Source organism: Anabrus simplex, chromosome 4 (genome assembly GCF_040414725.1).
Source record: "Anabrus simplex isolate iqAnaSimp1 chromosome 4, ASM4041472v1, whole genome shotgun sequence".
In the NCBI taxonomy this organism is placed as follows: domain Eukaryota; kingdom Metazoa; phylum Arthropoda; class Insecta; order Orthoptera; family Tettigoniidae; genus Anabrus; species Anabrus simplex.
The window spans coordinates 10,407,758-10,479,846 of NC_090268.1; positions in this window are offsets into that span (position 1 = coordinate 10,407,758).

Here is a 72,089-nt window from a genome sequence, read left to right on the forward strand (position 1 = left end):
TTTACTTGGGAGAGTAACATTTCAGAAATGAACACTTTAACAAACTTTACTTTACTTTGAATTTATGCAGAGATAACAGGCAATAGCTACACTTTCAACACTTGGCTAAAATGAACTCACATTACGAATCGAGAGGGACAAGTCCATGTTTTCAGCCTAGCTGCATAAAACCTCTCTAATCCACGTGTAGTTTGATATTTGTTGGAAAGCTATTTTATTCTTCATTTTGGGAGGACGATCAGCATAAATTTCTCCACATCACTGGAAACTGTACTTTAACTTGCTTTTACCACTTACAACAAACTGTTTGGCAAGCGAGATGTATTCGGGGAGAAAATAGTTAAAGCAGACAGGGAGGAGAATGACTTTTCTTTAATGAAGGCCGCAGTGGGAGAGAACTTGAGCAAACTGTTATGTTCCGAAGAGGTGAATAACCGGCCAGCCACTAGGTAAACAAAAACTGAGAGAGGGGGTGCAGACCAGCAGGTGATTTTCAGGCAGGTAGCGGAGAGGAACTTCCGTCTTCACGACAGGAGTCTATGCAGTGCTATCGTCTAATCTTCACTGGAGTGCGAGAAATGCGAGTGTTTATGTTAATGTAAGCGTGTGTAACGCCATGATAAAAATGTATCAAATTTGCGTGTGTGAAAATTTAGAATACCACATCAGCTTCAAGATGGAATTCTAATTCACCATGACGGGGCCCGGAGGGTAATCCAACATGCCTCCATCACCCAGGTATGGGCATCAATAAATAATGTAAATAAATATGTAGGACAGTGCCTAATCGATGATCAAATGTAGCTTAGACTGGTAGGTAGGAATGTAAATAATTCACATTTTAATAATTATAATAATAATAATAATAATAATAATAATAATAATAATAATAATAATAATAATAATAATAATAATAATAATAATAATAATAATAATAATAATAATAATAATAATAATAATAATAATTTTTGCGCTTTTAGCTAGGGTTATTTGCGCACTTCCTTTATGTAGATGGGTTTGCGTATTGTTATGGATTATTCTGTACTATGTCACTTTGACAGTTTAGGATGCTATATTATTTGACCTCTATGAGTGTAATGCCGATTCATAATAATAATAATAATAATAATCATGTTATTTTATCGTTGGTTTTGAGTGATATTTCTGTTGGAGTTGTGATCTTGTAGACGCCGCCTTGTTGATTTAATGCTTATTTTGCTATTTTGCGCATTCAGCTTGTTTTTATGTTATGGAATCATCCTTCAGATGACCGTTTCTGGTAGTTCTTATACCGTGTATTTTGCGACGATGTTTTGGTGGACACGAGTATTTATTTCTGTGTAGTTGCGGTTACACACTCTTCAATAGCCGTGTTTTGAGAGGCAATCTCGTCATTTTTAATAAAATCAGTTAGTGACAGGAGGCCATTGATGAGTCAGCTCTGATATTTTGTGATATGTGAAGCAGAGAATGATCTAGAGATCGAGCTAAGTGAGTAATATCCCTGATGATCTACGTTGATAATAGAAATGTGATATTTGGACCATGTCATGAACTGTCGTAAGAAATAGAAATGTGCACGACAGATATTTCGCCCGCCGGATACGAGCGAGGCCGTATTATGAGGTACTACGTCGAGATTAATGATGAGTAAATAGAGTTGAGAGATGAATAATTTAACCAAAAGTGTTAAATACGTTGCGACATGGGTTATGATTGTAGGCAGAAGCCTGTATTTTGTTTCAAATAATTCCAGGGAAAGTAGATGCTCGGCAAATATGCTAGCCGTAGTACATGTGAGCAGAGCGACGAGTCAATGTGTATTTTGATAGTCATGTAGTGTCATGGATGACATGGAATAGCAGTAATTATTATCCATAAAGGTTAAATAGTGTCATGGCCAGATATTTGTCATCTGAGGTTAGAGATTGCCGTCAAATTCACAATATTTTTGCTACTCGCAGCGGGGTAAATTTTTCTGTAGACTCCGTCATTTTGCGCATTTCATCCTTATTAATTTTCAGTAGGCAGCGACTTTGGGATCTAGTTTTGTATTCATTATTCTTTCTTCGTGTACCTTTTTTTACCTTTTATTTGTGGAATGTATCGTATGTGAATTATTTATATTTAATTTGATGTAAATAGATAGGTGTAGTTAGGTTAATCTGATTTCTGTATTTCTTTTGGTTGGAGCAGTGTTTCTCCATTAACAGATTTAATTATGTAAATAAGATTTCATGTGTTAGGATAAGGGATCATCGATCAGGTCACAGTCAAAACCATAGTAGTGGTATGCTCATACCAGGCATTCAGTAATTACCAAACCTTTAAAATCCACTACATTTTTAATTAGGAAATGAAGCGATCTTTAATAAACCAGTTGTAATAATAATTGCCGCAATGAATGAGGTAAATAAGATGGGGTCTGCCTCCATCTAGTGGTGGTACTACAAATATGAGTTCATAATGAAATGCAGTCAGCGGCAAATTCAGTAAAAATTTTAATGTACAAGGATCGCTTTCATTTGAAATGTAAACATGAGGCACTTGGCCTAATCATTTGGATTATGTTTAAGGAGTCCAGGCTATCACAGTCATGCAAGTGAAGTTTAATAATTAGATGAGTGGTTGTAACACTCAGGTTCATGTGTCAATAATTTCCTTTTCAACCACGAGTAGTTTGAATGTGGCAGTGGTTACGTAGTAAATGAAGTGTGATGTTCATGGCTGTTTTCTTTGAATTATTCCTTATTTGTTACACTTGGTTAGTGCAGTCCATGATTGTTTTAAAGCTGGGTGTTTCCCGACATAGCCACATGTTTTAAAGATTTGATAAACTCCTCTGAGTCAGTGTTGATTTGATGACGTAATTAATTAAGTAATTATTCGACTACATTAATTTATTTTGAGTGACATTTTCTACGTAATGCAATTCTGTACTTCAAATGAGAGGGTGTTTTCTGGCCAGAGTTTCTGAATTTAGTCACGTCATCGACTTGAAGACAGTGTCAACATAGTCTGGAATAATTAAATTTTGATTGACCTTCAGTCAGTTTTATTAGGCAGACATTTGAGTTATTGTAAGGCAGATCCTCAATCTTTAATTTTCTTAGTCTCATTTATTTCACTTTGTTTACATTTTTCACCAGTTTAGCTTACTTTCATTTTTTTGGCACTTTGCACTTTTCAATAAATCAGTTTGTTATTTAAATTTTAATTCAGTCTTTGGGTACAGTCATTTATAGTTAGTTTACCCCATCTTTTCATCTCCTCACTCCCTGGTCGACGGGTGGCCTATTTTCGGGGATAGCAGTGGACGGTCCGCGACTGAGGAAGAAGAGTCTACATGCAGCGGTGAGTATCATTTAAATGTCATTTATTACAGGAGCAGCCGGCGCACAGAAGAAGGAAGAAAACCACCGCAGTTGTTGCCTTGAAAAGGGCACAGGGGCCGGAGTGAGGAGTGAAAAGCGTGTCGCCCACCTTTGGGGCCAGATTTGCTTATCCCCGGGACTTTTTTGCACTTTATATTTAATTTATTTTGTACCCAGACTGACAGCCATGAACATAGGTTTACTGAGTGTTGATAAATATGAATGCTGTGATAGTACTGTTTGACAAGTAGTGGTATTAACTATAACTGACATGTTTTGTATAATTTTATCCAAATTTAGGATAAAATTGTTGTGTATTGGTGATTACTGTGTCTTGCGTGTGTTGGAAGTATTGTTGGGGAACCTGAAGGTCTCAGTCGCTTCTCTCAGTATACGAAATGTCGATTAGTCAAGAGCAGTGGGACAGGTTAATTAAAACCATCAGTGATTTAAGCATAACAACTAATGAACTGAAATCCAGTCAGGCAGAATTAGCTAATGAATTAAAATCTAGTCAGGCCGAACTATCAAACAAAATAGAAAGTAGCCAGGCAGAATTAGCTATTGAACTTAAAATAAAACAAGATGAGTTAAAATCCAGCCAGGCTGAACTAGCAAACAAGGTAGAAAATAGCCAGGCAGAATTAGCTAACGAGTTAAAAACCACACAAGGCGAATTAAAATCCAGCCAGGTAGAATTAGCTAACGAGTTAAAAAACACACAAAGCGAATTGAAATCTAGCCAGGCAGAATTAGCGGCTAAGATTGAACGTAGCCAAGCCGAACTTGCAAATAAAGTAGAGGCAATACAAGAACAGGTATTAGTAGAATTCAAACAGTGCGAGGAAGAGCTCGAGCAGAAATTCATAAAAAGCCAGGTCGAGTTGAAGAAAGAATTACAAGCAAACCAGGACAAACTCATGCAAGCGTGTAATGCGAACAGGCAGGAGACAATGGAAGAAATAAAGAAATTAGCGGACGTGCAGGCGCAAATACAAGAGCAGTTAGATAGCCATAGCGCAACTTTTAAGGAGAGTATGAGGGAAACCAGAGCTATGATACAAGACCAGGGCAAGGACTTAGCTCAAAGTATCATATTCTTAGAAGAACGAATAGATGAAATTGAGGGCGAAACCAGGAAAGAAATGAGTAAGGTATGCGTGCAGGTTGGAGAGACTCAGGAGAAAATGAGTAATGAAATCATGACCCTAAAGTCAGAAACCCAGGACATCACCAAGAAGTTAACAGAACTGTCGGAGAAAATAGCAGAGACTGAGGGTGAGATTGCACTTAATGAGCAATCAATAAGACAGGAATTTAACGAGGTCATTGAGGGAAAAGTCCAGGCAATTAAGACCCAGGGCGAGAACCTGTCGACCTTGGTTAAGCTGCTGGTAGACAAACAGGCTGCGGAATCGCAGGTAGTAAAGGAAATAAGGGTACAGCCGCAGTGTGAGCAGACCAAGAGCGAGCCGATGACACAGGTATTCAACGTGGAAAGAACAATGCCGGAGAGTACACAAAGAAATGAAGCTTCCACCCAGATAATAAACATTGTGCGTACAAGTGACGATCAACCAAAGAAATTTAGTGGGACGTCACAAATCACCCCGAAAGTATATCTTAGGAAATTAAAACAATATTTCCAAGATATAAAAGTCCCAGAAGACAACAAACTACGTATTGTAAAAAATACCTAGAGGGACAGGCAAAGACATGGTACTATGGTTTCGTGGACACGTTTAAGACATTCGAAGATTTCGAAAAAGCTTTCCTCGAAAGGTACTGGTCCTTGTCAACTCAACAAGCACTCAGAATGGACTTGTACACTCGCAAGTACATGTCAACACAGCCCACACGTTATCTAGACTTTTTCTTAACTCAATTAGTCAAACTCAGACAATTAGACACCCCCGTGTCTGACGCAGAAATCGTTCAGACAATAATCAAGCAATTTCCGCCGGACGTGCAGCGAATGCCAATTACGGCGAGGGTAGATGATCCAGCTCAAGTTGAGGCAATTTTAAGGGAGCTAGACGCCACATCAACCAGTAATGTACCGCGAAGAGTGACCAGGCAGGCGCAAGAGCATAGGGCTTACCTAGCTAATGCCACAAGTGAGAGTACACGAGGCAATGCGCAGGTAAACGGCCCGAATTCAGGTGCTGTACCGCGGCGAGATATGAACACGAGACGCCAGGAGGAAGAGATCCAACGTCCGTGGTACCGAAGACCTAGCTATCCAGACAGGTGACCGAAATATCAGGACAGGCAGCCATACCAAAGAAGGTATTTCTCACGAGATAGAAGGCGATGGGAAGATAGAGGAAGAGACAGACCTTATTATCGTGACCGTGAAAGAAGATGGGACGAGAGAAGAAACTATCAACGAGATAGGAACTCGGACCAAAGATACCAAGAGGGGCGCCGATATATTAATGATCTGAATAATAAACAGCAGCGCGATCCGTGGAAACAGGCGATCGAATCCCAGGATATGAACCCGGATATCACGGGAGCCGAAAGCCTCGAGTTCCAGCAGGCAAGAAGGAGAGGAAGCGAGGATAGCAGGCCGCTCAACCCTAATGCACCAACGTACGAGGGGACTGGTGCTAAGAAGAAAAAACTTCAATTTCCAATTAGGAGCTCCATCAGACACTGACACAACCGCACATTTGACCATTGAGAATGAAGAGTGGGAAGTAGCACAAGTAGATTCATGGATAGCACAGCGTGAGAACTTATTAAATGATGAATTCAAACAGGAGAGCCCACAAATTTTACCTCTTCCTGTGATTAAAATCAAAATTAATGGAACAAGCATTTTAGGACTTTTAGACACTGGTGCTAGTATCAGCATTATTTCGAGGACTCTGTTTAATGACTTGAAAGAGAAAATGAGCCTACCTGAGATCCCGGTCTCAACTGTAAAAATAAAAGGGATCGTGCCAGACAAGGTGACTACCTGTAAGTCGCAGACATACCTGGAGATGACAATAGGAAGCTCAACCTACAGTCATACATTTATTATAATGGCTAGAGTCAATTACAACATAATTCTCGGAGCCGATTTTCTCAGGGAAACGCATGCCGTCATTGACCTTGCAGGGGGCGTTGTGAGATTCCGAAGGAATGGAGGTCATGACAGGGTTGCAATAAATCCGGAAACTGATGAGGAGGACGAAGCGGATAACAGTACTGACGGAGAGTTCCACGATACTTTGGGAACCGAGCATGCGGATGAACAATTAAATATTTTGGACCATGAGGGGATTTTTACAGACATTTTTATAGCTGATACTGCAGAAGACATTGAGAAATTAAATAACGACAAGGTTGCAGAATTTAAAGGAACAAAAGAACAGAAAGATAAATTAAGAGTTTTCTTAATTGAACATCAGGCCGTATTCGATTCCAAAGTGGGCCTAATACCTAATTTCACGTACGCTTTCAATGTTTTGGACTGGGAACCATATAAACGAAAGCCGTACCCAGTGCCAGAGAAATACCACGAGGAGGTCAAACAAATAATTAAACAAATGGAGGAAAATGGGATAATCTCGAAGCGACCCACTCCGTACGTGAACAGCCTTGTCATTGTAAAGAAAGCCGATAATTCCCTGAGGCTGTGTTTAGACGCTCGCCAATTAAATTCCAAATTAATCCCAGAGAATGATCAAGCCATGCCTATTAAGGACTCAATTCGCCGATTTAAAGACATGGAAGTTTTTACAGGTGTAGACCTGACCAGTTCCTTTCACCATATCCTTCTGCATGACAAATCGAAATTACTAACAGGGTTCATGTTTGATCAACAGACCTATGTTTTTGAAAGGCTTCCCTTTGGGACGAGAAACTCAAGTAGTGCGCTGATACGAGCACTTGACAGGAACCTAACGGACGAAGTCAAAGCAGTTACCACTTTGTACATCTATGACATGATAATAGCGACTAAAACCTTTGAATAAAACCTCCAAAATTTAGGTAAACTGTTCAAAAACCTCATAGAAACCGGATTCAAGGTGAATATCAAGAAATCACACTTCTGTCAGCCGGAAATCCTATTCCTAGGACACGTGATAGACGGCAAGGGAATCCGACCAAACCCGGTAAAGTTAGAAGCAATAAGTAACTTCCCTAGGCCTACCAAGGTGAAACACGTTCGCCAATTCCTTGGTATGTGTCAATTCTTTAGGGAACATTGTAAAAATTTTACTGAAGTCGTTGCACCACTCCAAGACCTGCTGCGTAAGAACAACAGATGGAAATGGACGCAGGAAGCAGAGACAGCGTTCACAAATACTAAAGAATTGATAGCCAGGAGTATAAAATTAGCATATCCTGACTTTAACAGACCATTCATCCTCCAGACAGACGCATCTAAAGTTGGTGTAGGTGCAGTCTTATTTCAGGAACAGGACGATGAATGTAAGACCAGGGATTATTTAGGCTTTTATAGTAGAAAACTGAGGTCGCACGAACGGAACTACACAACTACAGAGTTGGAAATGCTAGCTATAGTCCAAGCCCTACAGCACTGGCGAAAAGTTATTTATGGATTTCCAATCGTCATAAGAACCGACCACAAAGCTTTAACGTTCATGTTAAAGTCAGCTGTTTCATCTGACAGAATTACTAGATGGTCACTGTTCGTGCAGCAATTTAATTTCACCATTGAACACTGTACAGGCAAGGCGAACATCTTAGCTGACGCCTTAAGCAGGAACCCGAATAAACATGAAGAGCAGGTAAATTATGTGGACTTAACACAGGAAGACCGAAATGTACTGCTCCGACTGAGCCAGTTGCCAAACATTCAACAGGCTGACCCGACCTTACAGCCGATTATCCAGTATTTCCAGGGAGCAATTCAACAAGGGGACCCTCGTTATGACGAAATTCACAAGGCCGCAGAAGAATACAGGTTGTTAAATAATCAGTTGTTAGAATATGCAGATAAGGACCATACAAAATTAAAGATCGTAGTTCCGAAAGAATTACAGGAAGAGCTGATATGGCATGTACACCGTATTATTGGGCACGGAGGTATTGATAAGACCGTCGCCACAATTCAGGAAACCTTTACCTGGAAAGACCTCAGGAAGACTGTCAGAGATGCAATAATTACATGCGACACTTGCCAGCGTGTGAAGGCAAACTCCTACCTTGTAAAACAGAAGCCAATTCCCATTCTACCGTCAAAGCCCCGTGAGTTATTCGCGATGGATATTTATGGAAAAATCCCGAAATCACGGAGAGGCAATCAGTTCATATTAGTCACCATGGATGTATTTTCGAAATTTACAAACCTTTCTCCAATGCAAAAGGCCAATACTAGGTCAGTTTTAAGATGCATCAATAGAGAAATAATTCCGGCTATGGGAAAACCGGAGAAATTATTAACAGATCACGGAACACAGTTCACCTCCGCAGAGTTCAAAACAGGTTTACAGCAACTAGGAATACAGCATGTTCTGAGTTCAACACGTCACCCAGAGTCGAACCCGGCGGAAAGAGTAATGAAAGTCATCGCAAAATTCAGCAGAATTTATATCCCAGAACAGCATTGGCGATGGGTAGATATTCTTCCATTGATCACTGACTGCATAAATAATACTGTCCATGAAGCAACAGCAAAAATTCCGGCCACAGTGCACAATGGCTTACAACCGGCTAGACCTTGGCATCCAGTCGTCAATTGTCCGCCTGAACCCCTATTATCTCCGGAAGTGTGTACACAGCAGGTACAGGAGCGTTTCAGGGAGCAAGCTGACCGCAGGCTAAGAAGGGTTCGGGGAAGAAGGTTTCACAGGCCAATAGGAGTAGGTGAAATGGTATTGATCCGTAGACCAGCCATCTCCGATCCTGAAAGGAAATATTACGCAAAATTCGCACCATTATACATCGGTCCTTACCGCATTGTTCAAGATATGCAAAACAATGCATATAAAATTAGAAGTTTAGATGGAGAAAATGAAATGGTTATGAATGCCTCAAACCTCAAAATATATAGATCAGCACCAGGCGCAGCTCAAGTGAATCTCGTGGAAAAACCAAGGAGCTCAAACGCAGAAGAAGAGACAGGTTCCGGCACGGAAGAAGAAGATGATGATGATGACCCGTGTACTGAAGCAGAAGAAGAAGATGACCAGGAAACCCTATCAACGAACCCAGAAGACGACAGTCATTCCGAGATTGAGACAGGTCAACAAACAGAAGAAAATTGTCCGGAATGCGAACAGAACTCTGCCGAGATACTGGCAGTCATGAAACAGATTGCAGATGACCTCGAGAAAGAGAACAGAAGTTTAGAGAGAGAAATCAGAGAAAAGCTCAGACATAAGCAGAGGTATACTTCATAGTCAGAAGTATACATTCGCTTATGGCTGCAAGTATGTGTAAATCATTGGTTGAATTGAGAAATCTTCCACTATCGCGTAAGATTTCTAACGTCGTAGGGGAGCATTGCACTCATAAGCGAATTTACGTAATTAATTTACAAATTAAAAGTTGAATATTTCGCATATTGGGATACTACAGTAGGCTGTGAATCTAGCAGTCACAAAGGAACTTTCTGGCGCCAGGCTGTCGGCAAGGAAAATCCACGAAACTCTTCTTAGAGCACGAGCAACTTGTAAACCGCCCTGAGTACTGCATCCAATAAATTTTGTGGTACCGCCTAGGAGTGGCGACTTTCTACTTGTTTCCCACGAGAAAATCACGCATTGAGGCCTGACCTACTTAGCAGAACAATGAGACAACGATAGCACCCACCAACCCTTGGGAGGAAATGGAAGCATCCACGCTACGAAGAGCGCGAAAGTCTCAGCCAATCACAAAATTCTAAATTTGAATGTCCTGTCATAGCGGGAATCTACAGTCAGTATTTCGCTATCTGAAGCCCGGTGTAGTGGTGAAAAACAGTGCCCTGACTTCCTAATAATATTTGGAAATTTATCGGTGCAAATCTGTGGTTAATTAGTGCCTGTTTTGAGAGGCAATCTCGTCATTTTTAATAAAATCAGTTAGTGACAGGAGGCCATTGATGAGTCAGCTCTGATATTTTGTGATATGTGAAGCGGAGAATGGTCTAGAGATCGAGCTAAGTGAGTAGTATCCCTGATGATCTACGTTGATAATGGAAATGTGATATTTGGACCATGTCATGAACTGTCGTAAGAAATAGAAATGTGCACGACAGATATTTCGCCCGCCGGATACGAGCGAGGCCGTATTATGAGGTACTACGTCGAGATTAATGATGAGTAAATAGAGTTGAGAGATGAATAATTTAACCAAAAGTGTTAAATACGTTGCGACATGGGTTATGATTGTAGGCAGAAGCCTGTATTTTGTTTCAAATAATTCCAGGGAAAGTAGATGCTCGGCAAATATGCTAGCCGTAGTACATGTGAGCAGAGCGACGAGTCAATGTGTATTTTGGTAGTCATGTAGTGTCATGGATGACATGGAATAGCAGTAATTATTATCCATAAAGGTTAAATAGTGTCATGGCCAGACATTTGTCATCTGAGGTTAGAGATTGCCGTCAAATTCACAATATTTTTGCTACTCGCAGCGGGGTAAATTTTTCTGTAGACTCCGTCATTTTGAGCATTTCATCCTTATTAATTTTCAGTAGGCAGCGACTTTGGGATCTAGTTTTGTATTCATTATTCTTTCTTCGTGTACCTTTTTTTACCTTTTATTTGTGGAATGTATCGTATGTGAATTATTTATATTTGATTTGATGTAAATAGATAGGTGTAGTTAGGTTAATCTGATTTCTGTATTTCTTTTGGTTGGAGCAGTGTTTCTCCATTAACAGATTTAATTATGTAAATAAGATTTCATGTGTTAGGATAAGGGATCATCGATCAGGTCACAGTCAAAACCATAGTAGTGGTATGCTCATACCAGGCATTCAGTAATTACCAAACCTTTAAAATCCACTACATTTTTAATTAGGAAATGAAGCGATCTTTAATAAACCAGTTGTAATAATAATTGCCGCAATGAATGAGGTAAATAAGATGGGGTCTGCCTCCATCTAGTGGTGGTACCACAAATATGAGTTCATAATGAAATGCAGTCAGCGGCAAATTCAGTAAAAATTTTAATGTACAAGGATCGCTTTCATTTGAAATGTAAACATGAGGCACTTGGCCTAATCATTTGGATTATTTTTAAGGAGTCCAGGCTATCACAGTCATGCAAGTGAAGTTTAATAATTAGATGAGTGGTTGTAACACTCAGGTTCATGTGTCAATAATTTCCTTTTCAACCACGAGTAGTTTGAATGTGGCAGTGGTTACGTAGTAAATGAAGTGTGATGTTCATGGCTGTTTTCTTTGAATTATTCCTTATTTGTTACACTTGGTTAGTGCAGTCCATGATTATTTTAAAGCTGGGTGTTTCCTGACATAGCCACATGTTTTAAAGATTTGATAAACTCCTCTGAGTCAGTGTTGATTTGATGACGTAATTAATTAAGTAATTATTCGACTACATTAATTTATTTTGAGTGACATTTTCTACGTAATACAATTCTGTACTTCAAATGAGATGGTGTTTTCTGGCCAGAGTTTTTGAATTTAGTCACGTCATCGACTTGAAGACAGTGTCAACATAGTCTGGAATAATTAAATTTTGATTGACCTTCAGTCAGTTTTATTAGGCAGACATTTGAGTTATTGTAAGGCAGATCCTCAATCTTTAATTTTCTTAGTCTCATTTATTTCACTTTGTTTACATTTTTCACCAGTTTAGCTTACTTTCATTTTTTTGGCACTTTGCACTTTTCAATAAATCAGTTTGTTATTTAAATTTTAATTCAGTCTTTGGGTACAGTCATTTATAGTTAGTTTACCCCATCTTTTCATCTCCTCACTCCCTGATCGACGGGTGGCCTATCTTCGGGGATAGCAGTGGACGGTCCGCGACTGAGGAAGAAGAGTCTACATGCAGCGGTGAGTATCATTTAAATGTCATTTATTACAGGAGCAGCCGGCGCACAGAAGAAGGAAGAAAACCACCGCAGTTGTTGCCTTGAAAAGGGCACAATATGAGTGACACCGATGGTCGGGGTTGCCTGTGATAAGTACCACCATATGTTCGAAACCGTGTGCTTGCTTTGCCTGCGGTTAGCACCACTAAATGAGCGACACTGTGAGTCTTTGTTGCTTGTGATTAGTACCACTATATGTGCGATACCATGTGTCTGCGTTGTCTGTGATAAGTACCACAATATTAGGATCACCGTGTGTCTGCGTTGTCTGTGATTAGCAGCAGTGTATGTGGACGACCGTGTATTTGCGTTGCCTGTGATTAGCACCAATATATGAGTGACACCGTGCGTCTGTGTCGCCTGTGATTAGCACCACTATATGAACGACACCATGGGTTTGCGCTGCCTGTGATTAGCACCACTATATGAACGACACCGTGTGTCTGTGTTGTCTGTGATTAGTACCACTATATGTGCGAAACCATGTGCTTGCGTTGCCTGCGATTAGCACCACTAAATGAGCGACACCGTGTTTTTGCGTTGCTTGTTGTTAGTACCATTGTATGAGAGGCACCGTGCGACTGCGTGGCCTGTGATATGTGCTCACTATGTGAGGAACACCAATGGTTTGCCTTGCCAGTGCGTAATATATTTCGTGTGAGTAGTACCGCAATGTGTGGAACAAAGTGAGTCTACGTTACTTGTGATAAGTACCGTTACATGATATATACCATGGTACTTACTTTCCTAGCGATACGTGCCATTATTGTGGGGGGGGGGGGGTGGACCTGGATTTTGGACCGCTTCAGAAAACAAGCATTATTGATTTAGGATCATGCCTATGCCGTAACTTGAATTCTAGTTAGCGCATTGATTTTGTAATTATTCTTAACTTTTAATATCGTTAGTTGTGTCTGCTAATTCTTATCCATCCATTCATTCTTCATCGTCAAGTTTTGAATTCTGTTTGTGGATGAAATTTGGAATTTGAAATTGTCATTACATTTCGTTTCATTTCGTACCGTTAGGGGCCGATGACTTAGATGTTGGGCCCCTTAAACAACAAGTATCATCTTTTATTTGCTAGTGGCTTTACGTCGCAACGACACAGATACGTCTTATGACGATGATGGGATAGAAAAGGCCTAGGAGTTGGAAGGAAGCGGCCATGGCCTTAATTAAGGTACAGTTCCAGCTTTTGCCTGATGTCAAAATGGGCTGCCCACAGCGGGATTCGAATCCAGTGTCTCCCGGATACAAGATGACAGTCGCAGACTCTAACCGCACGGCCAACTCGCCCGGTAGCATCATCATCATCATGATCATCATGAACCCCCGTTGCTGTCTGCCTACATGTTTGTCCAACATAAAACGATCCACTTGAGGAGTATGCTGTGACAGAACATGCCGTACATAATGGCCATCAAATAACTTTTGATGCAGCTTTTGCCATTTATAAAGAATTATTCCTAAAATCATTCCTGAAGCGATAGAAATTGCTAAACACTGGAATAATTTTAACAACGTTGACGGGTATGTGCTGAGTAGATCATTGTTACCCTCCATCTTTCTCCGTGACTCTGGAGGCCCAGGAATCAACCATATTTCTAACAGGGCCTCACTATCTTGAGTTTACTAACGATGGAGTGACAGTTGCCACTATAGTATTTGTTACTGCTGTGAAAACCATCCTGGTCGCAGGATCGAAAGGCGCCAGCACGACCAAATATCCACGAAATAAAGTATTATATAATCTCTTCTTAATTGTGTTTATGGAGAATATTTTATGAAGAAGTCATCGACGAGCACATTGTCGACTTTGTCCCGATTCAGAAGTCCGGCTGCATGGCTAAATGGTTAGCGTTCTGGCTTTTCTTTCCGGCAACGTCGGGGATTTTAACCATCATTAGTTAACTCCGCTGGCACAGGGGCAGAGTGTGTGTGCCTCCACCTGGCTAGCCGCACACGTCCTGGGACACTCCCTGGCAGAGTGTGTGTGCCTCCACCTGGCTAGCCACACACGTCCTGGGACACTCCCTGGCACAGGGGCAGAGTGTATGTGCCTCCACCTGGCTAGCCGCACACGTCCTGGGACACTCCCTGGCACAGTGTATGTGCCTCCACCTGGCTAGCCGCACACGTCCTGGGACACTCCCTGGCACAGGGGCAGAGTGTATGTGCCTCCACCTGGCTAGCCGCACACGTCCTGGGACACTCCCTGGCACAGTGTATGTGCCTCCACCTGGCTAGCCGCACACGTCCTGGGACACTCCCTGGCAGAGTGTGTGTGCCTCCACCTGGCTAGCCACACACGTCCTGGGACACTCCCTGGCAGAGTGTGTGTGCCTCCACCTGGCTAGCCGCACACGTCCTGGGACACTCCCTGGCAGAGTGTGTGTGCCTCCACCTGGCTAGCCGCACACGTCCTGGGACACTCCCTGGAACAGTGTATGTGCCTCCACCTGGCTAGCCGCACACGTCCTGGGACACTCCCTGGCACAGTGTGTGTGCCTCCACCTGGCTAGCCGCACACGTCCTGGGACACTCCCTGGCACAGTGTATGTGCCTCCACCTGGCTAGCAGCACACGTCCTGGGACACTCCCTGGCACAGGGGCAGAGTGTGTGTGCCTCCACCTGGCTAGCCGCACACGCCCTGGGACACTCCCTGGCACAGTGTATGTGCCTCCACCTGGCTAGCCGCACACGTTCTGGGACACTCCCTGGCACAGGGGCAGAGTGTGTGTGCCTCCACCTGGCTAGCCGCATACGTCCTGGGACACTCCCTGGCACAGGGGCAGAGTGTGTGTGCCTCCACCTGGCTAGCCGCACACGTCCTGGGACACTCCCTGGCACAGTGTATGTGCCTCCACCTGGCTAGCAGCACACGTCCTGGGACACTCCCTGGCACAGGGGCAGAGTGTGTGTGCCTCCACCTGGCTAGCCGCACACGCCCTGGGACACTCCCTGGCACAGTGTATGTGCCTCCACCTGGCTAGCCGCACACGTTCTGGGACACTCCCTGGCACAGGGGCAGAGTGTGTGTGCCTCCACCTGGCTAGCCGCATACGTCCTGGGACACTCCCTGGCACAGGGGCAGAGTGTGTGTGCCTCCACCTGGCTAGCCGCACACGTCCTGGGACACTCCATGGCACAGGGGCAGAGTGTATGTGCCTCCACCTGGCTAGCCGCACACGTCCTGGGACACTCCCTGGCACAGGGACAGAGTGTGTGTGCCTCCACCTGGCTAACCGCACACGTCCTGGGACACTCCCTGACACAGTGTATGTGCCTCCACCTGGCTAGCCGCACACGTCCTGGGACACTCCCTGGCACAGTGTATGTGCCTCCACCTGACTAGCCGCATACGTCCTGGGACACTCCCTGGCACAGGGGCAGAGTGTGTGTGCCTCCACCTGACTAGCCGCACACGTCCTGGGACACTCCCTGGCACAGTGTATGTGCCTCCACCTGGCTAGCCGCATACGTCCTGGGACACTCCCTGGCAGAGTACATGTGCCTCCACCTGGCTAGCCGCACACTCCCAGCACGCCACTGCATTTCATTTCTGCTTCAAAAGATAAATCTCACATTCACATTTTATAGGTAGATCGTATGTATATTTATTCTAATAATAGGTGATTACTATAATTCAATTTAATAATGATGACGATGCTTGTTGTTTAACTGCGCGTAACATTTAGATCATCAGCCACTAGTGGTACACAATGAGACGAAGTACAATGACAATTTAAAAGTCTAAAACTCATTCACTGTCCAGAATTCAAAACGTGATGATGTACAATTAATGGATGAATATGAATTTAAAATAATCAGCGGATGCATATCGCAATATTGAAGGTTAAAAATAATTCGAAAATTAATCCACTCCTAGAATCAAAAAACAGACGATGAACAATGATCATGAACCATCAGTGTAATCGACCCGCAGTCCCCCCTTCCCAGAAATGTCTTTAAAACAACAGTATATGCTGACCAAAAAGCTGCATGCAAAGATGATGCTTGTTGTCTAATGTGGTCCAAAATCCTGGTCGGCCCCTCGTGATGGTACTTATCGGTAGGAAAGTAAAAACCATAGTTTTTCTCATGTTGCGGTACTAAACATGAGTAACGTAGAATTACGTTGTTCCACACATTGGGGTACTACTCACAGGTGATGTAATACGTAGACTTGTAGGATTTCTCACATTACGGCGCCACCCAAAGGCATCACAAACGCGTGGTGTTTCTCATATAGTGGTACTAATCACGCGTACTAACATCGTGATAGCACTCGGCGACCCATTATTTTCCTCGCCTGATTGTACTAGTTACAAGAAGTCTCATGGTTCTGATTCATTCATCTGTTGGTCACCCCTTTCAGTCGCCTGTTATGTATAATATTGATTCAAGTGGGAAAGAGAGACGGAGAACGTGAGTGAGTAGAGATTGGAACACGCCGTCACTGCCCGTTTTTCCAGTATTCAACAGAAGTGATAAAGAATGTTTAATACAATACGAACGATAGAATCCACAGTCATGTGCCTCGTGCACGCTTATGAGTTATGAAGCTCGTGCAGAGCTCAGACTCAGGAATATATTTCTTCTAATTGATTAGCAATACAGACAGGTGCGACGCCATTTTTCTTCTAAGTGGACCACGTCCCGCTCATTCTCCTCCATAACTCATCAAATTCATCGCCAAACTTGGATATCATATTAAAAATGTGTCCACTTACTCATGTCACATCTCATGCAGATGCGGGGTATGCATGAAACATATCTCATTCATTAAGTCGCATGAAAAGTGCAGATAATTGTGATTTATGTTATATTTATTAAAGGTATCATAAATCTGGGATGTCTGTTTAGCAGAGAACTTTTAAGTAGAGAATTTATTGGCTTCGTGCGAATTTCTATTGGCAGAACTCCTCCAAGTTACTGCAATCAATAAACATAGCCTGAAAGCTCTGACGCCGTTCCACCTTCTGTTGTTTGGAGGACATTCAACTGCTGTTGTCGTACGAGGAAAAAGAACGGGTTACGTGCCGGATGCGACCGACTGGATAGGTTCTAGAACATTTCGTACCACTTGAAAGAGTGGGACCGGGCGAGTTAGCCGTGCGGTTAGGAGCGCGCAGCTGTGAGCTCGCATCCGGGAGATAGTGGGTCCCCCACTGTCGGCAGCCCTCAACGTGGTTTTCCGCGGTTTCCTATTTTCACGCCAGGCAAATGCTGGGGCTGTACCTTAATTAAGGCCACGGCCGCTCCCTTCCCATTCCCAGGCCTTTCCTGTCCCATTCTCACCATAAGACCTATCTGTGTCGGCGCGACGTAAAGCAATTAGCAATAAAGGAGTGGGAAAACTGCGAAGTAAAAACGACATCCTAATGAATGTATTGTTCCATTGTCCACTCGTGGCGCAGAAGCCTCTGCACGGTGTGACCACTACTGACGTCGGGCGCAACTGATCCGACTGGCAAACGTGTAAATTATCTCGTAGTCGTCATCCCCGGGGACCAAGCTCCTTCCACCTTTCACTAGTTTATTGTTTTTGCGTGACCTTCATCAGAATATTTTACATTACTTACTAGATAATGAAATAATGCAGTAGTTTATAAATATTCCATCCTTGCGTTCGTCAGGCACATTCCGTCCGAACTCGATGTACAACCTGTGACAATAAAGTTCGGTGAATAGTCCTGTAATATCACCATAGATGAAGAATCCTTAACTGTCTTTCGAAATAGTCCCCTCCCATAACAATGCACTACTCAGATCGGCGATACATGTCCTGGAAACTTTGCAAGAAGGCTTCCTTTGGGATGGTGTTCAAAAGCCTCGTCACGTTTCGTTGGATGTCAGGAATATCGTCAAATCTCTTTCCTTTCGAAGTGAGATTGATGCTTGAATTTTCGACTCTGACCTTTTTCCGACGATGGGATCCCGGAGAACGCTATTCCATGCTTTGCCGTTTCGTTTCAGGGTCGTACCTGGGACGCCAAGTTTCATCCTCAGTGACAATACAGTTCAAGATATTTGGTGCCGCATCCGCCGTTTCTACAAGACCCTGTGAAGCCTCTAAACGTGCCTGCTTCTGATCGCCAGTCGAGTGATGTGGCACAAGACGAGAACACGTTTTCCTCTTCCGTAACTTCTGGGTAACGATTTGTTGCACGTATTCACGGTTAATCTGCAGTTCATCCGCTGTCATACGCACAGTTAATCGCCGATCGTTCGTGATTAATGTCCTCACCTTCTCAATGTTTTCGCCACTGACGGGGGTCGCCGGTCTTCCGCTACGGGGGTTGTCAGAAACACTTTCCCGGCCTCCTCGAAAACGGGCGAACCACTCGTACACACACTTCAAGGACAGTGCTTGATCTTCATAAACACCTACCAGCATCGCATGCGTTTATTTCGGTGTCTTGCCAAGCTTAACACAAAACTGTACATTGATCTCTTGGTCGATCATGTTCCTGTTCGCAGTTCAGAACCAACGCACTGGGTCAAACAGATCTTACACGGCACACACACGATACTCAACAGAACAACGTTGGGAGCAGGTGGTTAAAACCTGCTGCTACGCAGGTGCAGCGTTGTGTGTTGCCGGATCGACCGTTCTGACTTCATTCATCGAACTTTATTGTCACAGGTTGTATATTTGTATTGTATTGTTTTGTTTCAGAATTTATACTTCAAAAAATTGACTTCCTTACTGTAATATTTACGTGAACACAAGTGATAAGTATAATTTAAGGGCAATTATTAGAATAATGTAGAAGTTTTCTTTAGTAAATATTGTAAATTATTTTTGCGCGGCTGTGAGCATGCATCCGGGAGATAGTGGGTTCGAATCCCACTGTCGGCAGCCCTGAAGATGGTTTTCCGTCATTTCTCATTTTCACACCAGGCTGTACCTCAATTAAGGCCACGGCCACTTCCTTCCAACTCCTAGGCCTTTCCTATCCCATCGTCGCCATAAGACCTATCTGTGTCGGTGCGACGTAAAGCCACTAGCAATTTTTTTTGTTTGTTTCTGATTTCTAAAGTGTGTGTATTGTTAAGCTCATTACGCCCGCTGGCGTGGAAATGGAATTCCAATTTGACATCACGTGGTACGGATTGTCCTGGCATAAATATTTGGGGATTACAGGAAAACCGTTCGCAGGTAGATAACGACCTAGCTGGTACGAAATGTCCTAAAAAATCAAGTGGTACGAAATGTGACAGATTGCTTATAAGTAGCTAACTTGGTCTTTTCTAAAATAAACGCCTGACACCGTGGTTAGCAGGTTCGAGTGCCGTTGGTCGAAATAAAAATATAATAATGTTGCTGGCTTTACGTCCCAGTAACTACTTTTATGGTTTAAGGAGACGCCGAGGTGCCGGAATTTAGTCCCGCAGGACTTATTTTACGTGCCTGTAAACCCACTGACACAAAGCTGACGTATTTGAGCACATTCAAATACCACCGGACTGAGCCAGGATCGAACCTGCCAAGTTGGAGTCGGAAGACCAGCATCTCAACCGTCTGAGCCGTCTGAGCCACTTAGCCTGGATAAAAATAAAAATTCACCATCAGAATGGTGGCCTGCAGGGTAGGAAAATTGGTGGTAGACAGTTTCTTTTTTTTTTTTGCTAGGGGCTTCACGTCGCACCGACACAGATAGGTCTTATGGCGACGATGGGATAGGAAAGGCCTAGGAGTTGGAAGGAAGCGGCCGTGGCCTTAATTAAGGTACAGCCCCAGCATTTGCCTGGTGTGAAAATGGGAAACCACGGAAAACCATCTTCAGGGCTGCCGATAGTGGGATTCGAACCTACTATCTCCCGGATGCAAGCTCACAGCCGCACGCCTCTACGCGCACGGCCAACTCGCCCGGTAGACAGTTTCTAATCACTAGATTGCATGCGAAAAGCCTGGATTCAAATCCAAACCTTTTCGCAGTATTCATATGGAGTGAGGGGATATGATGCTGTTCACGGCGATTCGGCCGTCGGATGGCGACGTAAAGCATTGAGCAGACCCCTTGGTATTATTCGAAAGGAGTAGGCTACGTACCGAAACCGGGTTTCATCTCTCCCTACTTCATTATCATAATCCCACATCCAGACGCGCAGGCCGCCCACGGGAGTCAGGTAGAAAGACCTGCACCAGGCAAGCCGAACACGTCCTCGGACACTCCTGGTACTAATAGGACACGATAAGTAAGTAGGCCTAAGCCGTAAATAATTTCAGAGTATTAGGATCTGTTTTTTTGCTAGTTGCATTACGTTGTACCGACACAGACAGGTCTGAAGGCGACGATGGGATAGGAAAGGCCTAGGAATTGGAAGGAACCGGCCCTGGTCTTAATTAAAGTACAGCCCCAGCATTTGCCTAGTGTGAAAATAGGAAACCACGGAAAACCATCTTCAGGGCTGCCGACAGTGGGATTGGAACCCACTATCTCCCGGTTGTAAGCTCAGGGCCGCGCGCCTCTAACCGCATGGCCAACTCGCCCGGTGGGAAAGACGTAAACGCATCACCATGTTTCGTGTTGTAAAACGAGTTTCCCCCAGAAGTGTTACGTAAAGTAGGGACATGCCATTGCACTTCGTTTAGCTTACCTTATCTTGGATGATGACACAACTTATCAAAGGACAATTTGCTTGTCAACGCCGGTCGCATCTGGCACGCCACCAGAGATTGCTGTGTCACTAGTCTCTTAAAGGCCACCGGACTACGGCCAGCACCAATCCCAGGACCTCTGATTGACCGAGTTATTTTATTTATTGACTTATTTTATATGGCGTGGCTCAGGCTATGAAGCCAAACCATCTTACATGTTCTACATTGTCAATTATGAAATTAAACTTGAATACTAGTTATAAACGAAATGTGAGAGTTTCTCTGAACAACACATCAGTTCACAAAGCGTGAATGACCACAACGTTCCTGAATATTAACAATTTAGGCGATAATGACCAAAAATAAGTAAAAGTATTTTACAGGAAGGAAACACGAGATGATTTATCATTTAGCAATAGTGCAAGTGATGATTTAACATTATCACCGACTATTTTAAAATATCCACTATAATTGTTTCCAAAGTCTTGAAGCTTTCTCAACAGTTCGAAATAGCACAGACCAATCACGGACTAGTTTTCTGGACTCTCACTCAGATATCGGGTGCATGGCTCATCTTCTTGTCTTTTTGGTCAACGTCCTTGGCCTCTTTCGAACCAGGAGGGTTGCATCAACAATAATAGCTGTTCCAATATTTGCTCTTCTATTGGACTCCTTAGAAGAGTCTATATAACATTTACGGCGTCTATTTTTAAACACATTTTTGCTATGTACAGTATGTCTCTAATCACAGCCGAAGGGGAATTCCAGGAGCGTCTAGTTGCTAGTATGAATGAATTGCCGTAACTTCTCGTTGGATACACAACACCCAGTAAACACTTCTCAATGCGAATCTGCAACACGTTACGTAGTTCTTTCGAAATAATTGAAAATCTATTTAAGTAAAGTTGTCGGGGAGCCGCTGTCTGTAATTTTCAGTTTTGCCAATTTTTCAGATACTTACCCGCTTTAGGTTAAATGAAGACCCTATCAGTGGTTTTACTTTTTGTGTCTGTTTGCTCCACCATCACGACGAACCGGCTGGATATATCTCGACAAAACTTCATATTTAGACTATACTCACCCCCTGTGGGTGGGGGACGCAGACGAAGAATACACCCACGGTATCCCTTGCCTGTCTTAAGAGGCGACTAAGAGAGGCGACCAAGGGTTGATTTTATTCGAAACATGAAACTACTTGGGATTACTGCCATCACGCTGGGAACACCATGGGTCGCCTTTACGTGCTAATACAGGATCTTTTTTATGGCCTGCTCCGTGTGTCAGGAGAACAGGCACGGAAGGCGATAGCGCGGCCGGGTGACTCATTTGCCGAGAGATATATTGCTTCATGACCGGCTAAGATGATCTAATGCAGTACGATAGCGATAACCATTGCTTCACAGCAATAGTTCAGTTCATCTGCGACATTGGTAGCGTGTTCAATGTGTTCGCTTTAAAATAGCGTAGTTTCTGTAAGAATACTAATCGTGAGTGATGTATACAGTAGAACAGCATGTATTCATTGTGTTGTGCTATGCGAAAGATTCTTCTTATACAGAATGCCGCTTTCGATTCATTTGCAAATTTCCTGGAATCCTCCCTCCCCATAGGAGTACGGTACGTAAATTAGTAAACAATAAATGCTGATCGATATGTAGACCTCATTCTCAGACCATTCTTTCAAGAGCTGACGGAAGAAAGAAGAAGTAATGGTTACTTTATGCAAGATAATGCGACGGCACACAATGCTAATCGGTCTATGGAGGCAATACGGGAAGTTTTCGAAGATCGTGTGGTTAATTATCCCCCTAGATCTCCTGATTTTAATCCCTGTGGAGGATGCTGAAGGGAAAAGTGTATATGAACAATCCTCACACAAGAGAAGAACTACAAGAGAACATTACACAAGTTATTTCGAACATCACACGAGCTGAGATTCTCCGAGTGCCTGCAAACCTATTTACGAGGTGTCAGGCGTGTTTGACAGCTGAGGGACAGCAACTTGAACATCAAATGTAATGCCAGGTAGGTTTTAGAATAATAGTTTCACTAGAAATGGATTTCTATAAGTGTGAATTGCCGTGAGTAGTGGGGAGCGACCGAGTGCCGTGCTCTGAGTGGTGCTACCGAGCGTGCTGTAGTACCACTACGTTAGGTAGCAGCAGAGCGTGGTTGACTGCGGGTTTCCAGTACCTGTGATATGTACCACTGTGAGAAACACCGCAAGTCGTGTATTACTTGTGAGTAGTACCTTAAAGTGTGGAATGCCGTGAGTCTACGTTACTGATGATTAGTACCGCTACATGACAAATACCCTGGTTCTACTTTACTAGCGATAAGTACCATTATGAGGGACCGTTGACGTGGATTTTGCACCTCCTTAGACAACAAGCATTATGCTTTGGAAGCAGTCCCTTGGTTTTAAGATGGTTTCTAGGAAGGTGAGGTATTGCGGGTCGGAACCATTAAGTTCATAATCATTGCTCATCGTCGGCTTTTCGAATTCTAGTCAGTGGATCGATAGTGGAATTATTTTCAACTTTCAGTATTGTGAGTTTGATGAGCTGATTGTTTCAAATTCATATTCATCAATTCATTCGTCATCGTCACGTTTCGAATTCTGGTCAGTGGATAAATTGGGAATTGTTGTTATATTTCGTCTCATTTCGTACCATTAAGGGCTATGATCTAAATGTTAGGCTACTTACAAAAAGCGTCATCATCATCATAAATTCTCGGATTCGCTGAACGCCCTTTTCAACAGTGTTTGTTTCCACAAATATCATGTGGTATCCTACTGTGGAAGGGGCGGCAGAATAAGGTAATCCGTGTGTGTCGTAAGAGGAAACTAAAAGGGGCCCCAGGGGCTGTGAACTTGAGAGCGTGGGGTGGCGACAACGGGGCTCTCAGCTGAATCTTATCATTGCTTCCACTTATTGTGTCAGGTACCTCAGTTTCATCTATCCTATCCGACCTTTCTCGGTGAACTCTTGTTCTTTTCCGACCCTGACAGTTTTCCGAGGCCTAGGCAGTCTTTCGTTTTCACACACTTCGTGGCCCTTGACTTTCTTTGATCGATAGATTTATTTTTTGAAGTGTCGGAGCTCTTCCAATGTCTGCCTGTGATTAATGTTAATAGAGGATAATTGCCCAGTTGTACTTCGTCTTAAAACAATAATCACCACCACTGGCACTGGCACTTCAGTCCGGTTGCCTTTGAAGGTGCTGATATACGTCGGCCTCCGTGATGTCATCGTCACCGTCACTGTGTCTCCGTAACTGTGGGACATGAGCTTGGTGTAGTACTTCTCACTGCACTTAATAAAACGGTAAGGTTTGGAACAGAGAACAGTCTGCACCGTGACGATCTCAGTAGTGGCTGAGTGTGATCCCTCTCCGTAACATTATATCACACGCTCACTCGGTGGGGAAATAAAATTCTCTACGTGCTCTTGAGAGCTTCATGTAACATGAGCTGATCCCTTCTGAGTGTTATAAATTTGAATATTATTTTAAATGTGCACGTGTATTTGAACAGGATAATCTACCCAACTGAATCCACTCGCAAATCAAACTCGAAATGATTAAGCTTGTACAAATTAGGCAACGCAATATAACGATTACGCATCTACAGGGTGGACAAAATAAAACCAGCGCGGGAAATTTTTATAGGAATGACGCGGCATTTACCCTTGTTAATAAACAGGAGAACGGCCCATCTCAGGAAATGCTGCAAACCGTGAATTCGGTGCACCAATATGTCTAAGGCGTGCTCATCTCTCGCATGTTCAACACGTGAACGCCTTAACGAATGCACGAGATGATAATGTTTGTCAGATAAACGGCGTTCCGCGCTTTCCTTCCCTCGAGCAACGTCTTCTGGTGCTCAAAGCTTTTTGCGATACTAACGCCATTCGCACCTGTGTGCCACTAAGTTTTGCATTGCAAACTTTTGCGCAGACAGTTCCACACTGCTTCGCATAACAGTCGACAATGAAGACGCGCTGTTTCATCGTGAGCACTAAACACGTGTGCTCCACTCTCGGGAGAGACCATGCGGAACATGCGCAGTTCTGACGCTAACATGGGTTAATTGCGGGTCAGTCTTACAAATATTTTTCGGGCCAGCTTTACTTTACTCACCCTGCATAAGTGTGTTTATTAACATTGCAAGCTGTTATGATGATGATGACCAGGATTGTCGTTTAAAGGGGCCTAAAATCTATGTCATCGGCCGGTACGAAATAAGAAGAAATTGATTGGCAATATAAATGTCCAAAATTCATCCAGTGACCAGAATTCAAAAGGTGATGCTGAACTATGAATGGCTTAATATCAGTTTAAAATCAGCAAATCCAACTCACATTAATCCAGCATGTCGTAAGAGGCGACCAAAAGGATACAATCTCTGCGGGTGGGGGACGCACATGTAGAAAACACCCCCGGTATACCCTGCCTGTCGTAAGAGGCGAATAAAAGGGGCGACCTTGGCGCGGAATTGGATTGCGGCTTGGTATGATGTGTTGGACTCCCTGGGAATGACAGGGGCTGAATACATTCACAGGTAATCTCTGACTGTGGTAGAAGACGACAAAAAGGGTCATGTGGCCATCCGTCCCCACTAGGTTAAGGTTGTGGTACAGGTTATGCAGACAATATGAGGGGCAAAATTTTTATCTTGATTACCAACAGGACAATAAAAATACAATTGATATGCTTTCTTAACCAAATCTGTGATTGGTTTCCTTTGGGCTTTTCGAGTGAATTTCCCACACACATAACACAAGTTGTCGGAGTGGTTTAGACAGCAACGAGATTTACTAGTTGCCATTTTTCTCACTGTAAGTTTTAAACACAAAAAATTGCGCTATCTTTCACAGGAAACACTCACTGAGGATCTCTTTCATATCACTGGATTACCACACCAATCATTTACTGACGATTTGTAGTTCTTCTAACTCTCCTCTGCAAATCAAAACAAACAATTAAACATAAAAACAGAAGAAAAGCGAAATACTGAATACGAAAATAAAAAAACCGTTAACCGGGCGAGTTGGCCGTGCGCGTAGAGGCGCGCGGCTGTGAGCTTGCATCCGGGATATAGTAGGTTCGAATCCCACTATCGGCAGCCCTGAAGATGGTTTTCCGTGGTTTCCCATTTTCACACCAGGAAAATGCTGGGGCTGTGCCTTAATTGAGGCCACGGCCGCTTCCTTCCAACTCCTAGACCTTTCCTATCTCATCGTCGCCATAAGACCTATCTGTGTCGGTGCGACGTAAAACCCCTAACAAAAAAAACCGTTAAAACTCAAAACTGGTACGTGCTAGAATATCTTGAAAGGTATATTCGGATTCTACACACCAAAATACATACTAGTTGATGTATCACATTCCAGATGCAAAATGGCTGTTGACTAGTGTGATTAGAGGACGGGAGTCCTGGTGCTCATTGCCTCAATCATACCGCCTACAACCAATACGGTATTGCCTTCGCTGCTTGATTCCGCTACAAAGGCCCCTGATCACAGTGGGTGGCATTCGGGGAGGATGGTATCGGGCATGGATTAGAAACGTCTTCAGACTGCCCAAGGTGGACCCCACCCGAAGTCTTTAACTTTTCATTCCTTGAGGTGTTGAACCCCCTGGGAACAAACGCAGCGTGAAGGAATGGGATCCAGCTCCCCTAGGTTTCTGGTTGCTACCAGAACTGATGGTAGTGACATCAAGCTGGTAAAACCTCTTTGGTTTAGCAGGCACATAGAAGGTGACTACGGCGATCTGGAAGATCTGAAAATAAAGGCTCAACGGTACTTTGTTGCTAAAGACGCGTACTGCCGTGAAAGCTGATTTGTTGCTCAGGCGCCACCACTTTGACGGTATTCCCCTCAAAAGAGAGGAGCACAACTTCTCGAATCTGATGCGTAACGTTATCTTTCAACTCGATCACATCTTGAATACTGACGATGTGTCGATGGAAGACATGAAGCACCGTGGTGTGACACACGTTTGGCTCATTGCGCGCAAGGTCAACGGCAAGGACGTTGCCACTGGTGCGTTCATTGTCTTCTGCAAATTGTCAGTGTTACCAGGAAAACAAGCTATCGCTGCGACGTGAGGTCGTATATCCCGCCTCCCATACGCTGCTATCAATGCCAGAGGTTCGGGCTGCAACACCCCCTTATAATAAAATAATAAAATGACGTGCGTCATAGGGACGTGTGCACACAAGACCAAAATAGAAAGAGCAATAATTCATAACAAATCAGAATAATAACACAACAAACAAGGAAGAGTACTGGAACCAACCCAAAATGGAACGAGAGAGGAGTGGATCAAGGGACTACGGGCAAGCAAGATCAAAATGACACCAAAATTTCATAAAATTAAAATAAAAGTATAATTAATAAATAATAGTCACCATTATACATCAAATTTTAAGAAGATTAAACAACTCGGAGGAAGCACTGAAGTTGCAAGAAAACCAGCATTAAGAAGTAAAATGAAAATTCATGTAAATCAAATAAAATTTCAAATAAATAGTACCTTTCTGTTCCAAAAAATTATCGACATATATATACTGATGCCTCAGTCTGTTAATATCAAATTAATTTAAAATTTAATACAGAAACGGGAAGCATTTGAACAGAAAATCAAGAGCTTTTGACAGAACCCCAGTGGAAAATAAGACCCCAGCAAATCACGTATAAATGAATAACCCCGTCATATCACCCATTAACACTGAACACGGCAAAAACAGACATAATGTCCCCTCAGGAGACACGCCCAGAAAATAAACATTGACCAAATTAAACCAAAATTTAAGACCACAACGTCATGTTAAGGAGAGACAATAAATAAAAAATACCGACACATAGTTTACAGAATAGGACCAATACATATAACGTCACCGTGAATCAAAAAAATGTAGTTCCAGAACGAAACAGACACAATAATATTCACGGAGCAATCCACAAGATGCACTTCTCGCGCCGGCGACAATTCACAATCTCCCCACAAATGACAATAATAATTTACGTAACCGTCAGGGCAGAACAGATAACACAACAATACTAAGCAGGAGCGATAAGATAAGGAGCAGGCATCATATCCTTCACACTCGGGTTGTCTAAACCCTCGATTAAAATGAAAATTTACAATGGCATTGTTGACAAACGTTTACGAAAATGCGGGTTTACTAGAATAATTAGAACAAGGATCTCATTAAAAGCCCGCAATAGGGATGAAAATAAACTCACTAAGCCTAAATAAATATTCAGAGAGAAAGAAAAACAAATTTTAAAATAACGAAAATAATAATAATAATAATAATAATAATAATAATGTAAATATAAAAAATTAGAGACAAGTGCAAGTGTAGTGTTAGGTCAATTACGGGAATACGAAAGCCAAAACACGCGACAAGAAGCACGAATCAAACCCAATACATGACGATAGAAGACACAAATAATTACATAATATCAAAGGATAATGGCACACGCATAAAGATATAGCATAGAAAATCACGCGCAAAAACACCAAAAATAAGGCCAGAAGAAGAGAACGACAAATTTAAAAACAAGTCAACGGAGAATTTAAAGGATTATCTAAGCGCAATAATGGCCATCCGTTATATACTACACACACACTCGAAGCAAGAACTCCGTATCACAATAGTGAGATATCAATCACGTCCAAATATAAACACCAAAAAGAATATAAATCCAACAGCGGAACATAATATTAACAGAAACAATTCATTAAATGTATTTACAGAAGCCGTATGCCTAGATAACTCACCTCGTATTTGACCCAACACTATCACTACACAAGTACCAAAATAACACCAAACTGCATATTTAAACTAAAAGAAATATTATACAAACTGCACGCTCAAAACATAATTCCCCAGGTGGGAAGGTTTTTTAAGGTTATCACCATATATCAGTCTGCGAATGCATAATTTTTGCAGCGGAAACGTAAGCCATGTTCACGACAGCGTCTTCTCTCCAAAGCTTCAAGCGCAGAATGAACTAGTTCCAAGTTCCCCGCTAGGAGCGACACAGAATAGGCCGGATACTCCTCGCCCTCGAGGGCAATATCAAAACACACACTGTAGTACCAAATGTAGTCTCATAGATGGCGTAAGAGTACACGCAGCTATCCGGAGTGCAATTATACTCTTTGAAATAATAACACATAGTATAATTATGTGACGAAAGGTTCACTTCTCCTCGTATAGACAGAGTAGATACCCAGTAGGCCAAGAATTCAAGGTACTAAGGCAGAATTTATCAGAGTCCACGAGATACGAAGTTGTTATTAATTCAATACTTCAAATATAGTAGAATTCCAGTCTCATATAATCGTGGTATATCACAGCTCCGTACAATAACTAGGCCGTGAACACGAGGTCCATAGTGGAATGAAATAATTCACCAAAATTACAAGTGCCGATGAGAGACACAATTTAAATATATGTCGCTTAGACAGTTCATTGTCAAAGTATATGACATAACTAGCGTATTTTGTTAAATAACGCTTCAGGGCACATGGTATCTCGTTGCTCGAATGAGTCTGTATGTGTTAGGCCTACATGTGGCAGAGGAGATCACGGCGCAAAATTGTGCACAACTCCTTACAGGTGCACTAACTGCCCTGGTCTTCATTTACCCCGAGACCGGAACTGCTCGGTATATCTCGGTGATAAGAAGTATCAGGAGATCAAGACCCTCGATGGTCTTTCCTACCAGGAAGCCGGCCGAAAGTTCATTTTATGAATGCACCCGCCAGGACGTTAGACTAGTCGAAGATAGCACAGAGTCTTCCAGGCTCGCCGTTTACATCTCCTAAGCCTGTTAAAATTGCTGCGCCCAAGGCGGCTGTTGCTCCTGTGAACAAATCCGCAAAGAATAAAAGCATGAAAGGGATGAGGCCCCCAAATTCGTCCGCAAAGTAGTCTGTGCCAGCTGGGAAACCTAACCTGCGCAGCTGGGGTGGAAAGTGAAGTCTCCCCCCACAAAGAGGTCGACGAAACCCGCTCCAAGGACGGCGGAGACGGCATTGTTGACCAGGACTGGGAAAATTTATCCCAGCTCGTCTAAACTAGAAAAGAAGGCGAAGAAGCGGAGCGCTCTTGCCAGGTGCTCTCGCACTTCTCCTGCAAAAGGGAAAACATTCCCTCCATCTGGAGTGTATGAATCAGCGCTAGAACGTACGTCTGCTCCTAAACCTATGCGCTCCCCCCGTAGGACGAGACACCGGCCCCAAAATAAGTCGAAGTTCTGGGCATCGGTCCCCTCGTCCGTTGACGATGGGCTAGACTTCGAGCTTTCCTCTACATCTATGGATCTAGACGTGGTTGTTAGGGCTTAGGTTCCAAGATTAACCTAACACTCATCCTCTGTCAGTCCATATTATGTCATTGTTGCAGTGGAATTGTAACAGTCATGATGAGCATCTTGCTGAGCTGCGCCTGCTAATTAGTGAGTATTCAACAAGTATAGACTGCATTCATGAAGATAATCTCAGACCAGGTCATAATACGGTCTTGAGAATTTTCAGACAATACTCGACAAAATGAAATTATACTAACCGGTCTTCCGGTGGCGTTGGTATGTTTCTCCATTTTGATGCCTATAGCGAAGATATTACTCTAAGAACCCCGCTGGAATCAGTAGCAGTTCGCGTTCCGCGGCCTCTCATAGCAACAGTGTATAATATTCATTTTCCAGCAGGCCAGCCTCTTGTCACAAGTGATGTAACTGATTTTGTAGAACATCTTCCAACTTCATTCCTCCTATTGGGTGATTTTAACGCCCATCGCCCCATATGGGGCTCTGAAACGCCTTGCCCCAGGGGAAAAGATTAGGAAACCCTAGTAAGAGAGCTGGATTTATGTATTTTGAATACAGGTTAACCTACTCATTTAAGTGTACGTTACGGGACATACTCTCGCATAGACGTCAGTCTATGCAGCCGAACGCTGGTTCCCCTGTTCTGGTGGAATACACACGATGATCTCTGTGACAACGTTCAATATCTCGTTGTTCTTACTTTCCTGGAACAGAAATCCTTCGAGGCTCCTCCTCGATGGATTCTTAAACACGCTGATCGGCCAAGTTCACAATGCTAGCCGTCTTTAACGAGGTGACCAGGCGGAGCGTAGACAGCGATATCAATTCATAACACAGGTAATTATTGCGGCTGCTGAGGAAACCATTCCATCGTTTTCAGAGAATCCTCACCGAAGACTCGTTCCTTGGTGGAATGAAGAAATTGCAGCAGCTATGAAACAACGCTGTCGCGATCATAACGTTATAGTAGGCAGCCTACTGTGGCCAACGTGGTAACATTTAGAAAACTCCGCGCTAAAGGGCGAGTTCTTATTCGCCAAAGTAAAAATGTTCGTAGGAGAGATATGTGCCGTCTATGACGTCACATACTCCACCATCTCAAGTGTGGACTAAACTTCGAAGTATTTCGGGTATCCAAGGATCGTCTTCTGCACCAGAAATTTCCATTGCAGGCAGTATCGTCACTGAACCACTCTCGACTGCTAAGCATCTAGCCAGTCATTTCCCAGATGTGTCTGGCTCCGGGAATTACCATCGTGATTTCCTCGCTCATAAGCCGGAGGCAGAACGTCATCATCTTAGTTTTGCCACTCAAGCTTCAGAGGATTATAACATGCCCTCTACGGAATGGGAACTTAGCAGCGCCTTGGGGCTTTGCAAGGACACGTCTTCTGGACCAGACAAGGTCCAAAACCACATATTGGAAGAACTTAGTGAGTCTATTATATATCCTTCGTGTGTTCAACCGAATCTGGATAGAGGGTGAGTTTCCGTCGCATTGGCGAGAGTGCATAATTATTCCTGTCCTCAAGACTGACAAAAATCCTAAGTATGCAGGATTTTACAGACCTATTTGTCTTAAAAACTGTTTCTGTAAGCTATTTGAGAGTATGGTAAATCGCCGACTTTTGTCTGGAGAAAAAGGACTTGCCGATTACCAACGTGGTTTTTGAGCTGCTCGCTCGACCACTGACCACTAGGTACGTCTAGAGAGTTCTATCCAAGATGCATTTCTACGCAAACAACTTTTGGTGGCTGTTTCTTGACATCGAAAGTGCTTATGATATCACACGGCGATATGGTATTCTTTTCTCGCATCAATGGCGATTTCGAGGTCACTTGCCAGTATTTATTGCGAATCTTTTGTCCTTCCGTCTATTCCGTGTCCGAGTAGGGAGGGCAAAATCGCATTACCATGTTTAGAAAAAGGGAGTCCCACAGGGATCTATGCTTAGTTCAACTTTGTACGCGATTGCCATAAACTGTATTGTCGCTGCTGCTGGTTCAGCAGTAATACCGTCGCTATGTGTGGACGATCTCGCTCTGCATTATAGCTCGCACAATATGACAGTCGACGTTTGATTATTACAGTAAGCCGTTAGGGGAGTGGAACAGTGTGCTTTAGAACATGACTTTCGCAAAGAACTCTGTCATGCACTTTTGCCTGAAACGCCCTCTTCACTCGCATCCTGTGCTTTATTTAGGAAATGTCGCTCTTCCTGTAGTTGACACTTACCGAATTTATGGTCTCCTTTTCGATAGCAAATCATCGTGGGAGCCACACGTGCGGCAGCTAAACGTGAAATACACTAAGAAGTTGAAAATTTCGAAGTTTCTTAGCAGCACCAATTGGGGTGCTCCTACGACTTTATAAGGCACATACACTGACTGACAGAGCAAATGCAACACCAAGAAGGAGTGGTCAGAACTTTATGCCAATTGCAGGGTAGACTGACGTCACTGAGGTATGCTCATGATGTGAAATGCGCCGCTGTGCTGCGCACGTAGCGAACGATAAATGGGATACGGCGTTGGCGAATGGCCCACTTCGTACCGTGATTTCTCAGCCGACAGTCATTGTAGAACGTGTTGTCGTGTGCCACAGGACACGTGTATAGCTCAGAATGCCAGGCCGCCGTCAACGGAGGCATTTTCAAAAGACAGACGACTTTACGAGGGGTATGGTGTTCGGGCTGAGAAGGGCAGGTTGGTCGCTTCGTCAAATCGCAGCCGATACCCATAGGGATGTGTCCACGGTGCAGCGCCTGTGGCGAAGATGGTTGGCGCAGGGACATGTGGCACGTGCGAGGGGTCCAGGCGCAGCCCGAGTGACGTCAGCACGCGAGGATCGGCGCATCCGCCGCCAAGCGGTGGCAGCCCCGCACGCCACGTCAACCGCCATTCTTCAGCATGTGCAAGACACCCTGGCTGTTCCAATATCGACCAGAACAATTTCCCGTCGATTGGTTGAAGGAGGCCTGCACTGCCGGCGTCCGCTCAGAAGACTACCATTGACTCCACAGCATAGACGTGCACGCCTGGCATGGTGCCGGGCTAGAGCGACTTGGATGAGGGAATGGCGGAACGTCGTGTTCTCCGATGAGTCACGCTTCTGTTCTGTCTGTGATAGTCACCGCACACGAGTGTGGCGTCGGCGTGGAGAAAGGTCAAATCCGGCAGTAACTGTGGAGCGCCCTACCGCTAGACAAGGCGGCATCATGTTTTGGGGCGCTATTGCGTATGATTCCACGTCACCTCTAGTGCGTATTCAAGGCACGTTAAATGCCCACCGCTACGTGCAGCATGTGCTGCGGCCGGTGGCACTCCCGTACCTTCAGGGGCTGCCCAATGCTCTGTTTCAGTAGGATAATGCCCGCCCACACACTGCTCGCATCTCCCAACAGGCTCTACGAGGTGTACAGATGCTTCCGTGGCCAGCGTACTCTCCGGATCTCTCACCAATCGAACACGTGTGGGATCTCATTGGACGCCGTTTGCAAACTCTGCCGCAGCCTCGTACGGACGACCAACTGTGGCAAATGGTTGACAGAGAATGGAGAACCATCCCTCAGGACACCATCCGCACTCTTATTGACTCTGTACCTCGACGTGTTTCAGCGTGCATCGCCGCTCGCGGTGGTCCTACATCCTACTGAGTCCATGCCGGGCGCATTGTGTAACCTGCATATCGGTTTGAAATAAACATCAATTATTCGTCCGTGCCGTCTCTGTTTTTTCCCCAACTTTCATCCCTTTCGAACCACTCCTTCTTGGTGTTGCATTTGCTCTGTCAGTCAGTGTATTTTATCCAGGTTAGACTACGGGAGTGCAGCATATGGTTCAGCAAGGCTAAGCGTCCTTGCGAAGCTGAATAGCATTCACCACAGTGGAGTACGTTTGACAACGGGAGCTTTTGGTACAAACCCCATTGCTAGCCTGCTCCCTGAATCTGGTGTGCCATGTTCACACCTGGGCGCCAGCTATACTTCTGCCGTATGCTGCAAATTTGCAACAGATGCCACTTCACCTAAGCTATCCTTGCGTAGTTCACAATGGAAACCACGGCTGTACGCTGCTTACCCCGAGTAGTGTGGCCGGTTTGAATACGCTTGGATAACAGTCACAGATTGTTTGATGTACCTTCGGTTCCTTGCCTTGTCAGACAACCAAGTGGGGCACCTCCATGAATAATACGACGACCTGAAATAGTCTTGATCTGCACACTGGCCTGAAGGAAAACATGAATCCTTCGATTTATCGGAGGCTTTTGCTGTCCGTTGTTGACAGGCATCCAGGTTCAGTCGTCGTTTACACGGATGGTTCGAATGCAGAAACGAAAGTGGGCTGTGTGTTCGTTGTCGATAAGATATGTTTCTTTTTGCTCTCCCGGAAACCTGTTGTATGTACACAGCAGAGCTCTATGCTATCTGTAAAGCTCTGCGGTACGCACTCTCCGATGAGCGCCGACACTTTCTGATCAAGAATGCCATCATTGTGTTGTTGTTGTTACCTTTTTCAGGTGCTAATTCCAGATGTTGTCTTTCCTACTGCACGCAGGACCGTACCATTGCTCTTCTTGTCTTACCGGCTAGTTCTCCAAATTCTCTACAAAACCACGTTTCCGCTGCTTCTGGCCGAGCTTTAACGTCCACCTTTCTCACCCATGTATGTTAAGAGACTCCATGCAAATGTTTGTGGATTTTTGGTCAGTGTCTCTCTCTTCCCTTGATTTAGTTGAGACATCTATTGTTCCCAGATTTTTTCCGAGAAGGCAAAACTCGGCTAGTCTCTCGTGTCACTGCCTGTCCCTTCTTATGCAAGTCCTTCCTGACCTGTCTTCCTGTCTACAACCATGACTTTTGTCTCCGTGGTATTTGTATTTTGCTTGACCTCCCTTATATATTAATTTAAGATCCCAAGTATTTTATTAAGCGTTCTCCGCGTCTGCAATTATCTTATGCGATGTGATATTAACCATTCACGTATTAATTTCAAATTACGGTCGAGGCGGGAGTGTGAGGATGTTGATGTTAATGATGATGATTGTTGTTCAAAGGGGCCTAACATCTAGGTCATCAGCGCCTAATGGTACTAAACGAGACGAAATGTAATTACAATTTAAAAGCCCAAAATCATCCACTGACCAGAATTAAAAACGAGATGATGAAGACTGAAGGGATGAATATGAATTTAAAACAGTCAGTGGATCCGACCCGCAATACCCCACTTTCCCAGAAACTATCATAAACAGTAGTATTACTGACCAAGGGACTGCTCCTAAACTACAGTCCTGAATCATTGAAGCTTGTTAACTAAAGGAGTCCAAAATCCAGGTCAAGGGCGCCACATAATGAAGCGGCTTGGAATTGCAATCTTAAATATAAAACTCGCACCAACTTGTCAACAAATATTTCTACTACTTAAAGACAGACGTTATGCCCTCTGGTGTGAAGAGGAATTATTAAAATTGGTAAGTAATGTTTTTATTTGTGGGTTTACTACACTGAGTTGATGATTCTTAATTTTTGGTGCGTCAATGTTTAAAACACTTCTATCTCTTCCCGCCAAATGTAGATGCTGCCATTAGAAAATTTTGTATAAATTTTTCAGCCATTGAAAAGAGGTCTAGTATTTCTTTAAATACCCAATACGAATTGGGTGTATGTCGTGCCTTAGCTAGCACATTTTCGACGAGGTGGTCTTTTTCATCGCACCAGTCTGGTCTGTGTGTTTATAAAGTAGGCTCGTCCATCGCAGAGTAATCCCTCAGCTCAGAGGTAATGGTAGTCCTATATAAGTGATAGTCTTTGAAAGCTAGCTCGAGGGGAAGGTTTCCAATCTTTACTAATGTAACTTCAATTCTCTAAAATGTAACTTTCAAAAAAGTCAATAGAATTTAGCCAAAATCAGGGAATAGAGAGTGTGATACCCTCTCGCGTTCCCTGTCAAATTGATTTTGAGGTGACTATGATTTTCTACTCTGTTTCAATTTGAAATGTTTGTAAATTAAATATTCTGTCCATCTAGTCACCTCGCTAGTTTAGGCTTAGCCTCTGTAACTTCGGGCCAGAAGTCCAAATAGTGTTTTAATCTTTGAATTGCAAATTTCAAGGAGTGCAAGTGTCCGTCTCCATATCATTTTGATTTCTGGACCAGTAAATTTTAACCTGTTGTTTACCACAAAGGACCGGTAGATTGGGTATTCGATACCCCTGTGAATTCAAGTTCATTATTTTATGTTAAGAGGTGGAATGTTGAGTGAATACTGTTTGAATTGTAAAATGTAGGTTGTACTACAACAATTTGATTTGGAGGTGGAACATTGCGCGGGTAAGGAGAATGTAGTCGCCGACGCGCTTAGCAGAAACCCGGATTCTGAAATGGAGGCCGTGCATCAATTACAGCTTGTAGAAGGTGATCAAGAGATTCTTGACAGATTGAGGCAAATTTCGGAAGAACAGGAAAGCTGGCCTGAAGCCCGTCGTATGATCCGTTTCCTTCGCAAAGAATTACAGCCGGGAACGCCTGAATATCAAGATGCTGAGAAACGCGCTCCAAATTACAATTTCATAAACGGAGTCTTGTACAAATATGTGGACGAAGCTCACACGCGTCTTAGAGTGGTCGTTCCACCTGCTCTCCAAGTGGATTTAATATGGCTTGCGCATCATTCCGTAGGGCATGGAGGAGTTGATAAGGCCATGGCCACACTTAGGGAGACCTTCACATGGCCTCGGATGAGGAGAATAACGCGCACAGTTCTGATGACTTGCGATACCTGTCAGCGGATTAAACCAAACGCATACTTGCTCAAACAACCACCGAAGCCAATAATACCTGAGAAGCCACGTGAGTTGTTTTCGATGGATTTTTACGGTCCCCTTCCCAAGGCGACCAGAGGACTCCAATACATCTTGGTCTGTATGGATGTATTTACTAAATTTGTGGTTCTATGCCCGGTGCAAAAAGCGAATACCCGTGCAGTTATTACTCAGATCAGGAATAAAATCATTCCGAAAATGGGCCAACCAGAACGATTGCTAACCGACCATGGACCCCAATTCACGTCTATTGCATTTCGCCGTGCTATGGAGCAAATGGGAATCCATCACGTCATGAGTTCAATCAGACACCCAGAATCCAACCCAGCAGAAAGGATTATGCGGGAAATCAGTAAATTCTGTAGGATATATTGCCCAAGGCAACACTGGCGGTGGGTAGATGTTGTTCCGATTATCATGGAATGCATCAACTCCACAGTCCACGAATCAACGGGGCAGATTCCTAGTGTCGTACATTTTAATGAGCATCCTGAAAGGCCCTGGAAGAACATTGTACCATGTCCAGAGGATCCGAGGCTTTCAGCAGAATTAAGAGTACGAGATGCCTTGGAGTCTCTAAGAAAACAGGCAGACAAACGAATGCGAAGACACCGGAATAGGAGGTTTCATCGAGCATTACGTGTGGGAGAGCTCGTGTTGGTAAAGCGTCCCATTAGTTCGGACCCACCACGTAAATTTTACCATAAGTTCGCAGAACTATACATTGGACCTTATAGAGTAATTCAGAATTTAGAGAACAATTCATATAAGGTTCAGTCAATGGATGGCACCAGTGAATCCATATACAATGCGGGAAATCAGAAGTTATATCACGCGCCCGGACAGCTACCAACAGAAAACCCGGATGATCATGGTGATGGAGAACCATCAGGAGAAGAAGATGAGGAAGAAGATGAAGCCGACGTTGAAGATGACCATGAACAGGAAGAAGAGGGTGATGATGTCAACTGTGTGCTGATGGAAGATGATCGAGATGCAGAGGGTGACGGGGGTTATTCAGATGAGGATGATTGTATAGATTGTGCGGAAAGACGGGATATGATGACTCAAGATTGCTTGCGCATCCTTATGATCGGATATTAATTGAGGTTGGAGAATGTTATCCTCCGACATAGTCAAGTGAAAGGGTCATGAACGGAGATAATCTTGACGGTTCCGGGATGCGAGCCGCCCCCCGTAGAGTCACGCGCCTCTCCTCTCGTTGCGCGTAATTGAGAAAACAGGGAGTACAGGCGCCCGTAAGTGGAATTCTTTCTCTCTCTGAGCGAGAGAGCTGGGGTAAGCGGGATGTCACATGACTGAGAGGTGAGGTCACGAAGCAGCCTCCAGGAAGTCGTCCCAACATTCTAGACGATATCACCCCACGTATTCCCCTAAATATCTGGTGGAACCAATGTATCGCTTGCAACTGTTACGAGGCTATCAATATTAATTACTCGGAAATGCTTGATAGATAATTTCGAGTTACAGCTTCAATAAATGAGGGGATTTTATGTGGATTTATCATGTAGAGAACCATTCTACATGATAAGATTAATTGGAAATGCGCAGGTAGCGAATATCTTGAAGTGAGAAAGACCAGATGCCCGGCTCTGACAGGACCAGGAAAACTAAAAAATCCCCGGAGTCAAGCTCCACCTACTTTAAATTGGTACTGACGCTTTCATAATTAAAGGCGAGCCCGTGAAAAATTCGCAATGAAAAATGATCCACGGAAAGCGGAATGTACAAGCTTTAATTTGATACTAAATTCAAAGTGTAAATACACCTGCCAGCGGAGTGAGGTGTGACAAGGGGGCGTGGACTGATTCCCCCTCCAGAAATAATTCGTTCCACCATATAGGCGAGAGGCAAGAGACCATGGTACCCCAGTATATTCTGTGCCTTCGGTGTAATCGACAGGTCTTTTCGTGAGTGAGCAGTTAGTGTTTTACATTGTGGAAATTCCTCATCGAACAGTGATATGTAATAGTTAATGATAACATATAGTGAGTGACAGTGCGGTGCAAGCCAGATATGGATCATGCTTCTAATACAGCCTGTAATGAGCTGGATGTGAAATTTTTTAAAATTCGGATTGCGTGTCAGAGAGGCGCGTGGTGTTCAAAATATAGTTCGATCACAGTGTTGCAGTGAGATTCGAACCGACGACATCAGTGATTGGCATTCAGCCATTGGTTTATAGACCGAGCAGTGTCCGCCGTATTCGCTCTAACGCAGTGAGTTGCACATTGGATTAAATATTATTGAAGTGGAGTGGGTCGATTGATGACCGATATAAAAAGATATAGTAACACGTATGTTCAAACCCTGTGAGTGCGTTCGTCTAGCGCGTGGTGCTCCTAGAGTCAACTACAGTATTTATGGAGAAATAGTGTGTGCAAGGGAAAGAAATGGTGTCGAGCTGCAGGACAGACTAATAATCTAGGGCTAGGGTACTTGAATATACATATGAGTACCTTTAGCCGAGACAGATTTAAAATGCACGATACACTTAGTGCATTTATTACGCATTAATCCTTCCTCATTGCATGTTTGACCTACGAGAACTTCAGGGCTGGTGAGAGGTCGGCTGTATAGTCACTTCAGCACGTCAGGTATACTCTGGACCTTCCAACGACATCTGAGGATCCAAACGGCATGCGGACGAACCGGCAGATGAGGACCCTGGACAACCCTGCAGATATCAACGCCCCGATGACCGCCTAAGCTGATGGATGTACTCCCTGAGGGTAGCGAGCCGCAGAAGTGATAAGTACTCTTTCTTTTATCTTGATAGCTAGTCACTTGTAGGGAAATAAAAATCATTTGCATGTAAATACCTTGAGTATCATTTGAGTATAACGCAGGTTTCAGGGATTATAGTTGATAAGATTTTCCTGTGAGATTTTCTTCGTGGCCGGAGCCACTCATTTCATTAATTAGGGGATATAATGCATGGTAATTAATAAGGCCCTAGTATAATTTACAGGTGACGTGATGTAAATAACGGGAATAAAGTTTCATTAGGTGATCCGATCGTCCAAGGATGAGTTTAACTGCTACGAATCCTCACAAATTTCCTGATTAGTTATTTATGATGATACGTCACCTGATGATAGAAGTTCCTCCTGTATATATATTAAGGCGGCATACTACAAGACGGCAGTAAACAAAGTGTGGGTTGTACTTGAATTTCATAGACGCGAGTAACCATGAATTATTTTTATTGTATTTTATTTTTATTCTGAAGGCTAGAGTCCTCTGGTTAAATGTGCACTGTTTTCGGGATATGAGGGGAGAAGGGACGGTACGTGATTTGTGAGTTCGTAAGTTTGAAAGTACAGTGGTGTGTACATATATGTGTTCTCCGGTAGAAGAGACATTTGGACAGTGAAAAAAATGCCGGCACAGGGATAAGATGGCTGAGGGCATATGTGGGGTGATGCGCTGAGAGCGCCAATGAATCGAATAAAGAAGGTTTTTTTGCGATAATACGAGTATTTGAATATAGCAAGTAAGTGGATAGCCTTGCTCTGTGGGTGAAGAAAAAGAAAATAAAAGATAGGCGAGCCGAACTGTTTGACAGGTTTATGGCCTGGGGGAATGAAAGGAGCTCGCTAGCCGCTGTATGAAAAGGGATGTTTCAGCCCTCTCTTCTTTCCATAGTAGAACGAAACATGCACAATTCAAGATAAAGACACCGTCGCTCATATCTTAGGTATGACAAATGTATGAACTCCTTCCACCTTTGTTATTATTATTAAAATAAAAACCGGGATAGGGTTTCAGGTTTTGTTTTGTACACCCCACATATGGAAGTCCTGGGCTCGAGGCTCCAGGGTTCGAAGGAAACTGTTGCCCGCATGTGGAAACAAATCATGGAAGTCCTGCGCTCGAGGCTCCAGGGTTCGAAGGAAACTGTTACCCACATGTGGTAACAAATCGGAGCTGTACCAAGATCCTGTGTTATTGTTGTTGTTTTTTTTCTTCTCTCTGGCATGGAGAAGCAAATGCAAGGTGTTATGTTATTTCTTCCAGTGTGTGTATTATATGTTAAGTGATGCAATTTATTGGTTATTGGTGATATGCCTGTTGTTTTTAGGAACGCCGTTGAAATGAAATGTCACTTGTTGTATTAACGCCTAGGTAAATCCCTATGAAACAGGCGTTATAAGGGGTAAATACTCCGTGTGATAAATCAGACGAGGTCATTAGTATAGAGAATGTGACATAGCTATCATGTATTTCGAAGGGTACTTAAGAATTTTAACAAACTCAATTAACATGATTCGAATGAATTGGGCGATACAACTCGTGCCGTAAGAAGATATGCCCTTGTAAATAACATATGTATAAAATGCTTAACATAATAAGATTTTCGTGTGTTAGATAATTCAAAGGGGACGCCCTTTTCAGTGTGTTTAATGATTTGAAGGTTATGAAATGACAAATGCCGGTCTGAGAAAAAGACAGAAAAGGACATTCGAGCTCAGACCTGATTAATAATTATTGTAATGTGTTAATAAATATTTCGGCATATCTGTCTGTAATGAAATTTCAAGTGTTTTCCTTAGTTAATTAAAAGTGCTTTTGCAAAATAGACGGTATTCCTTCTCGTTAGTAATGTGTTCGTATTCCTCTGATAATCCGAGACTCTTTCCCCTTACTTAGAATTAAATAGTTTAAGCCCCCTTCCGGACATACCACGAACCCAAGCTCTTGAGCCAGCCGAAGGAAACTCAAGTAGGGGTGATGGCTTTCGATTCCAGGGAATGTCCAAGGGTCTCGTCGAATAAATCCTTACAGCCACTTTATAAGCCAATTAATATAAATTGTTATGCACTGGAGCCCTGGACAGGTGCAGTACCTTTGACAGGCCTGGACGTTTCTGGAGCGAGGTTTCCCAGTGTAATAGAGCAAAGACGCTCCTTCTCTGTGATGGTTAAATGGTGCCTTTGGAAGGCCGGTGTGGAGAGTAGTCTCGTAGATTATTATTATTATTTCTCGAGCCGTTCGCAATAGGGTTGGGCAGACCGGATCATTCAGTTGTTCCGCAACATTAGGAGCTTGAGGCGGAGTGTTTCGGTACAGAGTGTCGGGACACGGAACACAAGACTGTAACTACGTCGTAGAGAGAACTTCGGAGAGGCAACATGACATGACATGCTCCGCGTCAGCTGAAATGTGCCTGTACCGAACGTGCTGTGTGAAGGCCGCACTAGATAGATTAGTTGGCCTTGGCTGTGTCTGACTGTCGATACCGGTTGTGTGCCGCCCTGTGCTGGAGTGTAAACATTTTTTTCATCCAGTTATATCTTTAATTCCAAAGCGATGACCTATATTTTTCTTGAGCTTAAAAGTTTCCTTAAAGTCCAAATTAATTTTTAACGTCAATTCCCGAGAAAGTGTTGAGGGAAATTTTCGAGATATTAAAGAAAGTAAATGGAAGTTGAGAGGGAAGGAATTCGAACTGCAGAGAGCATAACAGCACGAAAGTACAACAATGTTTTCATCCAGTTATATTTTTAATTCCAAAGCGATGACCTATATTTTTCTCGGGCTTAAAAGTTTCCTTAAAGTCCAAATTAATTTTAACGTCAATTCCCGAGAAAGTGTTGAGGGAAATTTTCGAAATATTAAAGAAGGTAAATGGAAGTTGAAAGGGAAGGAATTCGATGTGTAAAGAGCATAACAGCACGAAAGTAATTAAACCGTACGAAAGACGGTAAACTAGCATAATGTCGTATCGGAGTCCTGTTCAGGACTGATTTACTAGAAGAAAACCGGACAGAGTGAAATGCAATTTATGTTCTACTTTGTCTGCAAATGGACCTTCAACCGGCACAATGACAAGACATTACAAACTTAAACATCACACAGTTTTTATTTTCGTGTTCCGCTTGTATATTCTGTACGTGAATAGAGCACTGACGAATGTTTCTTCAACTGTGTGAGTATACTTTTAGTTGGTGAAAATAACATTGTGACATTTGTAAACACCTGTACTGCCAGTGTAATCGTGACAGGTGTATTTCAGAATGAATGAAAACATTCTTATGCTAAAAAGAAAATTTAGGTTTTTTTTTGCTAGGGGCTTTACGTCGCACCGACACAGATAGGTTTATGGCGACGATGGGATAGGAAAGGCCTAGGAGTTGGAAGGAAGCGGCCGTGGCCTTAATTAAGGTACAGATCCAGCATTTGCCTGGTGTGAAAATGGGAAACCACGGAAAACCATTTTCAGGGCTGCCGATAGTGGGATTCGAACCTACTATCTCCCGGATGCAAGCTCACAGCCGCGCGCCTCTACGCGCACGGCCAACTCGCCCGGTAAAAAAAAAAGAAAATTTAGACATGATTTTTTGGGTGAGTATTTCATTCAGAGTTCGGACTGCTTTCTCACGTGCCGTGAAGTTTTATCCTGGCCCTAATTACTCACAAAATAGGCCAATACATTCAATAGGTGAAAATATTCTTGAATTTGTTACTTTTAAACACCTACACTGCCATTATAACCGTGTTACCGATCTCGATAGCTGCAGTCCCTTAAATTCGGCCAGTATCCAGTATTCGGGAGATAGTAGGTTCGAACCCCACTATCGGCAGCCCTGAAAATGTTTTTCCGTGGTTTCCCATTTTCACACTAGGCAAATGCTGGGGCTGTACCTTAATTAAGGCCACGGCCGCTTCCTTCCCACTCCTAGCCCTTCCCTGTCCCATCGTCGCCATAACACCTATCTGTGTCGGTGCGACGTAAAGCAAGTAGCAAAAATATAACCGTGTTATGTGTATTTCATATTGACCGGAAAACTCTTAACCTAAAAGCGGCCTTTAAACGTGATTATTGGGCGCGAATTTCAGTGTTCCGACTGTTCGTTTACGTTCCGTGCAGCTTTATGCTGGACATGGCCATAAGTTCACACAGGCACACACCACACAGCACGTTCCGTACAGGCACATTCCCGCTGGCGCAGAGCATGTAATGTTGCGTCTCGAAGTTCTCTCTACACTGCGCAGTTACAGTTCCGTGCGCCCAATGCACAGTTCAGCTAGTAGGCGAAGGGCAGTGCACAGTGACGCTTCTGACGGAACAGCGAGTCAGTGTCTCGGTCTCGCTTAAGAATGTTTCGGAACAATTGACACTCGGTGTTCTGGAACTGCGGAACATAACTGTGCACCGGCACAGTGTGCCGAAACAGGGACATAGTGCCCAACCCTAGTTCGCAATTGAGGATCTCCATTACTTCTAACTGTCAACTCGGGTCGGTCCTCGTGGGAGACCGCCTCGCGATGCACCTGTTGTGAGTTCGAACTTGCTCTTCAACGATTATATTAGCTTCCAGCAGGTCCGCAATACTTGTGTTCCCTTCCGATATAAGTGTAATGGGACCGAGTACAGGAAAATTATTGATGAAAATAAAGTAGTTTAATATTGTTACTTGGGCAGTAAAGTAATTAACGATGGCAGAAGTAAGGAGGACATATAATTCAGACTAGCAGAAGCAAGGAAGGTTCTTCTTAAGAAAATAAATTAGCTCTCTTCGAACATTGATGTAGGAATTAGAAAGATGTTTTTGAAGAATTTGGTGTGGCGCGTGGCATTGTGTGGACGTGAAACATTGAAGATAACTAGCTGTCAGTGGATTATTTTTAAATTGTCATTACATTTCGTCTCATTTGGTACCACTAAGGGCCGACGATCTAGACGATAGGCCCCCACAAACAACAAGCATCATCATGATCAAGATAACAAGAGAACAGAACCTTTTGAAATCTGGTGTTGCAGAAGAATGCTGAAGGTGAGATGGATAGACCGAATGACAAATGAAGATTGGTGAGAGGAGATCGATTGACTAAATTTGACTCGAAAAAGGGATAGAATTATAGGACACATCTTAAGACACCCAGGAGTCGTTCAGTTGACTTTTAGGGAAGCGTAGACGGTAAGGGTAGATCAAGGTATGAATATGTCAAACAGATTAGAGCGGATGTTGGAAAAGGTTAGCACAGTATAGGGTTGCATGGACGGCTGCATCAAACCAGTCAATGGAGTGATGACGACACTCACATTGCTATCACGTAGTGAGCCGTGACACGTCATCGGTTTTGATACTGTTTCTTGAAATGGTTACTTGGACTAGGACGTGATCCCTAATTCGAGTTCAATGAAGGTGTTAAATTTGAAGTGTTACAGATGACGTATTTACCTAACATAGACGCAGTTCTTAAGACACATGGAGAAGCTCTAAATAAGAAGTGGTAGAGTTGAAGTTTAGAAGTAGATAGATTTATTAAAGATGGGAAGTAAAGTCCTCTAGCGCACACCTAAGAGTACCTAGCAGATGTTATGATGGTACACTGACAAATACTCTTACAATGGAGAGTTTCTCGCCTCTGGCCTGCCCTAATGGCCTGTTTGTTTTAGATATCACTACAGTATGAAGTTCCTGTTGTCATTATGCTAACATCAGACAGTGCCTGTCGGCTACTAACCAGTACACATCTGAGTGCAGAATTGAGTGGAGTTGACATAGATAGAAATGGAGCCGGGTGAACGACAGAACATTTATAAATAATTATACTTGAGTAGAAAAGCGACTTGTGTGATTTTTCCACACTAGAATAAATAGGATCAGAACGTGAGTTCATTCACGCAGGTAAAAATGTCATGCCCGTACTTGATTAGATGTTGGAAAATATGAGTTCGGGGGTGTAAAATATTATTATTTTGCTTGCAAGTCCGAGCAAGTGGCCACATGGATTGGGTCACGAAGCTATCAGCTTGCACCCGGGAGGTGGTAGGTTCGAACCCCACTCTCAGCAGCCCTGAAAATGGTTTCCCGTGGTTTCACATTTTCACACCAGGTAAATGTTGCGCCTGTACTGTAATTAAAGCTACTGCCACTTTCTTCCTACTCCTAGCACTTCCCTATACCATCGTCGCCATTAGACCTATCTGTGTCGGTGTGACGTAAAGATAACTTGGCGCTACCCGCTGAGCTACGCGCCCGCTTGCCCCAGTTCATATTGCTAGGATACACCCTTGCATGTTTACTGTGACATTTCCCTGACCGTATTTCTCTCTCTCGTTTGCGCACAAGAACTTAAGATAGTAAAAGGTCGTCAATGTCTAAACACAGACAAGACAAAAGAAATAATCTAGATTTTCGCAACTAACAAGAAAGAAAAGAGCCAACAGAAGAGGCATACGAGGATTGACCGCAATGAAGGCGCTGGAAGTAACCAACATTGATGTATGAGAGAATTACGTTATAAGCCGCACACGATTACGCAATCCGCTACTGTGGGTCGACATCCTCCCACATCTTGCAGACTGCTACAATACTCTTCAAGAATCTTACTCAATATAATAAATGGGTCTGTTGGAAATATAAGTGCAAGGCAAAGACAGATAAAGCTCCCCAGTATTACAGCTGCTTCTCGCCGACATGTGGCAAGCGATTTGTCTTCCCTCTTAACTGTACGTTGATAGCCTTCTTCCTCACACATGTATGTATACTATACAACCCGACGTGTTTCCGATAGAATGCCATTTACAATCTGAATAAATGTGTCAGGGGAACGTGAGATTCAAGTCATGCTAGTTATTTTTACGGTATGTTATAAAGGAAAATTTCACTCTACAGAACTGCAAATCATCTGAACGAAATCAAATACCAGGTCTTTCGAGGTTCTCCATTTACCTTCCTTTAGTAGTCAGTAGTGTGCGTAATTCAGTATTTCTAATTGCTTCTTCAGTACAACGGGCAGCACTGTAATTTATTTACTATTCGTATAATGTCGGAGGCAGGTGTATTACCTTCCTGTTCCTTGATCCTTCGTCCTGTGAGGAAATTGTTCACAATTCCTACCTCAGCTCCTTTGGTGAAATCTTGTTCAATTTTGACACTGTGATGTTATGTTACGCGATCCATAATGTATCATTGGTTTTCTCCCCTCTCAAGGTTGACTCTTACAATCCGATGTCATATAATAATAATAATAATAATAATAATAATAATAATAATAATAATAATAATAATAATAATAATAATAATAATAATAATAATAATAATAATAATAATAATAATAATTGTACCGGGAGGTACACCTGTACGCCGCAAAGTTAAATATAGCGCCAATTAGAACTCCTCCACTGGAGAAACACTGAACTTGAAACTGGAACAACTTATAAATTTTATTTGAAAATGTCACCACTAAAATTGGTTATTGTGTCCTGTGTGAATTTCAACTTGTTTTGTTTTCCGTTCTTCAAGAAGTTTGGATATTCTCTCATAGAGGTCACTACAAAAACTATGATCATGCACCCTGGTGCGAAGTGAAAGAATCCTTCAGAAGTAATTTTCTTCTCATAAGCTTTTCCTTTACTAAATATCGTTCATTCATTTCTGGGTTGGCAATATTTATCCTTTCTTTCCGCCTGTTTTGAATTTAACCAATCAAGAATTTCTGTAATTAATTTCCGACCAATTACAGGCTTCTTCTTCGATTTGGTGTGTAATTTTAAGGTACCCAATAAAATTGAGTGGGTGTGGCTGTTTTATTCATGAAAGGTCTCGAACATTCCCCGAGGGTTTATAAACTGCTGATTTTCACGTCTCTTGGTCACTCGATCAACATCTACCTAAGTGTGTGGACGTGAGGCAGGAGGCGGGAGGCGCCTCTTTCATTACGCAGCAGGTCTTCAGTATGGTAATGGCCGTTTAACATCCTGTTTCTTGCTAGCTCAGCAGTTTAACCCGCGGGAAAGGTCCGAAACTTTAATATGTAACCTTCTTCTCTAAAATGTAAGTTCTGCCGCCTTATGTAAAAACTTATAAAATCTGTAACTGTAATTCGAGGATAGAGAGTGATTTACCCTCTCGAGCTCCCCTTCATTTTGGTTGGAGGTGACTACGTTTTGGTAACTAATTTTCTTCCCTTCCTTAATGTCTTAAATAATTCTTATACGAGTCACCTCCATAGTTTGGGAATAGCCCCTGTTTCATCGGCCTAGTGCCTTTTAGGTTTTAAGAAGCGACATAGAGGAGTGCAAGTGTTCGTCTCCTTTCATTTTGTTTTCGGGCCATTTATTTACCTGTTATTTCTTCTACACAAAGGCCCTGTATTCTGGGTACGAGATACCCCTGTTTCATTTTTGTAAGTTCTGCCTTGATGGCAATTAATTGTAAAGTATGGTATTTCCTTGAATAGGCTTGAACAACTGAGAGCGTGTCTGCTGTTTTCTAGTGTTGTTTGGATGCCTCTGGGAGGCTTGACATTGCAAAGTGGGAGCAAGTGCTCCATGTTTTTGGGGATTTCTGCCCTTGAAACAAATTTGGGTTTTGAGCTAAGAACTCAAAAATTTAGATACTAAGGGTTTGTAGCCGAAATGTGTTAAAGATTAAAATCTTGAATTTTTTTCTAAATCTTGTTTTTAATTTGCTATGTAATTGTTATCTCACGAAGTGAGAATTTGATAACTTGTTGCTTTTAGAAAATATAACCTTCTATTTCAGTTTAAATTCTTTCTTGACAAGTAGTTAGACCCATTCATCCCGGCACCTTCTTTCACCTCTGCTGATTCACCAACCACGGTGATAATAATAATAATAATAATAATAATAATAATAATAATAATAATAATAATAATAATAATAATAATAATAATAATAATTGTACCGAGTGTACACCTTTACTGGCCATTTAAACTGCGCGCCTTCTATAAGGCCGTACATGTAATCTATCTTGTAACGATGTCATGTCAGTTACTTGGATTTTTAACCGTTAGATATCTGTCATCGGGTTTGTTGCACCCCCTAACGGGTCAAACTCTAATAAACTTATTAAGTAATTTGTACTGTGACATGTGGCAAACCTTAAGCTTTGAAGTTGTTTTGTTAATGTATAAAAGTTGTCAACACTTATGCTGCTTCCTTCTTCAATAACTATCAACCAATCAGAAATCTGTAAATATTTTAGCTAGCAAATTAAAATTAGGGGGACCGAGCTCATAGCTGCAGTCGCTTAAGTGCGGCCAGTATCCAGTATTCGGGGGATAGTGGGTTCGAACCCCACTGTCGGCAACCCTGAAGATGGTTTTCCGTGGTTTCCCATTTTCACACCAGGGCCGATTTTTTCCCACTCTTAACCCTTTCCTGTCCTACCGTCGTCATAAGAACTACATGTGTCGGTGAGACGTAAAAACAACTTGTAAAAACTATTGCGGGTGTACAGAAATTCAGCCTATCTGTGAATAGTTCTGGAAACCATCCCTCGATATACTATAAAAGCTAGGCGCTTTAGGGCCGTGTTGTCCAGTTATTTGAGTGCAGCATATACGGGGCCGCGGGCGGCGTTCGGAAGGCCCAGCAACGCAAGGTAATGGCAGAAATCTCATAACATGTGATAGCTCTGGCAGATAGCTTGAGGGGCAGGTGTCAAACCACTTTTATTTCGTAAAGTTGGAAATTTGGTGGTTTAAACATAGGATTTCGGGAAGACTGAGGACTCTGTTCTATTCCCTACTGGGAAACTAATGGAACAAAGAGTGATTACCGTCCGTTGATTCCCACTCAAACTGGAATGGCGTGACTGAGATTCCTGAGTCTCAAAACTTCTCAACACTATTTTGGCATTAATGTTTTATGATTAGTCACTCCTCTGTAGAACAGCCTTGTCCTCTGTATCCTCCTGTTTGTGGCCGATCACGTACAACGTTTTCCTCTTACACTAAGGCCACGTAGTATGGGCAATCTTGCCCCTCTTTATTACATAATGGCTTGTAGTGTGAAGTTCCTTTTAGGAACAGTAAGTTACGAAACTGTTGAGCAGAAGACAAGCCCAAACGAGGGCTACGGGACTCTAAATATCTTTTTTAAAGACTGTCAGGTATAACCATGTGCGCTGTAAGAAATGTAAGCCTCCGAGTGGCTGGACTATGTTAATATTTGGAGCTCAGCCTACCCCCTGTGGGTGGGGACGCAGATGAAGAATACACCCGAGGTATCCCCTGCCTGCCGTAATATGCGACTAAAATGCATGACCAAGGAATGATTGAATTGGAACCATGAAACTACTTGTGATTAGTACCATCACGCGGAGAACACCATGGGTCTCCCTTACTTGCGAGTAACAATTCTATGTTCGGTACAGAATAGGTTTGTGATTAGTAACAAGAGAGTGTGAATCAGTATGTTTTTTACAGTACCCGTGATTAGTACTACTATATGCGGAACACCACGGGCTTACGCTGCCCGTGATTATTACCATTCCTAGAAACACCATGGGTCGGGAGGTTGCTTGTGATTAGTACCCACTATATGAGTAACACCACGGGATAGACGAGTCCCTGTGATTTGTACACGTATGTGAGGTGCACCATGGGTTGCCTGTGAGTGGCGCCGCAGTGTGATTAACGCCAAATGTCTGCGTTACTTCTGCATATTACATTACCTGTGAGTAGTAGCACAATGTGTGGAACACAGTAAGTTTACGTTACTTATTATTAGTACCACTACATGAGAAATACCATGATTCTTACTTTCCTACCGGTAAGTATTATTACGAGGGGCCGTTGACCTGGATTTTGTACTCATTTAGACTACAAGCATCATCGATTCAGGTTTGTGATTTGGAAATATTCCCTTGGTCAGTGTATAGCATCTGGGTGCATTGCCGATCGAATCCACTGATTCTTTTAAGTTCAAATTCATTGCTGATCGCCTCTTTTTTGAACTCCAGTCAGTGTATTAATTTTTGAATTATGTTTAACTTTGAATATTGTATAACGTGCTCCGAATTTTTCTACTGTTTTATGGATTCTACGTTTACTACGCTGCATATGCCGCTACTAACCTGTCTGTGTTCTTTTCGCCCGTCCAGCTTCAACTGCTCGTGCTGCTTACCCTCCCTCTTTCCTTCCCCTACCGCTTCGCTGCGCATTGGGTACTGTATGCTCTCGTCCTTTCTGGACGCTTCTACCTGAATATAAATTGGCCTGCTCTGGGCTTGAGCAGCGAGTTCGGATGTACACGACGATTTGTGTGGAGGGAGGACTTGCTTTTATTTTGCTACCAGCTGGACTGTGTGCAATGTTTCTTTTAAAATGTGCTTTTGTATACCGTTGAAAAGCTACGACTACTGGACGGGTGAGCGAAAACTTTAATTTATTTCATTTCCATGTTGTTCTTTGAACTTTCTTTTAATGCTGCACTTCCTTAATTTTCAAATTGCCGTTACTGGCTACCAATGACAGTTCATGTTGATAATAAGCTAACTGCAGCTATTGATAGCGGTACCTTACTTTGGAATTACATTACCATCTCACTCCGAAGTTGGAAATTTAACTGTTTTCTCGAGCAAACGCATGAATAGAATCAATTGAACTATCACCTAGCTTCTGTTTGCTATTTTGGAATTTCATCGATACTGACTGATCCTATTTTTCCAAATCCCTGTTGGCAGCCATCGGTACGGTTTTCTTTCACGTCCCTCCCCTTTCCCCACCTTCCTATTCCGCATCCCTTCCGCGCTTTTTTCCTTCTACTTGTATTATTGTACAGTGGCCCATATGTCTTTCAAATTTTAATGTTTTTTCGTGTTCATACGTTAATTTCTGTTTTCCTTGTGTAGGACACTCCTCATGTAAAAGAGGTTGTATTATTATTGAAGGTTTCGAGTCTAGCTGTTCTCTTTGAAAAAAAAAAAACAAATCTGAAAATTAATATGGTCGTCCCATCTGTTTTTTCTTTTTTGCAAGTCAGAACTAACTGACCTTTGGATGATTGTTGTTTTCTTTGGCTTGTAAATGTTTCTTCTGGGTGTTTTTTGCTAATATATTGTTATTATAAAAAAAACTATTTCTTCATTGCCCTTTTTTTGTTGTCGTACGCCTTTCCTTGCCCTCACAAATTTTGTACCTACCTCGGTTCCTCTAAATATATGGACTCAGTGAAAATGCTTCCATTTATGCGCTCTGCTGAAAACCTTTCACCTTGAAAATTGAAAACTACCTGAGAACTTGTGCATGGACGGACTTATATTTCTTTTTTTTTTGGAGAGTTGTTACACCCTTTTTGCTACGCCATCACGTGCGTTGATTGGTACTGCGTCAGTTGGATTAGTATCCTGTTTTATGCCTTGTGTTTTTCTTGGTGCATTGTCTTACCATTCCCATTTTGGTGCATGGCGAGATCATATTCTGAGCGTACATACTTTACCCTAAAATACGACACAGACCAACCCAGACCTACCCATACCTCCACGTCTCACACACTCAGTAAAAACACCACAAATGGTAGCAGACCTTTTTCTCTCATTACTCCATTTCTTTTAGTAAATTTTCCATTATGGCATGCTTCTCTGATAATTTCCCTTTGGGTGACGACAATTCTTCTCCCCCTCCTACTTATCATAATCTTTCTTTGCCTAACCCTCCCGTCAATGACTTGATTTCTTTTTCTATTTCTACTCCTCCGAGTTCCTTTTCTTATCCTTCGACTCCTTCATCCACTAACCCGTTTTCTGATCACAAATCTTTCCCGTTTTCTCACCATCATAACATGGCTCCGGATCTAGGCCCCCATTCTTCTCCATCCACTCCCCAACTTAGTGCTGTTGACAGTTCCTTGAATGTTCATATTATCAAACAATCTTTACTTCAGGTTCCGCAGTTAATTGCGACTGATCCTCGTAATCTTACTATGGCTTTTCTCTGTTCGTAAATTTCTCAATCTCAATTTAGCCTCTTTTCCTCAAATGCTTGGTTTGTTATCCGCTAAGACCACGGGTTTTTTTTCTAAATTTTGGTTGGATAACATGTCTCATTTTTCTACCTGGTATGAGTTACGTAATGCTATTCATAATTATTTTTTGCCTTATGAGATACGTTTTAAACTCAGTACCGAGTTCATTCGTCGTCACTAACTTCCGACTGAATCCGCACATGATTATTTAGATTCTATCACTACTTATAGTGATGTACTAAATATTGCCCACAATGTTGCTGAATTAATTTCGATTGTTCAGTTTTATGCTACTCCCTCCTTTCGACAACTTTTTAATGCACTGAACCCTCCAACTTCTATGCTTCAATTATATAATCTGGCTCAATCTCATGCTTTGTCTGCGTTAAGCGATACTTCTTATTATTCTTCCGTTCCACCACCGCCTATTCCGTCTTCCTTTTCCTCCACATCATCTTTTGCTCTGCGTCCTTCTAATGTTCGTTCCCCCATTGTCTGTTTTCGCTGTAAAGGACCGGGTCATATTTCTAAGTTTTGCACCACTCTGCCTGTGGGAAACGCCTTTCCCTCGCCGCTAGGCAGTCGGCGTATTCATGGGGAAAATCTGCCTTCCCACACTCTTCAGACACCTCGTCCTACCTCTGTGATTTCACCCATTCCCTTCACCTCTTCTTCCTTTTCGCCTTGTTCTACCTCTTTCCTACCTCCGACCTCTCATGTTCTCGTCACCGTTAATAACCTACCCTCTCTTGCTTTGTTAGATTCTGGTGCTGCTGTTTCTCTTATTAGTTTGTCATTTTTTCAATCTTTGCAATCTTTATGTCCCCAGCTTTCCTATTCTCCCTCTACTGTACGTTGTCTTTCTGCCTGCAATCAACCTTTAGAAATCGTTGGTGCTATTTCTTTGAATATTAAGATGCAAGATTTTTCTTGGCCTTTTACCTTTTTGGTTGTTCAGACCTTATCATCACCTATTATTTTAGGTTTTGATTTTTTTTTCCCATACTGGACTTATATTGGATTCGGTCAACTCTACGGTCTCCTTTCATTTTTCCTCTAAGTCTATTCCATTGGTTCATAGTTTTGACTTCCCTCTTTCTCATCCCTCTACATGTTTACCTATAAATTCTGTTCATTCTGACCGCGTTCAGTCCTTACTTGAAGAGTTTTCCGATGTCATTACCCCCACTTTGGGCACCGTTAAAAATTTTTCTGCTCACATTGATCTTACTGATCCTACCCCGGTTCGTTCTTCTCCTTATTTTTTGAGTCCCCCTCGCATGAAAATTTTGAATGCCTTAGTTGACCAAATGCTTCAAACTGAGACTATTATTCCATCATCTTCTAATTATGCCTCTCCCGCTTTCATCGTCGATAAACCCGATGGATCCTCTCGTTTTATAGTGGACTATAGAAAATTAAATTCTCGCATCCTCTATGATGCCTATCCCATGCCAAAATTGCAATCTGCTTTTCAACATTTTTCCAATGCTCAGTTTTTTACCATCTTTGATTTAAATTCGGCTTATAATCAAATTCCTTTAGATGACGTTAGTTCTCGCTATACGGCTTTTATTACCCCGAATGGACTATATCAATTCAAAAAAAGTCCCTTTCGGTTTGAATCTTGGCTCCCAAATTATGCAGCGGTTTGTGGATTCCTTGTTTGCTGATATAAAATATAAATACTTATTTCCTTTTATTGATGATATTCTTATTTATTCTTCAGATTTTGAAACCCATTTACTCCATGTTCGTGAAGTATTGACTCGCCTCCGCTCAGTCGGCTTAACTGTCAACCCTTCTAAGGTGCTTATCGCCCAGACATCTATTAAATTTTTGGGTCACATCTTAAGTTCACAGGGGGTGGCTGTCGACCCTGAAAGAGTTTCTGCCATTCACAAAATTCCTCCTCCCTCTAATCTTAAGCAATTACGTTCTTTTCTTGGGATGATTGGTTTTTATGCCAAATATATTCCCAATTTTTCTTTACGTTCCGAACCCCTCAATCTGCTTAAACGTAAAGGTATCAAATTTCATTGGTCTTCTCTTCAACAAACCGCCTTTGATACGTTAAAATCTAAACTCTCTCAGGCCCCTCTTTTGCAAATCCCTGATTTTGATTTTAAATTTGAACTTTCCACTGACGCCTCCGATGTTGCCATAGGTGCTGTTCTCCAGCAGACGAAGAACGATCAAACTTTACCTGTTGCTTATTTCAGTCGTCTTCTTACCCCCGTTGAACGTAAATATTCTGTGTATGAAAGGGAGGCTTTAGCTCTCATTCTTTCCATTGAGCATTTTGCGGAGTACTTAGACCATCGCGAATTTTTAGTTAGTACTGATAACCAGGCCCTTTCTTGGTTATTACATAATGCCCCCAAAATTGGACGTACCGGTAGATGGTTGCTTCGCCTATCCCGTTTCAAATTTTCTCTTAAGTTTGTTTCCGGGTATCATAATTCTGTTGCTGACGCGCTATCTCGGCTTTTTGATGATACTTCATCTCATCTTTCTGAGCTTAATCAACTTCCTATCAACTCTGTTACTTCTATTTCTTCCCTTATCAATTTTCCCCTTTCCTTTCAATCATGTCTTGATCATCAAAAACTTGATCGTTATTGTCAACAACTTTGTCAAGATCTTTCTTCTCCCGATTATTCTGGCCCCTTTCGTCTCCACAATCAGCTTTTAATTTTCAAACCTACTCCGCGCGCCACTCCTCGTCTCGTTCTCCCTTCCAGTCTCCGACAAATGGTTTTTCAGTATTTCCATGGATCCCCTGTTGGGGGTCACTTTGGCATGTCTAAAACTTATGCTCGTCTTGCTTCTCAGTTCTTTTGGCCTCAGATGCGGAAAGAGGTATATTCGTGGGTCCGCTTATGTGACTTGTGTCAGAAACATAAGCCCCCCAATCATCAGCCCTATGGTAATTATGCTGCTTCCCCCCCTACTTACCCTGCTGAGAAATTCTATGTTGATATTGTGGGACCTCTTGTAAAATCTTCGAAATCTAACTCTTATATTTTCACCTTACTCGATGGGTTTTCTAAATTTATTGTTCTTCGTCCTTTACGAACTATTTCTTCCCAGATAATTATTAACTTACTATCTACCCAAATTTTCCCCCTCACTGGAATTCCTAAAATGTTGGTGTCTGATAATGCTACTGTTTTCACTTCTAAACTCTTCTATAATTTTTGTTTTTCTCATGGGATTAAGAAAATCAATATTTCCCCCTACCACCCTCAAGCTAACATCGTTGAGCGTTATCATCGTAATCTAAAATCCCTTCTATCTATTTTTCATTCACATGATCACCGGACTTGGGATGCCGAATTGCCTTATTTTGCCTTGGCATCAAACGCTACTGTTCATAATTCAACCTTTTATACTCCGGCAAAATTATTTTTAGGCCGTGAATTACACACCCCTCTCTCTTTGACATGGGATTTGTCCTCTTTGTTGAACACACCCCCTCATCTTCTCACACCTGATCATTTGCAAGATGCTCTCAAAAACTTGTTTCAAGCCAGAGACCTCCATAAAAAAACTTACAATTCTCGCGTTCGCTCTCCCACCTTCAAACCTTTGGATTTAGTTCTCTTCAAAAACCATCCCATCAGTTCCTCCTCTCAACACTTATCTGCTAAGCTTTCTCCCCGTTGGCTTGGGCCCTTTCGCATTCTTTCCTTTCCGTCCCCTGTTACAGCTTTGTTGCAATCCTTGGACAATCCTAATGATATTCGTAAGGCTCATTTTTCCCTCTTAAAAAAGTTCTCCGCTTAACCCCTTGGCTTGCCGCAGGGATGGACAATTCATACTTCATTTCATCTTTTTTTCCTAGTGTACTTGGTTTTTTCTTTACTTGCGTTTGTTCACCCATGTCCCACCCCCCCTTTTTTCTTTCCCTTTTTTCTGTGGTTCATATCTTTGTTTTTTTCTTTCGCTCACCCGCTCATGCTCCCTCCACACACTTCGTTACTTCCTCCGACTCCCCCATCGATCATTTCCCCTGATGGGTTTCTTTTTTTTATGGGACACCATCTTACTAAATACTCCTTTGTCATTGTACTTTCATTTACTTAACTTTTTTTGTAAAAATTTTTGTACGGCCACTTATATATACATATTGTAACTTTTATTGTAAAACTTTTTTTGTAACCCCTCTCCTTTTCTTGTCTCATCCCTCCCTTTTTTTTCTCGATCCGGATCGTTCTTTCTCTTTTATCCCCTCCCCTCTGCCCCTCCTTTTTTTCTCTTCCCTTCTTACTTGTAACTCATCCCTGTTCTTGCTTTTTGTTTTTGCCTCCTCGACGACGACACTCTCTTCGTGTTCCTGAGTTCGGCGCCCCTCTGGAGCATCAATGGACTTTCGTCGCTTCTACACCCAATCCTTCGGATTTCTCCGGCTGCTGGGAGTATATAACGTGCTCCGAATTTTTCTACTGTTTTATGGATTCTACGTTTACTACGCTGCATATGCCGCTACTAACCTGTCTGCGCTCTCTTCGCCCGTCCAGCTTCAACTGCTCGTGCTGCTTACCCTCCCTCTTTCCTTCCCCTACCGCTTCGCTGCGCATTGGGTACTGTATGCTCTCGTCCTTTCTGGACGCTTCTACCTGAATATAAATTGGCCTGCTCTGGGCTTGAGCAGCGAGTTCGGATGTACACGACGATTTGTGTGGAGGGAGGACTTGCTTTTATTTTGCTACCAGCTGGACTGTGTGCAATGTTTCTTTTAAAATGTGCTTTTGTATACCGTTGAAAAGCTACGACTACTGGACGGGTGAGCGAAAACTTTAATTTATTTCATTTCCATGTTGTTCTTTGAACTTTCTTTTAATGCTGCACTTCCTTAATTTTCAAATTGCCGTTACTGGCTACCAATGACAGTTCATGTTGATAATAAGCTAACTGCAGCTATTGATAGCGGTACCTTACTTTGGAATTACATTACCATCTCACTCCGAAGTTGGAAATTTAACTGTTTTCTCGAGCAAACGCATGAATAGAATCAATTGAACTATCACCTAGCTTCTGTTTGCTATTTTGGAATTTCATCGATACTGACTGATCCTATTTTTCCAAATCCCTGTTGGCAGCCATCGGTACGGTTTTCTTTCACGTCCCTCCCCTTTCCCCACCTTCCTATTCCGCATCCCTTCCGCGCTTTTTTCCTTCTACTTGTATTATTGTACAGTGGCCCATATGTCTTTCAAATTTTAATGTTTTTTCGTGTTCATACGTTAATTTCTGTTTTCCTTGTGTAGGACACTCCTCATGTAAAAGAGGTTGTATTATTATTGAAGGTTTCGAGTCTAGCTGTTCTCTTTGAAAAAAAAACAAATCTGAAAATTAATATGGTCGTCCCATCTGTTTTTTCTTTTCTGCAAGTCAGAACTAACTGACCTTTGGATGATTGTTGTTTTCTTTGGCTTGTAAATGTTTCTTCTGGGTGTTTTTTGCTAATATATTGTTATTATAAAAAAACTATTTCTTCATTGCCCTTTTTTTTGTTGTCGTACGCCTTTCCTTGCCCTCACAAATTTTGTACCTACCTCGGTTCCTCTAAATATATGGACTCAGTGAAAATGCTTCCATTTATGCGCTCTGCTGAAAACCTTTCACCTTGAAAATTGAAAACTACCTGAGAACTTGTGCATGGACGGACTTATATTTCTTTTTTTTTTGGAGAGTTGTTACACCCTTTTTGCTACGCCATCACGTGCGTTGATTGGTACTGCGTCAGTTGGATTAGTATCCTGTTTTATGCCTTGTGTTTTTCTTGGTGCATTGTCTTACCATTCCCATTTTGGTGCATGGCGAGATCATATTCTGAGCGTACATACTTTACCCTAAAATACGACACAGACCAACCCAGACCTACCCATACCTCCACGTCACACACATGCACACACTCAGAAGACAAACCCCACAATTGTGAGATTGAGTTATGATTGTTTTACATCCATTCATTCTTCATCATCACGTTTTGAATTCTGGTGAGTTGATGAGGTTTTGATTTTTAAATTATATTTACGGTTCGTACCATGAGGGTCCGAATACCTAGATGTCAGACCCCCTTGATCAACAACCATCTTCATCATAAATGTGTTACTTCAATATCCTTTCTTACCGTCGGCTGTACGCAGCTTACCTTCGTGCAACGCAGTCGGCTGGAATCCGCTTGGATAGCAGTCACAGATTATTTAATGTACCTTCGGTTCCTTGTGTTGTCAGATGAACAAGTAGGCTACCTCCGTGAATAATACGACGACCCGACATCATTCTAGAGTTGCTCACTGGCCCGAACCAAAACACGGACCCCTCCATTTACTGGGGAATCTACCACTCCGTTGTTGGCCGGTATCCACATTCGGTCGTTGTTTTCACGGATGGTTCGAGGGCAGAAGCGGGAGTTGGCTGTGTGATCGTTGTTGACAATAACAAGTTTCTCTACTGGAAGTCTGTAGTGCGTACACAGCAGAGCTCTATGCTACCTCTGAAGCTCTGCGGTACACACTGTTCGATGAGCGCCGGCAATTTCTGCTGTGTACCGACTCCTTGAGCGCGCTACAAACTGTAGATATATGTTTCCCTCGGCACCCTCTGGTGCAGCGGATCCAGGACCTGCTGGACGAGTGTTTGGATCCCGGTACAGGAATTAGCCACGTGGATGTAAAGGGAAACGATTTATCTGACAAGGCTGCCAAGGATGCTCTGCTAGTCCCTGCTAGTGACATTCGCTCTCAGCAGAGGCATCTTGTGATGTGGCATTGGGAGAGGAAGTGGCCGCCACTCCACTTCCAAACAAGCTGATAGCGATAAATGGAACTACGAGGGTATGGAAGACTTCACATCGGGATTTTCGGAGAGAAGGAGTAGTATTATGTCGTCTGCCATGGCATAGTAACGCATTCGTACCTACTGAATGGTGAACGCCCCGCGGTGTGTGTATGCGGCAGTCATCTAACTGTTACCGAGTGCGTGGACCTGGGCGATCTGTGCCGTAGCCTAAAACTCCCGAGTGCCATTTCCCACATCCTACGATATGACGAGCAGTCAGCAGAGCTCTTCAGAGGTCGTCAACCGTTTCATGTGGGATAGTAGTCTTTTTATCGAGCGTAATTTTGTTAACTGCGCTTTTATACCATTGGTTCTATTCTAGTTCGTGTTTGGGTATTTTAATGTGTTATTTGAACTTCTATCTTGAGTAATATATGTCTCTGTACTTCAAGGCAATGCCGTATGTGATTGAAATCTGTATTTTCTATAATTCCTATTAGAAGATATGGCATTGTGAAGGAGATCGATTGATTTCTTTGATCTCACAATTTTTCTTCATCACTTATTTTAAATTCTTAATTATCATGTCTTTTTTGTTACATCTCGTACCAGTAGGGGCCGAGGACCTAACTGTTAAGCCCTTTAAACAACAAACATCATCATCATCAATACTCTTTCTTAGATGATACCTTACGTTACCCTTATTATGAGTAAAACTAGGACAACATGACAATGTTTTTGAGTGTGTTACTAAGCTGTACCATGAAGTCAGATTCCTTCAGAGAGAATTTGTAATGTTTTATCACCTCTCTTTTACACCAATAACGTACTACTTACTTGTGCGTCCATCCTGAAGAGAGTTGTGCTCTGAAACTCTGTTGTAATGAACAATCAACACGAGCGATTGTGGTATTATTGTGGGTGTTTGTGGTTTGATTTGTTAAGCAGGCGTGTTGTGTTCTACTCAGCGTTTGAATAGGAACGTGAATATCAACTGGTAATTAAACTTAAATTAATTTCGACTGATTTCCATTAATTCATAATTCGTTAACTAACGAGTTAGTGTAGTTAATTTAAATAACCATCAAAAGAAGAAGTACACATTAGAGTGACTTGCATTGACATCGGTATATCACTAAATCTCACTTAATCTGACCTGAAATTACGTTACGATTATGTTGCAATACCAAATGCAGAGTTTAACAATGAGTAATAGGTATATTTTTAAACAATGTTATTAGGTGTGGCTGATTTAACTACACGGTTGAACATTACCGTTGTAAGTGACAGCTCAAGATATCTAAATATCGCTAGCTCCAACTCGCTTAATATTTCCAGTGAAACATACTTACTATCTATAGTAGTCCTTCTACACCGAGAATAATAATAATAATAATAATAATAATAATAATAATAATAATAATAATAATAATAATAATAATAATAATAATAATTGTACCAGCGCTAAACCTTCCCCGGCTACTTAAACTGCGCGCTTTCTCAACGGCCATTTGTCAGTGGACACGAACTTTTAAAATCTTTCAAGAACTTTCTTCTCGGAAGGTGAGATGCTTCACCCAGTTGTTTTCGAATGATATCTGGTGACTTAAACTAATTACTGAAGATATTTTTGCTTTCGTAGTTGGTCAATCTTTTTCTGATGAGTGTTTTTTAATGTATTGAAGTTGTCAATACTCCACCTAGTTCCTCCTCTTTTGTAATCTGCCTACCTACCACATGCTTGTATCTATTTCTCTAGCCAATCGAACTCAGACGTGTGTATGTAAATTCAGCACTTCTCTGAATTTGCTGCCGTTCATGAAAGTGCGACTTGACGGAGGCCGAAGAGGGCTAGGGATCAGGGCCTGGCCGGCTTGTAGTAGATCCAGCGCTACAAGATATTGGCAGAATTTACCTACGAGTAAACATTTGATCATGCCTGGTGATAGTTCGAGAAGAAGGTTTCAGAACACTTCTTAATACATAACATGTACTCGTTTCATTTTGTGGTTGAAATGTAGGACTTTCTGCACAGTCCTTGGACTCTACTTCTATTCCCTATGTAAGGGAGCACGAGTGGTGACCCTGAGTTGTCTCCCATTCAACTTTTGAGCAGACTGACTGAACTTTTCAACCTCTAAATTTTGGAAATCTTGTTGGGCTTTTAATTTTCACACTTTAGTCACCCTTTTTGTATGATATTAGCCTCTGTGTCATTGGGCCTTATGCCCACTTAGGCTCTCGTCTCTTCCAGAATGTTCTTTAAGTTGTGCTAACATTAGTTAGTAAGCTGATTATAATGGAGATAATTTTGTGAGCTTTGGTATTCCCCAGTCATATCGTATCAAATATTTTAGGTAGTTTGCAGCTTTACAGGGGAAAGCAATAGGATCTAACCCCGTTCAGTCTAAGATCCGCAGTTAGAATATGTTATCAAACGCACCGCTCGAGCCTAACGAACTCTTAGCTGAGAACCTGTTTCTCCGACAGTCTACTTGATGTCTCACAACCCGTTATAAGACCGTTCGATGTAAGAGAGAAAAGAGTATTAGGGTGAAGACATCGTAACTGAGTAAAATAACTTCATCAATCGCTTGTCACCAAGGAGGATATTACTAACTTATTTTATGTAACAGTAGGGTGCTTATGCTGAAGATAGATCAAGCGCTGATTAGCTGTTGAGCGTGTCACTTTTACGGCGGTCTGGTTTTCTGATTGGCTGTTGGACGTGACGTCACAGCGCGGGAAATTTGAAATTGTGTGCGCTGGCGATTTGAAAAGTGGGCGTACATTTTGTTGTCCTGGCTAAGAGTGCATGCAAAACCTCATAACCTAACACTAGCTACGTGTGCAAGCTTAACCGTACAGGCTTGGATTCGACTCCCAGGCTTAACCTAACGGTCTTACTAGGCAAGACACTGCAACTGCTATGCAGTAGTTTGATGGGACTAATGGTGGCAGTTAGGCAGATTCTTCTCCTTAACCGGCAGCAAATCCGACACCAGTTTGTAGGCCTCTGGCGCAAGATTTATTAGGAAGATGGCTGCTATAAGGGGCGATCAAAACGTTTCCGTTCGACGGCCGTACAGTCCTGAATCGGGATACCAGTCAGACCAGTATAGAGGCAACAGGTTGATGATCTCCGTGTTGTAAACACCGTGTCCTGTTGCCTGAAGAAGTCCGTGACCGCCTGCTGCACATCGTCGTCTGACAGGAAGCGTCCACCCTTGAAGGCCTTTTCAGGGATCGAAGGCGTGATAAACAAGACTATGGGGCGGGTGCTCGAGTGTCTCCCACTTGAGTTGGCGTGCCCTCACGGATCGACTGGCGTCTTGTACCGAAACATCTCCAGCACGGAACTTGGTGTAAAATTCCACAACGGTGGTTTTCGACAGACATGCTGCCCCATGCACAGTCTTCAATCTCCAATGTATGTCCACCGGTGTTTGTTCTTCGGCACCAAGAACAGAATAACAGACGTTCGTCCTGTTTGGACGCATTTGGTAATAACGTCGCCATAGATCACGTGGCCGCAATTTACGCACGCAAACACTACGGCACGACATGACAACCACACTAATCCGTTTTACTGGTCTGTGCTTATATACCCACATCGGATTCGCGCTACGTTGCATGTCCGCTGCAGTAACGCCCTCAAACGAAAACTTTTTGATCACGACTTATATATACATTACCTTTATGGAAGGCTACTCTAAGGTCTTAGAGCTGACGCTGGGCTATAAGCTTCTTTTGGGCACAACAGGGCTTCCATAGGACACATAGGGACTAGGGCTCCTTTTGAGTCTTATAAGACTTCTTCTGAGTGCTATAGTGGTTGTTTAAGGAATTTTAAGGCTTCTCATAAACATTTAAGGGCTTCTTTGGGTATTATGGAGCATATTTTGGGTAGTACGGAACTTCTTTAGGGCGTTATACGACATGCAAGACAAACTTTGGCACCTCGGCGCGGCGTCTTCAAAATCCATGAAAGCAGTTAGTGTAAGGTGAAAGCAATGATCTACGTATTAAAAGAGTTTACTAAAACAGCTTTGGCCAGACCATCCGTCCGTTCTACTCGACATATTGTGCCCTTTTCAAGGCAACAACTGCGGTGAACTTCTTCCTTCTTCTGTGCGCCGGCTGCTCCTGTAATAAATGACATTTTAAATGATACTCACCGCTGCATGTAGACTCTTCTTCCTCAGACGCGGACCGTCCGTTGGTATCCCCGAAGATAGGCCACCCGTCGATCAGGGAGTGAGGAAATGAAAAGATGGGGTAAACTAACTATAAATGACGGTACCCAAAGACTGAATTAAAATTTAAATAACAAACTGATTTACTGAATAAAGTGCAAAGTGCCAAAATGAAAGTAAACTAAACTGGTGAAAAATGTAAACAAAGTGAAATAAATGAGACTAAGAAAATTAAAGATTGAGGATCTGCCTTACAATAACTCAAATATCTGCCTAATAAAACTGACTGAAGGTCAATCAAAATAATTATGTTCCAGATTATGTTGACACTGTCTTCAAGACGATGACGTGAATAAATTCAAAACTCTGGTCAGAAAACACCATCTCATTTGAAGTACAGAATTGTATTACGTAGAAAATGTCACTCAAAATAAATTAATCTAGTTGAATAATTAATTAATTAATTAATTAATTACGTCATCAAATCAACGCTGACTCTGAGGTGTTTATCAAATCTTAAACACATGTGGCTTTGTTGTGAAACACCCAACTTTAAATAATCATGGACTGCCCTAATCATGTGTAATAAATAAAGAATAATTCAAAGAGAACAGCCATGAACATCGTACTCCATTTACCACATAACCACTGTCTTATTCAAACACCTCGTGATTAAACAACAAGAAATTATTGAAACATGAACCTGAGTGTTACAATCACTCATTTAATTATTTAAACTTCACCTGCATGACTGTGATAGCCTGGACCTCTTTAAAATAATCCAAATGATTAGGCCAAGTGCCCCATGTTTACATTTCAAATGAAAGCGATCCTTGTACATTAAAATTTCACTTAATTTGCCGCTGACTGCATTTCATTATGAACTCATTATTTGTGGTACCACCACTAGATGGAGGCAGATGCCATCTTATTTACTTCATTCATTTGCGGCGGTTATTATACAACTGGTTTATTAAAGATCGCTTTATTTCCTAATTAAAATGTAGTGGATTTTCAAGGTTTGGTAATTGCTGAATGCCTGGTATGAGCATACCACTACTATGGTTTTGACTGTGACCTAATCGATGATCTCTTATCCTAACACATGAAATCTTATTTACATAATTAGACCTGCTAATGGAGAAACACTGCTCCAACAAAAGAAAATACAAAAATCAAAACTAGCCTAACTACACGTATCTATTTACATCAAATCAAATATAAATAATTCACATACGATCACATCCTACAAATAAACGGTGACAAAAGGTACACTCAGAAAGAATAACAAATAAACAAAACTAGATCCCAACATCGCTGCCTACTGAAAACTTAATAAGGATGAAATGCGCAAAATATCGGAGTCTACAGAAAAAAAAATTACCCCGCTGCGAGTAGCAAAATATTGTGAATTTGACGGCAATCTCTAACCTCAGACGACAAATGTCTGGCCATGACACCATTTAACCTTTATGGACAATAATTACTGCTATTCCATGTCATCCATGACACTACATGACTATCAAAATACACATTGACTCGTCGCTCTGCTCACATGTACTACGGCTAGCATATTTGCCGAGCATCTACTTTCCCTGGAATTATTTGAAACAAAATACAGGCTTCTGCCTACAATCATAACCCATGTCGTAACATATTTAACACTCTTGGTTAAATTATTCATCTCTCAATTCTATTTACTCATCACTAATCTCGACGTAGTACCTCATAATACAGCCTCGCTCGTATCCGGCGGGCGAAATATCTGTCGTGCACATTACTATTTCTTACGACAGTTCATGACATGGTCCAAATATCACATCTCCATTATCAACGTAGATCATCAGGGATATTGTTCATTTAGCTCGATCTCTAGATCATTCTCTGCTTCACATATCACGAGATATCAGAGCTGACTCATCAATGGCTTCCTGGCACTACCTGTTTCTTAAAAAAATTACGAGATTACCTCTCAAAACACAGCTATTGACAAATGTGCAACCGCAACTACACTGAAATAAATACTCGCGTCCACCAAAATCGTCGCAAAATACACGGTATAAGAACTACCGGAAACGGTCATCTGAAGGATGATTCCACAACATAAAGCAAGCTGAAAGCGCAAAATAGCAAAATAAACATTAACATCAATAAGGCGGCGTCTACACAATCACAACTCCAACAGAAATATCGCTCAAAACTAAAGTTATAATAACATGATGATTATTATTATTATAATAAATCGGCATTACACTCATTGAGATCAAATAATATAGCATCCTAAACTGTCAAAGTGACATACTACAGAATAATCCATAATAATACGCAAACACATCTACATAAAGGAAGTGCGCAAATAACCCTAGCTGAAAGTGCAAAAATTATTATTATTATTTTTGTTATTATTATTATGATTATTATTACTATGGTTATTAAAATGTGAATTATTTACAATCCTACCTAACAGTCTAAGCTACATTTGATCATCGATTAGGCACGGTCCTACGTATTTATTTACATTATTTTATTGATGCTCATACCTGGGTGATGGAGGCATGTTGGATCACCCTCCGGGCTCCGTCATGGTGAATTAGAGTTCCATTTTGAAGCTGATGTGGTATTCCAAATTTTTACACACGCAAAGTTGATAAATTTTTATCATGGCGTTACACACGCTTACATTAACATAAACACTCGCATTTTCTCGCACTCCAGTGAAGATTAGACGACAGCACTGCATAGACTCCTGACGTGAAGTCGAAAGTTTCCTCTCCGCTACCTGCCTGAAAGAACACCTGTTGATCTCCCCACCGCTCTCTCAGTTGTTTACTTACAGCTTACCGATCGTTCACCCCTTCGGAACATAACAGTTTGCTCAAGGTCTTTACCACTGCGGCCTTCATTAATGAAAAGACATTCTGCTCCCCGTCTGCTTTAACTAGTTTCTCCCGAAAAACATCTCGCTTGCCAAAACAGTTTATTGTAAGTGGTAAAAGGAAGCTAAAGTACAGTTTCCAATGATACGGAGAAATTTATGCTGATCGTCCTCCAAAAATGAAGAAAAAATTATCTTTCCAACAAATGTGAAACTACGCGTGGATTAGAGAGGTTTTATGCAGCTACGCTGAAACATGGACTTGTCCCTCTCGATTCGTAATGTGAGTTCATTTAAGCCAAGTGTTGAAAGTGTAGCTATTGCCTGTTATCTCTGCATAAATTCAAAGTAAAGTAAAGTTTGTTAAAGTGTTCATTTCTGAAATGTTACTCTCCCAAGTAATATACATGGCTCACTCGGATGCCATCAAGTGTCTCTGATCGCTTTCTTACCAACCAAAAGTAAAGTTCAAAGCTGACTAACTGAATTAGCTGACACACTCTAAACACACTGAAGATTCAACTAACCCACGAACACAGGATACAGTGAAACACACAGTCACACCGTCACACACTGTCACACTCTGTCACACTGTCACTGAAGATTCACCAACCTGCTCGCTGGTTTTTGTAATGAGTTCTCCCCCACCTTGAAAATAGTTCTGTGGAAGGGATGTGGCCTAGTGATCCAGCACTTGGGAGCGCTTTATCATACATCCGTAGGTTAAAGTTTCAAAATTTATGTACAAAATCTTCCTAATTTCGGTCTGACCTACTTGTTATATTGCGCCGTGGGAAACGATCACAGGATAATCCACACGACGGCGCGCGTCACCGGCGTTATTTTCTTCCAGCGAATGGCTCCTTCCCGCCATGACAGTTCATTTCCTGGGCGATACTACTCTTCCGTGTGAAGTTAAAATTTTACTAATTAGCCAATAATTAAACACCTTCGCACTGATAAATTTTCAAATATTATTAGGAAGTCAGGACACTGTTTTTCACCACTACACCGGGCTTCAGATAGCGAAATACTGACTGTAGATTTCCGCTATGACAGGACATTCAAATTTAGAATTTTGTGATTGGCTGAGACTTTCGCGCTCTTCGTAGCGTGGATGCTTCCATTTCCTCCCAAGGGTTGGTAGGTGTTATCGTTGTCTCTTTGTCCTGCTAAGTAGGTCAGGCCTCAACGCGTGATTTTCTCGTGAGAACCAAGTAGAAAGTCGTCACTCCTAGGCGGTACCATAAAATTTATTGGATGCAGTACTCAGGGCGGTTTACAAGTTGCTCGTGCTCTAAGAAGAGTTACGAGGATTTTCCTTGCCGACTGACTGGCGCCAGAAAGTTCCTTTGTGACTGCTAGCTCTCACCGCCTACTGTAGTATTCGATATGCGAAATATTCAACTTTAAATTTGTAAATTAATTACGTAAATTCGCTTATGGGTGCAATATTAGCTTCACTTTTATTTTATTCTCTCGGGTATGAAGTTCAGCCAACTTTGAGTAAAAATAAAATCAAGTCACTAAATTATCACTCTAATAATCGCAGGCGAAGGCAACAGCGACTAACACTGTCATTAATATTCTGATAGTCCCTAGTAATGTCATTGCGTACTTCGTGTAAATTTCAGTGATGACAGATGAATACTAATCCGTGCTAGGTTGTCACGGATTCTCTAACCTTTCCAAGCTTCTAAAGATACTCAGCAGATGCCAGAACGTACCTAATAACTTACATGCTCGTACGAGAAAAATGCGTCCGTGCAAACAGACGGGAAGTGTTAAGACCAACTCCAATAATTTCAGACCTCAATGCGGAATCCTACATGGCGATTGTCATTGGCGTTGATTTTCAGCATGCTTTAAAAGGAGAGTAAAGCGTGGACGAAATTAACGCTGATAATGTTCATAATTTTCGTGAGGAAGAACTATTACATTCAACATTAACGAAATGGTGTTATTTATCGTACAAGAGAGTAACATCACGAACATATATTCGATCCACATTAATGACCCAACATGTCTTCCAGCATCTATCATAACAGCGTAACATTCACAGTACTTACAACAAGAAAGCACCAAACACCAACTCCAGTATCATGAAGTGCCATTATCGATCACTTCAAAGTATAGCAGCCAACTTCAAATGAACACGTAGTGATAACAGTTTACTATCACAGATCTTACAGAAGATTGAGGGACATTTGTTGTCACTTTCCAATATTTCATATTCCCCTGGAAGTTCACACTTAGGCTTGCCATCTTCATATTTTTGGCCTGGAGGTCCTTAGCAAGTTTCTTCGGAAAACAGAATTCTCAACAGCATTTCTATTATTGTTGATAACATTATTTGTATTATTTTAAGGGATCAATAACTATTTCGCAGCAGTCCGCCCTGCCATAAGGATCAAGTTCCACGCGAAAGGAAGTAATGTATTAGTGAAACTTTAAACATGCAACAATACGCTCACGTTCTTAGAACACCTTGAAAGAGACAGGACATGTGCATTATTAAGCTGTGAAGAAATGATTAGCATTTGAACCAAGTCGGCCCTCAGGTTCAAGCTTCATATCGATATATCGGTGTACCACCACCTACTGGTAAAGACGTGCCTGTGGCTCTAGCTGTCGCTATAAACCAATGGTAAGGGATCAGTGTGCCTTGAGCATACGTGCAGGATGCCTCGCAAGACGTATGTGAGAACCGTAGCGTCAAATGAGTGACTTTGAAAGAGGGCGCATTATTGGCATGAGAGAACGGGATGCATCCATCCGGGAAATTGCTGCTCGTTGGGGATCAACTGTGTCGGCAGTGCAATGGGTGTATACAGAATGGTTCACAGAAGGTCGCAGAATACGACGAGATGGGTCTGGTCGCACCATCCAGACAACCCATTGAGAAGATCTACACCTCATCCAAATAGCATTACAGGACAGATCGGCGTCTCCCTCGGCTCTGGCTAAAGAGTGGGACAGTGTAATACATCGTACACAGTTCGGTCTGGGTTACCGGCGCGTCGTTCACTTCTCCGCCTACCTGTGACTAAAGTGCTTAAATATACTAGACTGCAGTAGTGTATTGAACGTCGTCACTGGGGACAGGAATGGCAGCAGATCGTTTTTTCGCACGAATTCAGGTTCTGTTTGTTTGAAAATGATTGCCGCAGTTTGGTTCGCCGCACACAGGGGAGAGGCATCGTACTGACTGCATTCGCACAAGACATACAGCTCCAGCTGAAGGCCTTATGGTGTGGGGTGCTATTGAGTACAAACACAAATCACAGTTGGTGCATTTCCAGGGCATTGTTTCCAGTTTGACCTACGTGAATGACATCCTGGGACCCGTAGCCATTCCCTTTCTGCACGACACCCCAGACGCCATATTTCAGCTGGACAATGCGCGACCACATGTTGCTGCACGAACACGTGCCTTCCTGTTCTCACAGGATGTCAGACTGTTACCCTGGCCCGCCCGATCACCGGGCTTGTCGCCAATCGAAAATGCTTGGGATATGGTGAAACGACATGTGCGGGGCTGTGACGCAATGCCAACCACTAAAGATGAACTGTGGAACCAGGTGAATGCAGCATGTGTGGCTACACCCCAGGACACCATTCGCGCCTTGTACGCGTCGATACCATCACGCATGGAACAAGTTATCAGTGCCCATGGAGGACCTAGTGCCTACTAGGAAACAGGGCTCATGCTGAACCTAGGTGACTGAAATGTTCATCGTTTCTTTAGAACATACTAAATATGTCCTGTGAATATGAACTGCCTATCTCTAGTCTTTCAAGGTGTTCTGCATTTAATGAACATGAGTGTACAACGAATGCTGAGGAGCAGTGATTTCTGAGGTAGCTTAGGAGTAGGCCTAGGTACCACGAAGAATGAAATAGGGCGGTAATAACCATCACGAGCCTCCTTCTGCAATACTATAGAGGATTTCGAGGAATTAATTTGCTAGATTGGTTGGTCTGATCGACATACAATCAGGATCATTCATTTCCTGGGATAAATTCGCATGGTCTATTAAAACACCCGTATTGTTTTGAGGATACTACCTCATCATTTGCATAATAGAGAGATTTTATCACGAATGGAATGAGGTAGTTTCAATATCTCAGATTGCACCACCTGATATTTAAATATATATTTGCATCATCAAAATAGTAGTAAATTCTACGTTTTACACAGGATATATCCTCATTAACTTGTGTGTTTGTTGTTCATTTTCTCCTTTCTGTTAACAATATTTGCTTTAGTTTCAGCAATCAGAAAATACCTTTTATTAACAATGTCACGTCAGGACATTCAGAGAGTGTTCTTGTGATGGGTGGAGTTAATTGAGAAGCGGGCAAGAGGGAATGTATGGAGCCAGCTTGCATTGGCATAGAATTTATCGAGCATCAGGTACGTCAATGCAGGATGGTGCGTGCGAAGTGGTAAGGCAGGTCGGGAGACTTTGAGAACAAGGTTAATCCCACCATTTAAGTATTATCCAACGGGCCGAGCTATTTCGTATTTCATTTGTTTTGCGGTGTTGCCACGTCCACTTTTTTGAACTCCGATTACATTTGAACTACACATGTGTAAACCGAGTTCAGTTTTAGACAATGCGATTAAGTCGTAATCTCAGTTCATTTTCAGAACTAAGTTCTTAATTGATCTCTAGTCAAATGTCTCTATACAACCGGGCCCTATTGTGTTATTGTGCAAGACTTGTGGCACGGCTTGTACTCGATCCCGATCCTCGCCATATGACGTCTCTTTGTGGTGATGGAAATGAGGCCGGGCTACATTTACCTATCGAAATACGATAACCAGGTGCCACTGTGACTGTCATAATATTAAACGAGCGAATATACAGTATCTATCGCCTTTAAAATTATCTGCCTGGCTCAGGCTCACATCACTTTTATATCACGGCCAGCCGTAAATTAGATTCTCAGATGAAGCAAGGATGAAGCCATTTAATAATATGACCGAGGGATTGGCTGCGTGGTCTGGGTCACGTATCTCTCAGCTTGTGTTCGGGAGAATGCGGCTTCGAGCTTCACGATCGGCAGACCTGCGGATGGTTTTGCGCAGTCTATCGTTTTGACACCAGGCAAAAGCTGGGGCTGTACAGCCTGTGTCCAGTCATTTGACTGGGTCAGGAATGGAATGAATGAAGCCCCATCTAGCGGTGAGGATGGGAATTGTGCCGTCTGCCGAAACCCGTCACACACTTCTCTGGGACAATGATTAGTGACTGACAGATGAAATGAAATGATATTGGAGAGTGTTCCTGGAATGAAATATGACAA